The sequence below is a fragment of the Pagrus major genome, chromosome 9 (assembly GCF_040436345.1).
Source record: "Pagrus major chromosome 9, Pma_NU_1.0".
NCBI classification, from domain to species: domain Eukaryota; kingdom Metazoa; phylum Chordata; class Actinopteri; order Spariformes; family Sparidae; genus Pagrus; species Pagrus major.
The window spans coordinates 11358506-11419453 of NC_133223.1; the positions used below are offsets into that span (position 1 = coordinate 11358506).

The window sequence follows — 60948 nt, forward strand, 5'->3', positions numbered from 1 at the left end:
TTTGTGCCAGCTCAGTGTGAGATGCCCACAACAGATGTGGCGAAACTCTCCATTGTGATGAGTGCGCCTTGATTAATACACCCCGATGAATGCCTTTATTTTTAGCCTAGCAGGGCGGACAATGTGGAAACGCTTTTTATTACCCTTCTGGTTGGAGATGAATGGGCAACGGCAGAAAGAGATGTGGTGCCTCGGTGTTCATTCGTCATTGCCAGTTTGAGGTGTAAAGGATGGAGGAGTCACTTGATTAGTTCTATCATTATTCGTACAAAGTTCAGACGGCATAGACAAATTGCTGATAGAAGACATAGTATTTGGGAAGAACGATCCCCGTTGGGTTTTGTCAATTAGGAAGAAACTGGAGAACAAGCCGGGAGTGTCGGGCAAGACATCTGGGGGGGAATAGTGCTGATGTTTCCAGTGCTGGGGCATCGGGGTCAATGCTGAACAATATATACTTTTCTGCCGGGAACATGAGCTAATTGGCTAAACGAGTGCTCCTACATCTGATGTCAAGGTTAAGGCCAAGGAGAGAACGAGAGTTGCATTTCATCAGAGCAGGTCGTTAGGCTCGGTTTGAATCAGACCTGATTATAGCAAGGTGGACTCTGCAGCGCTCATCTTTTTCACGACAGGTGGAAGTATGAAGTCCATTTCACCTGGCGAGGCAGTTTCTGTGCCTGCCATATCATTATTCTATACATTGTGGGCTTGGAATAAAGGTGGCCTTTGTCCTGCTGACCTCCATAAAAGTTTGAATATAAATTATGAATCTGACAGCTGTTTCATTCTTTTATAAAATGAACCATAAATTATTAATCTGAGTCCACTGGAATGTCTTTCTCATGTGTTATTCAGATGAAATCTTTGTATTGTTTTTGGTTTGAACGCCACCGTTCTCACAATCTGTGCGGTGTGTGTCTCTGCAGGAACTCTTTACAGCGGAGTGCAAGTTCAAAGAGTCGGTGTTTGAGAACTACTATGTGATCTACTCGTCCATGTTGTACAGACAACAGGAGTCGGGGAGAGCTTGGTTCCTAGGGCTCAATAAAGAGGGCCAAGCCATGAAGGGGAACCGAGTGAAAAAAACAAAACCAGCTGCTCACTTCCTGCCCAAGCCATTAGAAGGTATGTATTGTAAAACTCCTTTCACGCTGGACAAAAACCCACTAACACACACTAAAATCTGACATTGTCTTTATTGGGAACTGGTACAATCAGCATTCACTCCCAGGTCAAATGACTCTGCTGTAGTCACAGGTGTTTATCAGCTCCAGCTCCAAATAGAACTGATAGAAACATGACACGCTCATTTTTGCTAATGTTTTGGAGCGATCCTGTGAAGCGCACATATGACATGTGACACGCCAGAAAAACAAAACAAAACAGAGATGCCAACTTGTCCTCTGGCAATGAAAAAGGAAACAATCGCCAAGCGTTTGAAAAGTTTGTATATATGTGTTAATTTTGCCATAAAAATGTTATCATAGACACTCAGAGCGAGTGCAATTGAATAGCAACTTTTTAAATGTGCATAGAGAGTTAGGGTTAGACAGCAGTTTCTTTTTGATGTGGTAGTCCTAATTAACCTCTAGGGGCTCATTTTTGTTTTTATTTTTCAAATAAATTAAAAAGCACATATTAAAACTTTTTTCATAATACAAGGATAGGCGCGGTGATATCCTGTTTTTCTTTTTGTCAACAATTTCCATGTAAAACACAAAAAAACAACAATGAACCGAATCACTATCAATCATTGTCCGTCCCCGAGAAATGCCATAGTATTCCTTTTTGAGTATTATTTACTGAAAACTGCAGTGCCCAGCCATTTTTTTAAAAAAATACTGACCCTTTTTACATTTGTGACCTTTTTTTCCAAGAATTTCTTCTGTCCTCGGTGGGGACCAGTTGCCACAGGTTGTGGAAGAAGGGATGAATTGAAATAGAAACCACGACATTCCAGATTTGTTGACATTAAGAAAAAAATACTCGGTATTGCCTGTTTTTGTCCTTGAAAGGGTCAGATCACCCAAATCACAAAATAACATACAGTATTTTCTCACTTAATAAGATTTTGAGATACCCACCTGTGAAAGTCGCCCACAGCCATCATATTGTTGTGGCAGCAGGACTCTCAGAGATGGATTTCTCATATTTTAGGCAAACAAAACTGGAGCTGAATCTGCTTGGGCAGGTAATGATTTTTTTTTTTTTTTCAATAAGTCAATGTTTTGGGTGAGCTGACTTTCACAAAAAACCCAGGTGAAAGTCAAATTTTAAAAAATCATAACACCAAACCCTGCTGTATAAAAACAGTGTCAAAGCTTTCTGTTTTGTTTTGTTTTCACTCATTTGGAGGGACTCAAGGGGCGTAATTAGCATTGCCTCCCCATTTTCTTTCCACTTTTTAGCCCCTGAAGCGGTTATTCAGTTGTCAACATTGCAAGAGACCTTGTTACTGTAAATTATGGCATTTTTTTGGAGCAGAAAACATAGCGTTTAGGTGGAAACATAAATAAATACAAATGGATCTGCATCATAAGCTGAAAACAATAAGACATGACTACCCTTGTTACATTAGGAGACAGGTGGTCCCATACAATCAGACATGATCCTATATCCTTAGTAATGTTACGGCTATGTGAAATATCTGTTTGACATATTTTTGTGTTTCTGTGCTGATCCGCTATTTTGCTGCTGTAAGCATCCAGTGTAGGAGGAAGGACGGCTCTGTGAGTGCAGTATGAAATGTTGATAGTCCAGCAGATGCCACCTTCACTCTCGTCAGCCACCAGCCTGATTGTGTCCTATCACTTAAACATGGAATCAAGTTGAAGTGTCCTGTCAAGGCAGTAATACAGCTGTAGTCTAGTGGGTGTAAAGTGGTGGATAATGAGACACTTCTTGCTGTTTTGTTGGAAAGTGTGTACTTAGACTCAGAATCAGCCCTGAAGGAGACAGAAGCAAGTGAGGATGGTCGCATGAAGACCAAAAAATATGCCATAACTTTTTTCTATTTGTAAATTGCAGGTTGTCTTTATTCATTATTTTTTTTGTCTGTATAAATCTTTGAAAGGAAGCAACAGCATGTATTTTGAGGGCATATATGCTCATTCAATAGTTCTACACAGGTAAACTCAATAGTGCAGGAGAGAGGCTCTTGCTAACATCTTTTCTCTTGTCCCTCTGCTTCCTTTCCTTAGTCGCCATGTACAGAGAGCCATCGTTGCATGATGTTGGAGAGACGGTGCCCAAGGCGGCGGTACCTCCCAGTAAAAGCACAAGTGAGCCAGCAGTAATGAACGGAGGCAAACCCGTCAGCAAGCCCGACAAGCCCGCCACATAGCCACACCTGACCAGTGCCCGGTGTGTGTGTGTGTGTGTGTGAGGAGGGGGGAGGGAATGTGACGGAGGCAGGGCTTTTTTCCCCTCGACTAGACTCCAGACCCTCTTTCTTCTGTGGATCAGATCCAGGCAAACCTCCCTCCCTCCCTTCCTTTCTTCTCTTGCTCCTCCTTCCTCTTCCTCTGCTCCCTCCCTTTCTCCAGCTGTCCCCACACGGGCAGACGGATTCTGAGGCGGCTGAGTTTCTCCAGCACAGGAGGGAAGAGGACCTCTGATCATGGAATGCCTTCAGATTCCTCTGAAACTGTGAGAATTCATGTGAATAACGCGTGTTTCACAGCCACGCCCGTGGTACTTTGCTTGCTGACGGTTCATTCAAGAAACCTCCCCCCCCCCTCTCTATAATGCCCTGTTGCAGCAGAGTCTGTGTACCTTCAGATCTATTTTCTATACCACAGTTCACCAGCTATGTTCTGGGATAGAGACTGTATAGATAGAGTAAATATTTGGACTGTCGTCCTCTATTTTTTACGAGTATGTTCCCCTCTCCTTCTCTTTCTAACTCTAGTCACACACTTTTCTCTTTGTCAAGTAACCTAGAAAAGATAAAAACATTTTGCAAGGGAGTTGTGTGATTTTCTAAGAAACACATTCACACACATGTGGCATAAAACACATATTTAAAAAAAAAAAAATCCAAATTTTTCTTCTTGCCTACAACATGCACACACTCACACTTACAGACATACAAAGTTTGTGAGGAAAAAAAATCAGAGACGTTGCTTTTTATGGCTGATAAAAACACACTGGAGGCTGGCAGATAGCTCCTGCAATCATAGTTGATGAAGTGCTAATTACCGCCACTGCAATCAATGTGAGGAGCTCCCTACACACATACAAATACATACACACACATTTATAAACAGATGTGTGTGTGGGTGGGAGAGCACTGTAAGGAATGGTGTATACATATCACTATCTAAGTCCCACCAGCGGTTCAGTCCGCCTTCTCTGGTAAATAAAAAAACCTGAAGTCTATTTTTCTTTAATCTTATTTCAGAGCGTGGGCTCTAGGAATATCTCTAGGCCTTGTAGGCCTCTGTCCCTCACTCACTGACTTCTTTGGACTACGAGGCAAGGCTTGTGGCTTTGACCCAGATGGTCTATAACTGCAGCACTGGCAGCCATCTTATGGCAGCGTCTACTTAAAGCCAGAAAACAACATGGCTGAAAAAACCAGTAGGCGACATTTATACTGGCTGCATCCCTATTTGGTTCAGCAAACTAAAGCATGGGCAAGGTTAATATTGTGTTCTCTCTTCTTGCAGCAGTTATACAAGAGATGGCTTGTATTGTAACATTTTCACTGTATAAAACTTAGGGAAAATGACTATTAAAAATCATAACTTTTTAAATGACTAGATATTATTATTATTATTATTATTATTATTATTATTATTATTATTATTATTATTACGAGAGGATTTGTCTCCTAGCTCAGCATGCAGAGTCCAGTACTGATCATCTTGGCCTATCATGTGCCTGTTTGGACCTTGATTCCCGGCATGCAAAAACAGGTTCCCAGTCCCCACTGGGCCAAAGGTGCCTCACCCACCCGATACAACCATGTAGAGGACGCGTAGCATTATCCATGGAAAAAAACCACACTCAGATGTACTCATTCTGAAATGACCAAAGTCTTTTTTCATCCCAAGAAGAACTGATTCTTTAGGAAAAAAAAAAGAAAACAAATCCTGATTCTCTGATTCTGATCCATCGAAGCTTTCACTGTGATAGCATTTGTCCTGTCGGAAAAGAATCAGCTCCGCTCAGACCCCCACGAAGGTCTTGACTGATGTCATTTTTTTGGAGAAGTACTTATACCTTGAATTAACCACGTGCATGTCTTTTCTATAAGGAACAAGGTATGGGTACCGTTCTTCACTCCGTGTAAGCTGAAGAGCACTGACGTTCGGTGTGGGAGTTAAATGGGCATGTTGTAGGCTACAGCACACTCACAGCTAATCCGAAGGTAACCCGCTGCACTCTCCGTTTTGCATTCTCATCACGACTGTTAGCGGTTTTATCAAAGCTCAACCCGATCGATCAATTTATAACGTTTGTCTCGCTTTAATGATTTTTCCTAATAGTTTTGTTAGATAAGATTTAGAGTATTAAGTGGATCGTTGCCACCCTGTGCTGCTAAAACTGCAACTATATTAAGAAATTGATATGGTAACTATGATTTGTAGTTTATTGGGATTACACATGGCCATTTCTTATTACAGCACATCAAAGCACATTAGTTAGAGTTCAATATTTGTCTGTACAAAGCTGTTGATGCTATAACAAAAATGGCGTTCTATACACCAACACACACACAGGAGCTGGAAACCACTGCAGTTGTATTTGAGGCGGACGTTCTGTCCTCATTACAGCCCATCATCCTTCACTATTACAAACTCTACATGCTGGGCTGGCTGCTGCTCCAGCCCTGCAGACCAGTTAACTGGCTCCTCCAAGGCTGACTTTATTTTTGTAAATGACCGGTGTGTAAATGTACATCTCTGTTTGGATCTCTGTAGCCACCTTTATTTCTTTGTCCTCATTTTTCTCTTGTATACGGGTCGCGTGTGATGTCATCTCCTGATCCCAATCACTTTATGCTTTGTTTCCCCCTCTCTTCAGAATATTCTAGCAAACAAGAGTTCCTTTGTCGCTTCTGTTTTTCCAACCTTATTTTGTACGTTGTCCCATCTGTTGCATGGGGAGAGGATGGCATTGATGAACTGCATGTAGTAGGCTATGTCTATCAAGAACTGTTGGTATGTACCGCTAATTTTACATACATATATGCAACGAGTTTGTCTACACTATACAGTTTGTGTTTGTTGTATACACATATACAACATATTGAATAAAAATATTTATATAAAGGTGTACTGTAATGTCAGTAACATACTTAATGCAATATAGTGTGCAGTATATTATTGCACCTGTCATTTTTGATGGGACAATGAAAACAGAGGGGTTGGCTAGTTTAAGCATGAAAAAGGCCAAAGTAGAATTTACATTAAATTTTCTTTGTGACTTCTTATCGGTCCTCTTTTTGAGTGGTGACTGAGCTCTTGTGTCAATGCAGCTCTCATCCCCTGATGCCACCTTTTGAAGTGACATGGACATCCAGCATGCCACAACTGAACTATGTATGCCCTCTCTTTGTTTCCTCCACTTAGAATTTAACCTTATCACTAGTATGAGTTGAGTGAGAAATGTCCATCACGTACCTCCAGTAGTACAGTGTGGGTTTCATGGCAGATTGTTTGGTTTGATTTCCCCCGGCGGAGAAGAATAGGCACTATTAAAACGATTTATTTTCAAAAAATATATATATATACCATTGCAAGTATGCCCATTGGAGTTATGTCATGTTATAACAAATTTGTAACCATGTATGATTAAGGTCTTCGCATTGTTTTCCATGCAAAATGTTGTGTCATGCGGCACATTTAATGTTTTATTATGAAAAAGAAATAAAAACCTCAAACAGTAACTGCCTCGAGCCCTCAAGTGAAACTTCAGTCCAATTTTGGAACAACACACAGCTTTGTACCGGTGAATAACAGACCTGCAGTAACGCACATATTCCAAAAACTGATACCTTAAGGGACAGTCCACCCCAAAATCCTCATACCTGTAGTGCTATTTTTCCATCTAGATAGTTCTGGTGTGAGTTGCAGAGTTGAAATGGATGGTACTCGGCCTCTGGTGCTAACAGTGCCAAAAAAAAAAAAACATTTGAAGAGCTCAACAGCAATGTCTCTTTCTAGAAATCATGACCCAGTTACTCAAGATAATCCAAAGACCTTGTGGTGAGCATGTAGGATCTATTTTCTTTCTACCGAACTACACCACGCAGACGGAAGCCTGCATGTACTCATGGTCGAGAGGCTTGTGCTTGTGACAACTCAAGGTGGAAACATTAATAGTGTCCTCCTCAGCTGAAGAAAACAGTTCCTACATGAAACTGCTCACAACAACGTCTATGGATTTTCTTGAGTAACCAGGTCAGGATTTCTGTAAAGAGACGTTGCTGTTGAGTTTTTCAAATGTATATTTTGTGTCATCTAGTTCCATTATATTCGAAAAGAAGGCTGACATCTCTGCGGCCGACATCTCCAAAACTTGAGCATTACAGGTTAGACAGAAAATATGTATTTATGTATTTATTTTTATTTTGGGGTGAACTGTCCCTTTAATCTGCCTCCTATTTTATGTGTAGCCATCTGGAATATGTAAGCGTTCTCATGTATATATAAAAAAATACACATAAAGATGTTCTTGAAACAAATGTTTACATGGTAATATGTTTATGTTTCTTTTACACCTACAACACCCAGTTTAATAAGGGTCATTTGTAACCAGTACAATAAAAGAATGAATGCTGGTAATGATATGCCGAATCACATCCATGTGTAGTTCCGTCTTCCCCTTCTTCCTGTGGTTTTCCAGGCTGTGGTTCTTTTACCAGCCTGGTGGAGACCATCAGTGGTGCTCTGGTCGCTCTGGGCAGCCAGGCCTCCTGTCTCTAACACCAGTGTCCTCTCCTCCTCCTCCTCTTCCTCCTCAGTACTCCGCTCCCACCCAGATTTCGCAAGCGTTCCCTGTCCAGCCGTCCCAGCACTCACAGTTGCCACAATTGCACAACCCGTTCCCTGTGAGAAGATGTGAGAAGAAAAGCTGTGAATTAAGAGCTGTGCCATCATGCCTGACCTTTAACAAGGTTCCTCTTTTCACACCCTGCTTCCCTGGGTGCAGCTCATGCAGGGGGATGGGGAATGGAGGCTGACTACTCTGCTCAGGACAGTTTCCGGCTGCTTTTGTCCAAGCAGAGGAGAAAACTCTGGTTTAATTAGGAGTGAAAAGTCTCTATACCTTTGATATTCACCACATTTGTTCAAAGCTCAGATATCCTCAGCTTGGAAGAACTGTTCAACCAATAGGGGAGCCAGATCAGCAGATCAGATGCACATCTACTCTTTCATTTAAGCATGAGGACTTTTTTCATTTAGGTATAAAACACTCAGAGTAGGATGTTATCCCACTGTGTTATAATCCAGTTGCCCCAAGCTTGTCACAAGCTCCCTGAGCTGTCAGACGGAGGATGCCGAGGTTAGGAGGACTCCTCCTGCTGGCCCCCTGTCACACAGCTGAAAAGACATATCTACTGCAAAATATCACAGCGGGAGAGGAGGGGGGAGTGCACAGAGGGAGAAGGGGTGATAAAGCAATGAAACTAAGATTAAAGGACAGAATGCAGCAGAGATGGGGTAAAGAGATGGGTAAGTAGATGAGAAGAACAGTGAGGTAAGAAAGAGTAAAAGTCACTTCAAGGGACTGAGCTCGAGGAGTCAACACGTGGTTTCTCACAGAAATGATTGAGGTGCTTGTTGATCTGAACGCATCCAGACTGCAGACTAAACAGACCTCCCCTGATTAAAGAATAAAGCCGGCCTCACGCCTCTTATTGGCAGTAAATCCCATGAAAATACCAACACCAACAATGCATTAGTCTGTCACTCAAAATTTTCCATCTTCTTTACTGAACTCAACCACAAGTTCATTTAGTTTGTTTTTTTTTCATTTTTTTTAAACCAGCTGGCTCCATCAGGAACAAATTGAACATGTGATGGGGACTATTTTCATCTCCGGATTAATACACATTTGATGGGCTAATGATATTAACAGCCAGTACTCCAGTACTGTGCTTAAGTGCCATTTTAAGGTACTTGTCCTTTGTTTGAGTATTTCAGTGTTATGCTATTTTATACAGTACTTCTGTTCCACTACATCTTAGAGGGAAATATTGCACTTTTTACTCCATTTCATGCATTTGCAGCTATATCTCTGATACCTCGCAGATCAAGCATGTGATCAGTGTATGAAATCTGATGCATTGTTATAGATTGAACCACATATAAAGTAGGTTATTGTAATTTCAGCTCCACCAGCTGCACTAAAAAGACTGTTTAGAGAGTAATCCATCATTAAAAGTAATCTTATACTATTATATATATAATAATGTACTGAGAGTGGACAGTTCTTCCGCTTTTGATAGTCCTTGGTACATTTTGCTGTTAATACTTCTTTAACTTTTTATATTTTGAATTCAAGAGAGTATGTTAACATGTTATTATTGCTGAGGAATCTGAATCTGAATACTTCTTTCATCAGTGGTTAAGGTACCAGAATGGTGTTTGGGAGATGATGTCCATATTCATGGTAATGAAGAAACATGTCACCCATTGCAGTGGTGCAGCACATTTATATGTTGTGGAGCTCCATGGCACAGAGGAATAAGATATATCAGATACACAGGCAGTACTTTTCATGGAACTAAATTTACATTAAGAAAAATTAAGATCAGTTTCATAGGATGACCAGGCTTTGTGTGCTGGGACCTGTTCTTCTGAGTGTAAACCTAAATGTTTTGAGAAGCAGTTTTGTTTACACGAGAATTCACTCAAACCAACAGAAAATGCTGTTTTGGTATTTAAGAGCTGCAATGATTGGTAAAGGAAATGAGCTGATAACTATAATCCATTAATCATTTCAGTTATTTTTCAAACATAAATGTCAAAAGTGCTAGTTCCAGCTTCTCAAATGTGAGGATTTGCTGCTTTTATTTGTCATTTATTATCATAAATAAAGAATGTTTGGATTTTGGACTGTTGATTGGATAACAGAAGCAATTCGGGAAATTGTGATGAGCATTTTTAAAAAATTTTTTATCAATAATGAAAATAACTTTTAATTCCAGCCCTACAATGATGCAGATACTAAAACCTTTCAGGTGATTTTAATCGTTCTGATGGAAAAATGATGTCCACAAATGTATGTAAACACCCATAATAAACATAATTAGATGTGTTGCACGGTGACAAAATGTTGCAAAGTATTTGCCATTACACCTGCACTGCAGACAGACAAGCGGACCTTTTTATCTCCTTTCTGAACTGGTGGCTGAAATTATCATATTCAGTGCATGAAATTAACCAGCAAGCATTCCTAATACGCTGAATTTTCCACATCACTCACCAGTTGTATGTGTAATGAGAATCTACAGCTTTGAAGGGTCCATGAAATCTCCACATACAGGGTCATTTACTAAAAATTTGATATCATCGACATGGCTCCATCACTACCTGGTGAAGCATTGACTGATTTTACCTGCATACTCAAGAATTGCCTTTTCATGTTAAACACCACTTCCATTATAGTAATTCTCATGTATATGGTAATTTTCACATATATTCACTTCAGTCTGTTATATGGTAATCAGGAACATTTAACAGACATTACCATACATTTTCTTTGCTTCCTCACAGTTTTCCGCAATTTTTAAGCAACGCTTGTCTGCATCTGGAGCCACTGATGCTCATTTGAATGACATTAAGGCTGACATTTGGAGTCATGGAGTCATGATGAGAAACACTTCTGAACAGCTGTCCAGATTTTGACAGGCCCTGGGGCAAAAAATAATTCTAAACATGTACTGAGATTTCCATTATCAGTGGGGAGAAGACGGCTCCTGTGGAGAGCGAGAAAATGTTTGCGTGTGTGTGTGCGTGCGTGTGTGCGTGTGTGTGTTTGTGTGTCATCTCAGTTCATTTTCCTGTTCTCTGACTCACAACCATAGCCGTTTACATCAGTGGTGAATGACACCATGTAGATTTGTTCCCTATAAATACGGTTTTCCCTGTCCTATTTACGTTTGTCCAGTTGCATCAAATCTCACTTTAGAAATATTGGTTTTATCTTCGACAACAACTTTGATCAATGGGTGAAATCAGTCATTCAGTTGTGCTTCCTTCAACTAAGCAATATCTCAAAATTAGATCATTTTTATCCACTAAAAATCTGGAAACTGTCAGACACGCCTTCATTACATCCCGGTTAGATTATTGGCGTTCGCTCCATTCCTGTCTCACTCAGAACAACCTTTCCAAACTTCAACTTGTTCAAAATGTTGCAGCAAGACCACTCACAGAAGTCTACATAACAAACTATTTTAACATATCTACATTGGTTACCTGCACTTTGTAGAATTGATTTGAAAATTGTAATGATTATCAGCACATTTGAGGTTGGCCCCTGATTATATCTCCGACTTAATAAACCCGTATGAGCCTGACGGCAGCCTGAGATCCTCCGGCAGAGGACTTTTGGTAATTTCTAGGCCAAGGCTAAAAACCAAGGGAGACAGAGCTTTTGGAGTCAGAGCCCCTCGACTTTGGATTGAACTGCCGGAGGAGATCAGGCAGGCTAGCTCTGTTTCTTTTTTTAAATCTCTCTTAAAAACTTTTTTTTCCTTTGCTTTCTCTTTTATTTTGTTTTTAATATGTTTTCCGGTAACTCTTACCTTGTTTGTTTTATTATTGTGTGATTTGAACTGCTGTTTATCATTTATCTATCATTTTTCCTGTTTTTATGTCATACTTTATGAAGTAATGAAGTGTGACTGGTGATCCAGTCAGGCTGGGACCTTTTCATCTGTTTTCAAGTCTCCATTATAGACTTAACGATGGAATAAACTGGTATTTCCTAAAGAGATAGATACTGATAGTGATCCTGTCTTTGTGATAGCAGCACCGGCAATAATACCACTTGGAAACACTAGTTGGGTAAAAGTTGTCTGTTTCTACTTTAAAAGGTATAATTTTTAAGAAATGGCCAGAATTCAAAGGCAGCTCCAAAACTATAGGGGGCAGCATAACCGCTAACTGCTGCTCACTTTACTGGACTTGCTATTCTTTGCAGTAGCTATCTTTGGCTATAGCAACTCGCTGACATTATCAGGTAGCTCAGCTAGTGGCCCTATGAGCTGACTTAAGTCTGCCTGAACCGCAACCTCGGATTACTGCTGCTGAGGTGTTGGTGTTCTCTCCCTGTTAGGGTCAGTCTGGGTCAGTCTGTATTTTGGATCTGATCTTACTATTCTCTGGTCTATTTGGATCAGGTCTGGCTGTGCTCGGGTCTCTATTTCTCGAAAATTAATATATGCATGTTGAGTTTGGGTAGGTTTTCCATGGGTCTATTTTGGACCCATAAAGACCTCTAGTGAGTGCATGTGCGTGTGTGTGTTTTCCTACTCTACCTGTGCAGATGAGGCCGTCATGCTTGTCACAGTCTCGGTCGTCACACTCACAGTACTCTCCAGACACCCACCAGTCCTGGGGAGAGCAGATACATTGGCCACAGTGACACGAACCTGCAACACACAAACACAAGAGTGTTAATTAACATCACATTTTCCTTATGTAACATTTTGACGGTGTATATTTTCTATTTATTTTGAACACCATCCCCTTGTGCTTTCTCCAACATGTTTGTATTATTTCCTGTAAATTCTTTATTTTACACAGAAGATAAATAGTGTTGGGCAGAGTGGATATGAGATGTTCCCTGGGGAAACAGCTACTAATACACTTTTTGCCACCAGGAAACCAATCCACCCACACTTAAAATTTCCGCTGTTCCCCACCAGTGTCTGTGCCCGTCTCTCTGAAGGGCAGCAGCAGGATAATAAGGTATTAAGGATTGGTGGAGGGAAACAAATCTACTGCTGTCTCCTTCAGTTTTTCCCAAAGCTCGCACCCAGAGGTCCAGCAACTATGTTTTCAATCTCTCCAATTTCTATCAACATACAGGTTACAGGAACTCAATATGAGAGGTGGAGGCACACATAGCAGGAGAGAAAGAGAGTCAGATAAGAGAGAGGTGGGACAACGGGAGGAGCTGAGGGAAGATTGTTCTGCTGTCTGAATGTAGCCGAGCATGGAGAATGAACACGCTCATCTTCATTTTCACACTCTGCTCAGCTCTGCAGGGCCGGACCCACTGCAGTCGCTCTATTTCTGTGGATACAACGCTACACAAAAGTAAGGGATCCTGTTGTGTGCTGTCATTTGCCACCTAATGATACATGCAAAGCTGCAACAATGTGCAGGACATTATAAACATATAGGATACAGTTGGGAGGCAGCTACATAGGGCTGCAACTAATGATTATTTTTTGATTAATTCACTTGTATAAAATTAATGATAAATGCCCCAAAGGGGAAGTCTTAACATTGTTTTCACTGTCAGTCCGACAGTCCCAAACCTATTCCACTATATGGGCAATCTAGGCACATGCCCAGGGGCCCCTGAGTACGAAAGGGCCCTCCATGACAGGAGAAAATAAAATACATGATTTTTTTTTAATGTCAGGCTCCACAGAGATGACACAAATCTTGATCATGATAATTATCCAGTCAGAATGAAATAAAAGGTGTTTTCAAGAAAATTATTGCATTATTGATTTTCTTTTTCTTTTTCATATTGGTGAGATGACTGGACAAGTGGTGATTGGTGAGCAAGCAGCACTGCACTGTATAGACTGGCCAATGGTCAATGTGGGTTGGGCATAGAGAGGGATTCATTTCTACCTGACCCAGTAACAGTTTGATCATATCGGTAAGAAGTTTGGGGGATATAATTGCCACCAGCAGAAACGACTTTTACCAAAAGCCTGGTGGGGCTGTCACCTGGGGTTACTAATCTAGTTTTGCCCAAGCCAAAACATATGCAATTAAAAATGATATGAAACAGAGAAAAGCCAAACATCAACACATTTGAGAAGCTGAAACCAGTGAATGTTTGGGCTTTCTGCATTTTCCTGGGATAAATTCAGTATCAGTAAACTAATCTGTTAACCTCCAAATGGTTTCATCCCTTCAGGAGGCATTCTGAATTTGTTTTGGATAATTAAAAATGTTGATATTTTCTGCAACAGAAGGTGTTTTATGAACTGGTTCTTGTATAACTCGTTCATGTCTTTTTGACTGGGTAAAATATTCCAACATAATGACACTAAGAGTAAATCTTATCCAAACGAATACTTTAACCCGTGAAGAAAAGGTTATCATCCTGTGACAGATTAACACAATTGTGGGCTCAGAGTGGAAATTGGATGTTAATCTTGTAAGATCAAGAAAACACTGCTTTCAGATTCATTTCTTGTTACTACAATATTTGATAGGAGATTGCCTGTCAGAGATAGTCAGATACGCCCTAATCTTGCTGTAGACATAGAGCTCTTGATTGAGCTGTTTCATAAGCTGAGTGAATATGTATTATTTTCTCATCAAGACATGCTTTTTGTTGAGCTTGACAGGTCATTCAACTCAAATTCCACTTATTTGCGTCTTTTGCAGCTTTTGATTAAAAGCAACACAATGTGACTTCCTCATTTCTCCAGGAGGTTACATTTTGTTGCTTTAAAATAAACATGGAAGAAAAATCAGTCAAAAACTACAGAACAAGTTAGCAAGAGGACCTTTGGTAGAGATTGTTTTTTCAAATGCTTTTGAATGGTCCGCTGTTTGTTGAGTATGTGTAAGGGAAGGAGAATGACAAAGAAAATGTAAATATATTAACACTGTTAATACCCAACTATACCTGACTATGCCTAAGACCTGTTTACTAAGCATCAGGAGAACTTCTTACCTACAGAGCAGAAGCATTATGAACAAAGAGGAACTTTTTAAACAAAGTGCATATTCCTTCAGTTAAAAACTAAAACTAAGAAGGGATAGTTTGTTGATCACTGAAATAACAGAGATTCAAAACTTATTGTCACATCTTGTATGCACATCCATCAGCTACAATACTGAAAGGACGAACAGGTGAAGTAAATAACATTGATGATCTTGTTACAATGCAATGTTCTGCTGGGAAACATTGGGTCCTGGTGCGTCCTGACACGCCGCAAAAAATGCTCGGACTGACCCGAGGAATCAACCTGGCCTCCGAATTCCACAGATGTCAATCTGATCAGCATCCATGGGAAGGGCTGGAACAAGTCCGATCGATGGAGGCTCCACCCAAAGGACTCAAGGGAATCACTGTCAATGCCCTGGTGCCCGACACCACAGAGCACCACCAGAGGTCCAGAGTTTCCAGACCATGATGGGTCGGAGCCAAGTCCAAGGCGGGGCCAACAGAACATTGTTGTCACGAGATGACCACTGTTACTCACCTCATCTGTTAGTCCTGTTAATGTTGCAGCTGACTAGTATATGTGCATTGTGTTTATCTTTCATTCATCATTTGGAGCAATATTCCAGAAAGAAACTGGGACAAAAATCGTAACCCAGAGTTGAAGTGATGAATTAAACTAATAGAGCTAATGAGAAAGAGAACGTTCTAGAAATTGTTCATTTTATCTTATCTTTATTGAGAAGACAACGTGTGATATGTTACAGAGAAAGGATTTAATTAAATAAAGGGACATAAAGCTCTAAAGAGAACTCTGAAACAAAATCATAAAAAAATGTCTGAACTTCTATAATTAGAGTGCCTGGGTGTTGTTTTCTATTCTGCTGTTCTCTTTCACCTAACTTTTTCCTGCAGCTGTCTCAAACGTCATTAAGAATTAATTTTGGATCTCAGTGGCTCCCGACGGATGTTAAAGCCCAACATGTTTTGAAAGACAACAGACTGATCCAGCAGTTCAGTGTCATAGTGTACTCATTTGGAAACATATTGTTTTAATTTCATAAAAAAGTTGGGGTGCTCGAAGGGCTAAACCTTTGATAAATGCATCCACACACACAGAATATAATCAGGTTTTTTTACATGATAATCATGCAATTTCTGTGTGTGTGTATAATTTATATGTACAAGTGAGTCTGAAAAAAACACAAACGTCATCAAAACAGCAACTATCGTATATATAATAGCTGAAATTACCTCAACCAATTAAGATAGTAATTGCAAGTTACCTATTAATGCATTCTATAATAATCAAATTATATGATATGTACACTCATAAGCAGCAATTTTCTGCATTTTGAATACTTTTATTTTGGACACTTTAAAATATATAATTTGTAAGAAAGTACCAGAATTAGAAGGTGGCTCCGACACTATAGGGGGCAGCATAACTGCTAACTGCTTCTCAGCTGTAGCCATCTTTGGCAACCATCTTCTGTTGGTAAGTAGGTCAGGTATCCACGGAGCAAAGTGGCCCCTATTAACTGCCCTCACTGCAACCTCAGTTGATTGGGGGAGTCAACACATTCAATGGGGTTCAGCCAACCCGCCTCCAAGTGAACACGTCTGGACACCGGACTGGGACTGAACACAGATGCCAGTTTGAAAACAGGGGATACAGTACAGAGGCGATTTACTGCGGCTCTGACAAGAACTATGAATCTGGGGATGAGAAGACACGGCAAGTGGGGACAAGAGAGGCGTGAAGAGGACTGACAGTGGTTGGGCATCAGCAGTGGATGAAAATGGCACGTAGAGCTGGAGTATTTCACATCTTAGTCGGTGAGCTGGGGATTCATTTTTACCAAACAAGAAGTGATTGTGAAAATCAAACCAAGACTGTTTTGGTGAGTTTTATTTTGTTTATGTCAAGTTTGAATGAAGTGTGTTTTATGTTGAGTTAACAAGACAATTAGGCCTGTCTTAGTTCTCGGAACTTGAATTCAGATGGTTTATGGTTGTATTTTTCTGTTTAGTAAGAAAAATGGGTGTGAAAATATCTCCTATTTTTGACATGTGAACTTGCTGCTTTTACATCTCTGAGGTGAAGTTATTGGCGCTATCAGAATATTGCCTCTTGTGGTAAGTGGTATTACAGAACAGTTGTTTCTTCACATTCTGTTTATAAAATGAGGAGCCGTGTCCACATAGAGTGTTTTTCCTAAGTGGCAGCATCTTTTTTCAGTTGTTTCTAATGAGGAGTGAGCATCTGCGGCAGCATGCGGCCGCCTGGAGAAAAAGTGCTGCACCCCAGCAACGCCACTTGGAAAATCTCTCAACTTTTCAGAAAGGCGCTGGTGGCACCTCTGTTTTCAGGCAAACAATCGTGTATTCAGTTGGTCGGGACTCGTCACTCATTGCCCTGGTATTCCAGAAAATTGAGGAGAAGCTTGTTTTGGCCATGTCGGTGTATCCTGAGCTCTACCATTTTTCTTTCCACAAAGAAACACAATGTGGACACGGGCCCTAGGTTCATTGAATGAATGTTCCAAACTAAAATTCTCTCCATATCTAATTTCTATATTTGTTGTAAATATTTAAAATTTCTTTTACATAAGTAATGTAAAAGAAATGAACATTAGTTGTAATGGTGTAATTTCACAGTGTGGATTTGCTAGTTTCACTTAGTACTAAGTAAAACATCTGAATATAAAAGTAACCTTTGTAAAAACTTTTACCAAGCAACACTGAAAAACAGCTTGTTCACCTTTTCCACTGCACATGACTCCATCGGAGGTCTCACAAAGCTCCTTGCTCTGGGCGTCGCTCATGTCACAAGACCTGGGGAACTGGCACAGCTTCCCGAACCAGCCCTCCTCGCAGATGCAGCGTCCACATGAACAGTAACCGTGACCTGGCGGTGGAGGGCAGAAGGGCCTTCATTTAAAAGGAGACAGAATATGGAGCATGGCCATGAGAAAATAGCACGAATAGAGGAAAAAAATAAATAAATAAGGCATTCAAAGTGAAAAGTCAAGAGAAATGCTACTGGAGAGCAAAAAGAACTCAGTAAACACAGAAAGTTGACGGTGCAGACAGTGACGGTAATAAGCAGTACAAGGAGACAGAGCCACAGGAAGACGAGAGAGACGCAGCAGGCTTATTGTATTTCCCCTGGGGACATGAAAGGAACTGTCATCACTGGTCTTGTCCTGTCCGTAATAAATCTCCAACACTTCAGAGAAAGATGAAAAACAAAGAAAGGCAATGGCAGACAAAAACACACAAACATGCACACACAAACCCACACAGAACCAGGGACATTTATAATTGGTTGAAAGAGGCACTTGGGTGCTGAGATGCCTTAATAGCCAACAGCATCACTGCGGTTTTAACAAGCACACGTACGCACACACACTTACGCCCTCCTTCATCTCCAGCAGAACCCTTGGATAACTCACAATGTGCTCACTTCAATACAAATCATATCCTGTAGACGCAGTTGCTCCATTGATTGATTCCTTGATGTTCACATCTGGTTACAGATGCCAGGTTGAAGAGGTGGTAATGAGCAGAGCGGTTTTTCCATCATTTTCATTATTGTAAATCCATACCGTGCAGCTGGACATTGTTTGATGCAGGCTGTATTGATTCGATCAATTAGCTGTTCAATTCACTTTAGACGTGCAGCTGAGATTGAATTCCTTCAGATCGACACTGATTCAAAGATTTTTTTAACAACAAATGATGAACCATACACGTCAATGTTTTTTAAAGGAATACATTCAACATTTTTGGAAACACACTATTAGCTGCTACGATTAGTCAATTAATTGAATAGTTGTCTACTATTAAATTAATCAATGAAGTCAGGAAAAAATTGCACATTTTCCTGATTTCAGTGTCTCAAAAGTGAATATCTTCTGGTTTCTTCAGTAAACTGAAAATCTTTGGGTTCTGGACAAAACAAGACATTGGAGGTCGTCAATTTGGGCTTGGGGCTCTAATATTCTCATATCTGTTTGCTCAAAAATGTATGCTAATACAACTTAGTTTATCAAGGGTGGAAGCAGGGAAAAACAAGTAGCCTGCCTCTGATCAGAGGTAAAAAATCTGAGCTACCAGCACCTCAAGTCGACTAATTAACATGAAGTCTTTTTAACTTTCTCTTGTAACATTTTGTGTTATGTACAAATGAAATAAACAAGATATATCATGTTAACTAATGACCTTTAGAGATGCTGGCAGATTTCTTTTCTGCATTTGGACAGAGCCAGGCTAGCTGTTACCTCCTGCTTCCAGTTTTTATGCTAATCTTAAACTAATATGCTTCTGATTGTAATGTAGCTTCATGTGTAGCATACCAAATCAGTGTGCAAGTATATTTTAAGTCTTGGCAAGAAAACAAAGGCGAGTAATTCCCAAAACGTTGAACTATTCTTTTAAACCCATGAGTTTGATAGTGATGTTTTAATTGAGTCCTGAGCAAATGGATGAAGTAGAAATCATATCTTTGGTATCTCGAGGGACGCAGCTTGCAATGGATTATTATTATCTACAGCTAGTAGTAGATAGATAATGCATCAATATCTCTCAATCTCCATCACCCCCTCAGCTCGCTTCCTAATGCTTTTTTTTTCTCGCTGTTTTTAATCAATCAGAGGTAGAGGTGGGGGTGGTGAAAGAGGGATGTGTGCGGTGGCGTTGGTGGAGGGGTTATAAATGAAAGTTTGCAGGCTTCTGTCTCAGGTAGAGGCGAGTGGCAGCTATGGCAGGCCACGCATGGCTGCCTCAATCAGCCAGGCTGTGAGAGCAGTTAATTGCTTTGGAGGAATGGCAACCTAGCCCTCATTCAATTAGCCTGCACCTGCCTTCCACAGAGCATGCATTGTGCTATAGTGTTTAGAGACAGACTGTGAAGGGGAGGTGGTGGTGAATCTGGTATTTTGCACTGCAAAGATCTGTGCTGTATGCAGGAAGAGTCTGTCAGAGGTGAGGAGTTCATTGCCACAGGGAGAGAATGGGACTGACTAAGTAATGAGGAAGAGAAGAAAATTCAGCTCGCCTAAGTGCAAGAGAAGTTGCTTCATTTATTTGTTCATATTTGAGTCCTAATATCCATACTTTTTGAAATCAATCAAAGGGAACTTGTTTTACAGTTTCCAGTAGAGATTAACTTGTTTCAGGAATTTGTACCAGTATCTTTAAATATAAAAGAACAATGAAAAAATGAACTTTATTCTGAAAAGCTCTTGAAACCCTCTGAAAGAAGCTGATATGTTCATGTTATATATTGGCAGATTTTTTTCACTCCTTTAAACAAACAAACAGACAAGCAGATTTTTATAGTGTGTGTTCCACTTCAGGACCTTTATCCTCATAATTCACATTCACAAGACCAAATACGTTGGTGCATTAATGTCCACTGACTGGTTTCTGGTAACTATGTCACTGGAACTACATCAGTTCCAGCCATAATGCCAAAGCCATAATGTCAGTAATGGAAGTCATGCAGAAACTCCACTGTTTGGTTTTGTTTGCAGTCTGATTTGTTGTAAGGATCTGACAAAGAAACAGAATTTATGTCATGTCTGTCTGGTGAGTTTTCTGTCAGATTGCTGATAAAATAAACTAATTTAAAAATGTGCTACTTTGGCTCTGACGCAGCAACCTCTCACACAATGTCCCGCCCACAATACTATCTGATTGGTAACACATCACAATTAATAGCCTATAAACACTGAATAATCAAAATCTGCAAAGTAACTAGTAACTAAATGCATAAAATAAATGTTGTGGAGAGGAAGTATAAAGAAGCAGAGAATCAAAAGTACTCGAGTAAAGTACCTGAAAACTGTACTTAAGAACAGTACTTGAGTGAATTGTACTGAGGTTTACTCCATCACTGGTTGTCTGAAATTTTGACACAATTTTGTATGAAACTCAAATTTTGAGTTTCATTTTTACAGCAAATGAATATTGGTCCGGTGTTTGTATCTGCCCTGAAAAAGGTCGACCCCTAACTTCCTGTCTGTTTTGTAGTTAACTATCCCCTCCCTCCTATCGACATCACCACATGAACATGAAGCGGTAATTGGCAGGCATAGAAGCAAACAGGAGGATCCTGCTCTCTGCGCATTCACGAGCAGACAGGACCACATGTCTTTATGGATTTCTCTGTCCTGATTGGATAAAGCCGGGGATAGCAGGGATACCAGAAAATGTCTTTTCTCTCTTACTGCATGAGCATGAGCAGGGGAAGGAGAGAGATGGGTTACTGACCAAACACTCCATAACAGCGAATAATGTTGGAACATTTAACACTCTCACTCATTTTGACTAAAAAAAAATAAAAATAAAAAAATAAATAAAAAAATAAAATCACTTGCAGCAGCTTTAAAATTTGAGCTCTGGGAGACTTTACTGTCTCATTTATGGAGGAGGAGCAGGGTCACCCTGGACCCTTTGAGGACAAGCTCCTGAATCTGGACACAGGTCCTTCAGGCTTACATAAGCCAGGTACCAACAACACTCATTTACTCATCAGTGCGAATGGTGAGTCTTTGTCAGCGTCGACTTTTCACAAGCACATTTTTACATGTAGCAGCAGGAGAATCACAAGTGTAATCCATAACATGAATAATGGCTGCATTCTATTTAGATGTGAACAGGTAAATGGAGGAAGGCTGTCTCGAATGTTATTAATGACATCTGTGTTTTTCCAGTCAGATGTCAGAGAAAGCAGAGCACAGCCCCATCAGGCAGCAAGCTAAACAGTAATGTCATGCTAGCGTCCTATGGGGGTTAACATAATAATTGGTTTCAGGCTTTTAAATATCACCCATGTCAACATCCAAGTCATAATTATGCCTGTGAAATTCAGATATTTGGAAAGCTCTGATTACTATATATCAGACTTGGCACTTAGTTATACAGAAGTGCCAAAAACCAAACAGATATTGAATCTTTTTTGAAGCAAAATGTGTTGTTCAATGTGACTAATTTGATAAATATCAGTGTAGGTTATACAATGGTCAGTATTTGTATCCCTCACATGACCATACCTGCAGTCTATAGAGTTGTCCAATAAAATTAATGCTGGCAATTCACCAGTATTGGAAGTTTTCACATCTCTATCCTATATGACATGATTGGACTTCAGCACACAAAAGGTAATCGGAGAGACCTGCGGAATAAGCACTTAATTGCAAAGGGGATATTTTGGGTGCTCTTCCCTTGTTCTTTGTGTTGGGTGAAAAACCCTGAAGGCCCTGTGTGGACTGAGCTAGCTGACTGAGCTGGTTGACACTGTAGGACTGAATTATATGCAAGAAGCCTGAGTCATTCCCCACTTCTCTCCTCCCTGTTGTCTGCAGTAATGGGCTATGCGTCCAGGGGCACTGACAGCCCTAAACCTGGATTGGGAAGTTTCTTACAGACCCCTCACCTAAAGCTATTTCTGTTTGATCCCCACTCCTCGCTCTGAGTAGCTGGTTAAGAGAGAGCCTCAGCTTTGAAAAACACCCAATAACTTCCACAGGCCTTTGTGTATACAGACCTAATTGTCAGCGTGTGAATGTGTGTGTGTGTGTGTGTGTGTGTGTGTGGTGCTCAGACAGGCTATCCCCGGACACCTCGTGAAAAATTGTCTCTGGATAGCCCACACAATGAGCCTCAGTAATCCATTCACATAAATACTGCATCCCCCTTTAAAGGAGAAATTTACACTCCGATGCTGCAATGCACCACTGATACAAAAAGACACAGCCGACCAAAACATAAAAAACATAAAAAAAAAAAAAAAAAGCCCCACTCAGAGTGAGGCCCTTCTGTATGGTAGCTGTGTGAGAGGATCAATAGACAGACTGCATGTCAGTTTAAGAATGAACACAAATGAAGCAGACACCCGTGAGAGAAAGATAGATGTTGCTCCTCAATGTTGTTGGAGAGGTTTGGGAAAATCTCCATTCTATTTATGCTTTAAGAATCTGTGTATGTGTCATATTGTCACTTTTCCAGCACTTTAAAGGGTAACTCCACCAATTTTAAACATTAAAATGTGTTTATAGGTCTTTACAGGGGAGTACTACTGCCTGTGTGAAAAAAGAAGTATAATGCTTTTTGTGGCTCCAGGGGAAGCTGCATGTAATCTGATAAATTGCCTTCAGTGATGTGACGCAGTTGTTAAATTGCATTGTGTGTAATGTATGCACCAAGCTTTAAAAAGGAAGAAGAACACATAGGGGGAAAAAAGGCCGTTTCTCTGGTTCTGCTGTATCAATGTTGATCGTCAACAGTCCATATTGAGGAATGCAATGCTAGACCAGTGACCAGCTTTTCAAAACCTGGTGCCTACATTAACAACAATGCTATTTAGCCACTGATAGACATCATTGGAGACAAATAATTAGATTACATATGTATGCAGAAACTACAGCACTGTGTCTTCATAAACAATTCTAAAAAAAAGGCAAGTTTTAAATCAAATAGAGTATGTTTCATACAAAGACCCTTACAAGGAGAATTATTTTTTATCTGATAATAACACATTTAGTCAGTTTTACCCTCAGACTGCTGGCTTTACCGTAAAAGGATATAACTTTTCTTTCTGAGCACCACAATCCTTGATAGCACCTTGATCTGACTTCCTTTATTCTCCCTCTCTTTCTGCCTGTGTGTCTCTGTCTGATAGTAGCAGCAGCAGCTGCAAAGGGAAATATCAATTTCAATTGAGCCTCTAATGTTTTAGAGCAATGTGTCCATGCATCCAGGGGTTGTGCCTAAATGGCTCAAATTAAGAGCACAAACTTCCCAAGACCTCAAATAGAAGCTTCAAAGGGCTTGGAGCAATTTCTCTCAAATTCAGCTCAAGGGTTTAGAGGGTTGTGCCTGTGGATATCAAAGAGCGCAGATAGGATCACACTGTATTGATCTTCAAATTCAGCGTCTGCTCCTGGCATCGTTTCAAAGTGGGTGAGTGTATGTGTGCACATGCTGCATGAAATGTGTGTACTGTGCAATCATTAGGGGGTGAGTGGTAAGTGTGTAATCGTATCCAGCACATCAGTAGATGTACATCTAATGTTTATGATCTTAAATAGAGAAGTGAACACGGGGAGTTGTAGTATAGATGTAGATGGTAACATACAAGAGAATATCACACAGTAGTTGATGTTACACTGTTGGGTGCAAAGAAAATGTTCCTCTGACAGGAACTTGAATAAAGACCCCGAAGCAGCTGTTGTAATATCTGAACATCTGAAGTTCATGTGCCAATAAAATTCTACAGTAAGAACCAAAAACATGGTGCCATAATTTTCTTGTTCATACAAGTGGTTCCATTGTCTTTACCCCAAATGAACAGTAGGCCTACTTTTACATCTGGAAATGAGGATGACTGAAATAAGGCCTCCCGCTCCTCCACTCTGTCCAGCTCGGACAGTGATGTTGAAGCCCAGACTTTCCATGTCTTTATTGCCGTGTTCTGTCAATTCCCTCTGTTGTTCATCCAACTTGAACATCCCTTAATGGACACAAAGATTCAAGCAATGTGTGTGTGTGATTGTGCGCTCTCACCTCCACAGACCTCTCCACTGATGTCCTCGCACTGACGGTCATCACACTCACAGTTTTTGCCATGAACCCGACTGTCCCCAGGTGGGTGGCAAGTACACTGTCCACACTGGCACTGACCTACAAAAAGAGAGACGTTTTCTCACATCCGAGCATGTTTCATAGCAGAGTGGTGTTTTAAAAAGCTGCTCAGCTGAATAACTTTTTTATTCAGCCTGTGATTCTGGGGACTCTTTCTCATACCCACGGTAGATGTGTGCAATGACTGACTTTAAACTTGACTTAATCTGCCTGACAACATGCCCTCCAGCCACACAGGGAAATCTTATATGTAAATCACCCAGTATAATAGACACTTGCATGTGCTACACACCCACACGAACACACACCTCGAGATGCTGCTATCCCACTTCAATCAGCGAGCTGCCGGTGAAGAAGGCCACAGGGGAACTTACTGAGTGAGTATGCTGGCTAATGGTGAAGCTCATTAGAAAAACATCATCTACTCTGAACTGTCACTGGAGGTGTGCAGCATACCTGCTCATTGATCATTTCACCAGGCAGCTCAGAGTTATTTCAATTATGATTGTCTTGTAGGCCTCACACCAGCCTGCCCTCATCAGAAAAAAATTAACATATAGGCCGACTGTGCAAGCATTACGATTTATGTTTACGTTTCTTGATAGGCAGTGACCTCAAGTGGTAATTACTACAGCAGCACTGGAGAACGTCAGATGAAGTAGTATACCGTAAAGAATGAGAAAGTCCTATTAGGGGTAAGCTGGGGGTGGAAGGTTGGGTACAACAAACACAGGACTTTCACCCAGGAGGCCGCTGTAAATGTCCTGTGTGAAACACATCATGTACATAACAGGGATGCTCAGGCATGCAGGGGAACCTGTGCGACCTGGGAGCAGCTTGTGGTTTGGGTTTTTTTTTTGTGTGTCTACATCTTTACTGTATGTTTTAGTATGTGTACAAGGCAAGCTGTTCACATTGCCCCTGGTGGGATTGATAAAGTTGTCTGAATCTCAATCTGAATCTAATACAACTGAAGTTATGTACGTATGTAACTTAAGTTACATTAGTAATATACTTATCTAAACCTAAACCACAATGTTTTTTCTAAACCTAAGTAGTTGTCATGCCTAAATCAAACTGCAAGCATACAATCAAGGTCCTCTAGGCCTGTCGCTGGTATGACACAACGGTGATGTTGTCTTGGGAACAGTAATCTATGTCGTTTTGGATGTCACCAGCAATTGACCTATTCAGTCATTTAGGAATGATATGTGTTGCAGACTCAGATATTTGGTCTTCTAAAAATGCTTGTCATGATAACTTTTTTTATCAATGCCTCACCTTGTGATCACACCTTATGATTTGTGATGTACAAACAAAGGTTTGAGCCAGTTCTTATCAGAAAAATAACAGCCATAAAGATTGAAAATGAAAGCAGCTTATCACGACTCTTACTATGTATTGTTGGTAGGCGGTGCTCTTTAGTGGCTGTAGTAATTATTACTGTTGCAAAGGAGGAAGTGAGGAGAAGAATAAAGATTAAAGGTCCGTATAGTGATGAGGCGGTCCGGTTAAACAGGCACAGGACGTTAAGTAAGGAGACTGCTGTTCGTCTCCAGTGTGAAACCAGAAGTTAATGGTGAGTTCTTCTAACGGTCATGTTGTTTTGTATGTTGAGAGACATTCACAACCAATCTTTTCAGTCATTTAGGTGCGAGGATGTTGAAAAATATTAGCAACAACGTTACTGAGGAGTGACATGTAATCAAGTTCAACCTAAGCATGCAGAGTGTGCTTTTTCAATTACTACCTTAAAGCAACCTTATGTAGAAATTGGCATTTTGTGCAATTTGGCGCCCCCTGCAGTTTCTGAGTGCAACACCACTATTTACGTCATAACAACGTTAGATGTTGAAAACTTGTACGTTGAAGTAAACATGTCTGTAACACTGTGATCCTACCCTCTCACTGAAGTTACATAGTGCAGGTGGGTGGAGCGGCTGTAACACAGCCACCATTCACCCCATTACAAGACACTGTATTAGCCAAAATGATTTTGAAACTGTTATTTTAAAGTAAATGTAAAATGTAATTTCAACGTTACATAATTTGGCTTTAAAAAGAGCTCAAGAATAACAGTGCATAACAGAGGGCGTCACTGGGACATATAATGCATTTGTTTTGTGTGCTCCATGCTTCACTGACAAATGAGAAAGACACACACTGTTAGAAATCTTTAAATGTTCCCACCCACTGATGCCGCGGACAAAAGACACCCAGAAGGGCAGGTAAGCTGTCCGCGATGAAAAACAATGGCACAAAGGGAATTTCCCAGCTCAGTGAAGACAGATGGTTAAAACACAGCATAGCGAGTGGTTCTCTTTCTCTTTCTCTGCTCCTGTTTTTATTGAGCCTGGTATGTCCTTTTTGCACAGTCATTATTCACTCTGAGTGTTTTCCTTGTTTGTGGCCCTGCAGGGTACATTTTGTGTTTAGTGCCACTAAACAACACCTAAAACATATTCATAATGTGTATGTGCCTGCCTTTATCTTTTGATGACTCATTGAATGGAATTAGGGGCAATAAATAGAGCCTAACATGAATCTACAAGACAGCCACTCGACTGACAGCGTCATCTAATGTGTTGTCCATGTCGTATCACTGTCAGCTTTTATAGCCACACACACACACACACACACACGCATACACACACACGCACACACACACACACACACACACACACACACACACACACACTCTCTCTCTCTCTCTCTCTCTCTCTCCCTCTTTAGCAACCTCTCTTCCTGCCTCACATTCAACATATCACCATCTGCTCTAGGGACTCAGTTACCCTAGCAACCGGTGATGTCATAACACCCCTGCCTTATCGATTATCTCTCTGGTCGTCACACTGTCTATACCACTGTGTACGTGTGATGTTTAATTCGTCATCCTGTCTAAGGTGAATGACACCTTAATGACAATGTCACATCAGTAGCCACCAGTCTGAGAAATTTTAAATCTATTTCCTCAACGCTGGGCACAAATCTGTGCATAAACACAGGGCAGGTGAGTGGCAAGCTCATTTTTAACATTTAAGTGAGCGAAGGTGCAAGCTCAGTCATGTTGCAGTACAGCACAAGAGAGGAGAGGGGCTACAGCAGGATGAATACATTGTTAAATTGATGAATACTTTATCAGCAAGTGATGAGGTGGGCTTGAGTAATGGTTAATCAGGTTTGCTTCTTTCATTCCTTTAAAAAGCAGTAACTTTTTGGGGTAAATTATACTTTTTGGAGTAGTTCAGCAGCATAATTTCACTCTTACTTGAGTAGGTTTCTTGAGAAAAATCTTTACTTTTACTTTACTTCAGGTGGTCTTCTTCCGGTCTATGTAAAGAAGTGAACACACCTGTATTTAATATACCATGATGAAATATCACAGACACAGCATTTTCTCCTTATTCACCCAAATAAGTCATTGAACCACTTCTGTAGTCTTATTGTCTTCATGTTATTGGACAGACCTGGATATGGGGGGCTCACACCTGATTGTGATGGGAACTGAGACATCTGTACTGGAGTGATTGATCTTTAAGGACACTGCAACATGTGGAAACTCTTTGTATTTAATTTTTGACATAAAAGACATTAAGTACAAAATCTGCTGATTTATTTGCCAGCTAAATGAATAAATTGCCACATTTATTTGTCATTGATACTCAATACTCAAGTAACTTTTTACTTAAATCCACATAAAGGGAAAGCCCTCATACATAAAGCAGCAGGAGATCAATCATTGTACACAGACACACTGACGTGTTTTGATGTGCATTGAAATGTGTGTTTACAATTCCAACCAAAGGGAAAGCTGCAAAAATTCAGCAAAAATTAAATGATTTATGTGATTTTGGAGATATCTGTGTGCGTGACTCTCTCAACTAGACTGAGTCATAAACGTCACATTTTCAGTGAAGTGGTCTGAACCAAATGGAAATGCATGCCCATTTTCATGTCAAAAGGAGAACCAAACTTGTGCTGCACTGGCTAATCTGCATAAAGACAACCACAGCTGTGACATTTTTCTCACCAAGAGCTGCCAAATTAATACAAAGGCAAACGCACAAAAAATGCTCTTAATTATTGCACCTACAGTTGCACTTCCACCATCTTTGTGGCTGAAAAAAAAACACAAAAACTATTGAGGTCGCAGTGTTAAATCTAAATGCATTCACTGATATTCACTTCATTACATAAAAAAAAAAATGTGACTATACTTAAACCTGGATTTTGAATATGATTTTCTGAGACTCATCACAAAACACCATGGATTGGTTGTTATAAAACCACTCTGGCAGCCTCTCAAAAGCTTGCATCTCTTTTGACTTGAATTCATTGTTACCTCTGTGACAGCTGCAATGAGTTCAGCATCACACCAAATACAATGAATCCAGTTTAATGGCAGACCCCTCTGTGCAGTCTCCCATCCTGTGGTGTGAATGAAAGCAGTGATTAGCACCCAAAGTGAAGCACCTATCAAACAGCTGTATTATCAGTATCAGGGTGTGCTAAGTGTATGGCAGTTATTTAAAACACATACAGTTATGTGCACAAGTACAAGTAGGCAGCAGTAATCAGTCCATTTAGATGCAGTGAGCAATACTCTCAGCGTCTCTTGATGCAGAGACAGAGGGTCTGATTTTCCAGGTTAAATGCCACCATTAACTCACAGATATAGTGCTGAAGATCTGGTTAAAGGCAGTGCAACATCATTATTGTCACATCATTTATCACAGAGGCTCAAGCAAACTGTTGATCTTAAAGCAGCACTCCACTGCTTTTATACATCAAGACCTTCAAGTACAACTCTGTCTGTCAAATCAGTGTTATGCCATGTATGTCTTCTGTGGCTTTTAGAGAAGCTTTCTAAAGTCTATGAACTCGTCCCTAGTGATGCCATTATGATTATGTTACATCTTTTTCATACACATTATTAATAATATGTAGATAGATAGATAGATAGATAGATAGATAGATAGATAGATAGATAGATAGATAGATAGATAGATATCCCCCACTCGCCCCTGCGGGCGGTCTTGTGTTGTTCCTCGCTCATCCAAGCTCGGGTCTGGGAGGCCTGGGAGCTTGAGGGTTCTGCATTGGATTGTCTCAGGGGCATCTTTACACAGCCTGCATCTGGGGTCCTGTCTGGTGTGGTAGACTACAGCCTCAATCGATCTTGTGCTGAGCGCCTGTTCCTATGCTGCCATGATCAGTGCCTCTGTGCTGTCTTTCAGTCCAGCTTTTTCCAGCCACTGGTAGGATTTCTCAATACCAGCCACTTCTTCAATCTGTCGATGGTACAGACTGTGCAGGGGTTTGTCCTTCATGATGTTTCCTCCTGCTCTTCCTTCTCGTCCTCCTCACGGAGTTTCTGCTGCCTGAGGTATTCACTTCCATGTAGCAGTTCATCACTTGGAGCCATCTTCCTGATGTACTCAAGGATGTTTGTTGTTTCATCCTGGATAGTGGCTTTGACACTCACTGGTCCTCAGCCTCCTTCCTTCCGCTTATTGCACAACCTCTGGATGCTGGACTCCATGTATTGGGAGGAGTCCTTCCTTGTCTTGATATCAGTAGCCACTATCTCCTCCTTTGGCCAGCTTATTATGCCAGTGGGGTGTCTGATGACCAGCAGGGCGTAGGTGTTGATTGCTCGGACCTTGTTCTTCATGTTCTTGTCATTCAGCTGACCTGTCAGGACTTGCCTTACTCTATGTAGGTATTTCACTGAGGCTGCTTTCCTAGCGACCTCTTCATGGTTTCCATTTGCTTGCTGGACCCCAAGGTACTTGTAGCTGTCTACATCTGCTATGTTGCCTTCTGGTAGTTCAACCCCTTCAGTTCTGATCATCTTCCCTCTCTTCAATACCATCCAACCACACTTATCTAGTCTGAATTACATTCTGATGTCGTTGCTGTAGATCCTGGTGATGTGAATCAGTGAGTCGATGTCTCGCTCACTCCTGGCATACAGCTTGATGTCATCCATGTAGAGGAAGAGGCTGATGATTGCTCCGCTCTGAAACCGGTATCCATAGCCATTCTTTGTGATGATCTGGCTGAGGGCACTCAGGCCTATGCAGAACAGCATTGGGGACAGAGCATCTCCTTGGTATATCCCACACTTGATGGTGACTTGTGCAATTGGCTTTGAGTTGGCCTCTAGATTTGTCCTCCTCAGTCCCATTGAGTTCTTGATGAAGGCTCTTAGTGTCCTGTTGATGTTATACAGTTCCAAGCATTCCAGTATTTATGTGTGTGGCATCGAGTCGCAGGCTTTCTTGTAGTCAGTCCAGACGATGCACAGATTGGTCTGTTTGGTCTTGTTCTTGTGTTTCTGCCAATTCCTTTCTGAGCCCCGCTCATGAATTGAGCCATGTGGCTACCTATCCTAGCCACTATGATGTCTGACAGGAGCTTCCATGTTGTGAAAAGGCAGGGTATAGGCCGGTAGTTGGCTGGGATTTCCCCCTTCTGGGGATCCTTCAGGAACAGGATTGTCCAGCCTTCAGTTAACCATTCTGGGTGGGTCCCATCCGTTAGCAGCTGGTTCATTTGTGCTGCTAACGTTTGCCCTATGGTTGCCAGGCTGATAGCATGCCTTTTCATTTACAATGTTGTTTAAATACCTAGTTAGTTGTGCCTATGGCTTGGCATTTAATTATCAATAAAAATGTCATATTATCTAATGTTAGCTAGCTGGTGGTCAGTCAAGAGCAATGAGTGTTTTTGATCTGTCCATTTCCAGTTTACAGAACTGTAGGACCACGACAAATTGCTGGCCTTCCCCTTTAATGTTATAGTAACCGTTAGACATTGGAGTACAGTAATGAAAAAGGTGTGTATGTGCCATTAAATATTAACAATCACACACATACTGTAGGTAATGTCTCCAACAGGCCACACTTCAGAGAGCAGAGAAAGGAATCCCATAATTCAGCAGAAATATGTTGAAAGCAGGTGTTTCCTTGAGGAAATACCAGGGCAGAAAGAATGTGCTATCCACAAGCGTCTTGCCTCCACCTCTCAGGAAGAAAAGCTCCGAAGCTGCTGTTTCAAATTTCAAGGCTTTTCCGCTCAAGCTGCCATCTTCACCAGCCGCATTCATCCATGCCTAAGTGATTTTCTACGTCTGTCTCCTTCAGTTTCTCTCTCTCTCTCTCTCTCTCTACTCTCCTACCCTGCTTCCTGTCCCCCGTTTCTCACAGACCTCCTCCCCTCTCTCTCCCATTTTCTCCCCCTTCACATCCCTTGCCATCTATCGAAACCTTGCGATGAACTCTCTCTGAACAATAATTTGTTTCCAACGGTTGTGATCTTCAAACCACTGAACCAACTGAGCATACTTTGGAAAAGACAGTGAAGTAAATAGAACCACACATGCAATCACATGCAGTCCTAAACACTCAGTTTACGCACAGTCAATTCAAAGCTTCAAACAATGTTGACTTTTGAATTCTAAATCAACATACGAATGCTGTGCAGCATTTTTTTTTTTTTTTTTGCTTGTCTCATTCTGTTTAAACACAGCAGTTATGCACAGATGAAGATGAAGATTATGCTACACCAATTTATTTATATTACACTATTTGTATAATTAGATTCCCTGGATGGCTGCGATTGTTTCCAACTCCAACCCAAAACATTTCCAATAACTCCTCAGTGTTGTAAAATCCAAAAGTAAAAACATATTGACAAAAGATAAATGATAAAGATAAACAAAATATTCTGCCTGAAAAAAACAAACAAATTCTATTCGTTGGCTCACACTGCTGAAGCATAATGCTGCAGTTAGCCTCAGGACACGATTATTATTTAAATTGACAAGTTATGTAAACAAAGTTGATTTAATAAAAAACTAACTCATTAAATCAGATGAATCACTTTTTTCAAACTGAGGCTTTTGTTTGAGCATTGTTTTTCTTTCTTCTTTCTCTAGATTGATTACATAATAAAAAATATGATATTATTCAAAAACCTCTTTAATGTAAAACAATTAATGTAATACAACTTTAATGTAAATAATGTAATTTTTTATTATTAACATTACTATTCACATTTGTTCATTACTGTGCCATGTTGTGTAAATGTACACTGTAGATTGTCACTGAATGGACAGGGATGGCAGAAAAATATGCAATATTTAAAAGGAGGAATTTATGGATCCCATTAATTGTTCTATTGTGCAGGAACGTTAAAGGGTAATTTAAAGTTCCATTTTGTTGCAGCAATTGGAGATAATTTAAAGGTAGTGCTGGAGGAATTAAAGCTAATTAACTCTCCCAGCACAAGTTAATCTTTGCTGTTTCATTATGTGAGGGGGGCCACTGTGTCTGCTCAGCCCTGTTGTTGTGGAATTGGTTTGAGGGCATCAGTTATGGAGCAGACACAATATGTAATGAACAGCTGATGTATTCAAAGACAACAAATTGGTTCTCTGTGTAGAGTGCACTTCCTATAGTCATTACAATATGTTAGGTTTTGTTTACCATACTGATGTCATTGTTCCATTGTTGACTTATGGTCATGTCGACTTGTTGATGTAGTCGTCTCCATGAAAGCGGCTGCTCCCTATCTGTCTCAGGTGCCTGATCTAATCAGCAGCTTTCCCATGTATGGTTGTGAGGGATGTCTATGGCCACTATAATAACACACAGTACGCTGCGGTCCACATATCCTCTCTTTACATTTGGAACACGGATGCGGCAGAAAGGCTGTGGATTTCAAATGAAACAGGAAATCAATGCTTCACATTAACCCCTGTTAAATCCACAGAGCCCTGTGACCAGGCAGGTTGTGCTCCCTGTGGTATCGCCCACCACCGCCTACATTATTAAGTTGAATCACTGTGAGACCAACAGTACAGCCGGCTTTACCTTTTCTTATTGTCTCATCCTGAAGTACAAGGACACTGCTGGGCATTTTCCAGAAAACTACACCAATGTTTGGAGCAAAATGAATGGAATAATGCTACACTGAACAATGGCTCATACAGCACTGTAAAGCAGATTGATTAAGGCTGCTGCAGCAGTGTAAAATATGGGTACAAGCAATGCCTCAGATGACTTGTGCATTATGTAGCTACTTGATAATTTATCTTTATAACAAATGACCATAGCGTACGTACTTTGGAACAATGCAGGTGTCAGTCAGTTTGAGAACAACGGTAACGTGACCATTGTGCATTGTTAACTCTGGACATAGTATCTGTCTGAAAAATCTACACCATAATACTAACTTTGCTGAATGTTGTCTAGCTTAGTTATGGAAGAAATAACTTGTGTCTGATCTCATTTTAGGAGACTTTACAACAGCTTTCTTTACTCAAATCCCTTGAATATGAACCCTTCCTACACGATGAAAATTAAATTTGCTAGGTCTTCATTTTCTTTAGTTCTGATTTTCAGGCTGACAAAACCTGCCATGTTTCTGGTTTCATTACATTACTCCTTAGCTGTCAAGCAAAATCAGTTAATGTCAATGTGACATTCCAGCTCCCCCTACTGCATTCATGTTACAACACCGCTGTTTTTCGAATCATCTGCCCCCTTAACAGGTTGCCAGTTTGTGCACTAGTGAACATTGCTAATGTTGCTAGCACAAGCTTGCAAATGTTAATGTTGCTAACACCAGCTAACTTTAATATTGCTAATGCTAGCTAACGTTAGGGCAGGACAGTATGCTTGGTGCATACTGTAGAACTCAGCCATTCTTGCATTGTTTTCCACAAATTACTACCAACTACCGAGACTGCTAATCACTGACAAAACACAGATACCCTGTGATACCAACAGTGTTATACTACTGACTGACAACCTTCTTGTAGTAGCTGGAACTAACTGTCAGAATTCTTACACAAACATAAACAAAACAATGATTTTGGACCCAACAAACATTTTAAAATGATTGATTCACAATCGTAATAATGTTTTTATTGAAAAGAGATACAGAGCTCTGTAGATGTTTTTTTTTTTTGTTTGTTTTGTTTTATGATTTGTCTATAAAAATGTTATCGATATGACCTTTAAGTAAATCCAAGGCAAAATATAAGCCTGGCAGTTGCACAACAATCATGATGTTGCTTATATCTATAACGTCATGTTTTATTTCATTTTCTTTCTAAGGCACTGCTTCGCGCCAGTACATTATCCACACACAGGTTGAACACTGATATCAATGAAGTCACATAGGACCTATTCTGTTTTGCTCTTGACTCCAGCTTTGCACAGTTGTCTAAAACTTAAACATTCATTCATCTGCTTCTTTTAGGGAGAGCAATGTCTAAACCTCCAACGCAACATGAATATATTTTCCATTCTTTCTGGATTACTTAACTCAAAATGTGATTTCAACTCACCCAATTAGTTTTATGATATTTCAAATTAATACAGTATATTGCAGACGTGGCCATGGGTGTTTACGTCCACTGCCAGTAAAGATTAATCAGCGCAGCTTTGCGAAAGGTGAGTAATTTGTTTCACCCTTTACTGGCTAGAAAGCTTTGGGCTGTGTACATCTTAATTGAGGGTTTGTGCATCACGTACAGATTTAAAAGGCTGTTAAAACTACTTTGAGCGATGGCTCTTAAAGACACATTTCTGCCAAAGTTTGAACAGTTTTAGGTTATTTCAAGTGAGAGATTTCTGTCTGTGCCATGCTGTCTGAGCTCACTGCTTTAAGTGAGCAGGAGAAGGTGATATCATATGTCTGTGCACCAACAAGGGCTGAGCAGTATTTTAATCTGAATCTGATGACAATAGTGGGGTTGTTTGCTTATGTTTTGTAAATCTGATGAAACCACACCCACACAGTCCTGATGAAGCAGACTAGGTGAGTTTTTGAGCATCAAATAAATCAAATGATAAATAATACCTAAGAATGTTAATTTCTCCTGAACTTTATTGTTGCTTCTTCACTAAATAATAATTAGTTCTATAGAAAAAGACACAACATTTAAAAACAAGTTTCCAAAGTAGAGCCCTTTTCATTGTAAATATATTTTCATTTGTAGTCTACGACACAAACAGCTTGTACAGCATGTCGGATTTCTCGCCCTAAAAAATACACTTCTGTTATTTACATTTTTTGTTTATCTATTCCCTCGATTTCACCTTACTGTCATCAATCAACAGCCTCAAGGGTGCATGACTGGGACAACAACTGAAGCACAACTTGGACCCTTGCATGAGTTTCCAGTGTTGCCTCAGTATCTGAATCTAATATTAGTATTAGGCCTTACATTTGGAGGCTCCAAGAAAACAAGCTTCCCCTGACCAGCATGGCCACTAATGAAGCATACAGTGCACTGTAATAAATCTCGACACATCGACCTACAGCTTGTTCTATTGAGAGAGCTGTTCTAGCCGTGGCTTACATTGTTGCAGGCAAACAGTGCCCCTTAATCTTACTCAGGCATATAAGTGTGCATATATAATACATATATATATGAGCACAAGCACACATATCAGAACAAAATCCTAACAGGCATTGACAAGCAGTAGTGCAACCTGCATGTACGTATATTGGGATGTCTTGAGATGTGGGGAGCTATTCTCTTGGGGCTTGGTAAAAGGGGTGGTGCATGACATCGAGACAGTGAAGCATTGTTTTACTACTTAAACTCAGGGAATTCAGTCTCTTCCTATCAGGCCAACTTAAAGCTATACTATGTAGGATTTTCTTAAAAAGACAATGGACAGTCTCATACAAAAGTAAGTAAGTAAGTAATGTGCAAAATGTTTGCTGGGAACAGATTTGCCGAATAAACTCTAACATTCAACTCACATGACTGATCAGCTGTTTCCGCTGTCTGCTGCGTGCATTATAATCTTTGCATTTCTTCGTCATCTCCGGACAGCATGCAACATGGCCAGTGTTAGCTGACATGCAAGAACAATTATGACATGCACTATCAAAAGTAATTCCTGAAGACCTCTCTCCATTTTGTCTGCTGGTTTGTTTACCTCTAGCCTCTGCTTACTTCCACATTCATGCGTGACGTAGCCACGTAGCCTACATCGCATCATCCTCTGACAAAGGGCAAACTGCTTATATGGTTCAGCTGAGCAGCAAGCATTGTCATGACTGCCTGGCTGACTATGGGTTTTGTAGTCTTTTAATGGATGCCATGATGGGTTGTAGTCTTTGTTCTATTGTTGGATGACACTACCTCTCATAATATTACAACATTCATGTTTAGGATATAGTTTAAAAGAATAAATGCAATGCACGGTTGCTTTTCAGTTTACGGCTTGTTTAAAGACACTATCAGATTTATCTCTCCAGCCCTCTTAAGGATGGATTAAGAGATGTGAAACACTGGAAATGGCCTATTTTACACCAAGAGGTGAGGAGGGAGTACAGGCCTGCTGCAGTAACCATGGCAACAGGAGCGGATGGGAAGACCAGGTACCTCGTCCGAAGCAGGGCAAATTGGACGTTCCGCGACACTTCTTCACACTGCTCTCCAGAGACAAGGAGCAGGACAGAGGATGCTCACACTTCTTCCCAGCCCATCCCTCCTTGCAGTCACACCTGCCACAATTACACTGGCCATGACCTGCCGAGAGGAAAAAGATAAGAGGTGGAGGAAGCACAGAGGTGAAACAAAGTGGAGGCTTTGTACATGGAAAATTCAACTAAGCCCACTGAGGGGGAAAAAACACCACTGAGTGATGTGGACACACCAAGCAGGATGGGGAGTTAGGTTATGGAGCAGAAAAGTAAAAAATGGAAGCTTCTGTGTGTGTGTGTGTGTGTGTGTGTGTGTGTGTGTGTGTGTGTGTGTGTGTGTGTGTGTGAGTGCGTGTGTGTGAAGACTGATGAAGAGGAATTTAGGGGTCCCTCAGAACATCGACTAAACAAGCTTTGACTGTCTGGCTTCTTCTAAGCTCCTGGTTGACCAACTTTGATTAAAACTGGTTTGGTCCGGGGGATAAACACAGAGAAACTGATGGAGAAAGATGAGATTTAAAATGTTAAAAGATGTGAACTGTGCTTGCATTCTCTGCTGCAGTGAACTACACATGAAGGTTGTTAACTGTGTATGCGCAAGATTGCTAACATATTTTCTGGTACTTAAATTAGTAGTTTAACGAATTGTAGGCACAGTGGTACCATCCATCATATGTTGTTCATTAATTCTTCGTGAAACAGTGAAAAGGTCATTCCCAGCCCTCCACAGTTTATTGTTAAGTTATATGGAAAGTTTCTTTTTTACAACTGCAGAGTTGCACCAGAGTATTAGAATCAGATGCGAAGCTGTTGTTGGTGTGTTAAGTGAAACTGGACTTACCCAAAAGTGAGGCTTAATGAATGGTATTATAAACAATATTAAATGGTAAACAAAATGATATACCAGTAGCTGTACATTGCATAAATCAGTTCTCTTTTAAGGCAACACTTGCTTTTTGAAAACTCCTGCTAACTTCCTTACTGAGAGTTAGATGAAAAAACATGACCGATATCAGTTTCACATCCACACAGTAGCTAAACGTACACCTGGAGCCACTAGCTATTTAGCTTAGCTTAACATAAAGACTGAAAACCCGAGGAAACAGCTAGCCTGGCTCTGTTTAAAGGTTTCAAGACCTACCAGCTCCTCTACAGCTAATCAACTAACACACATCTTCTTTGTTTAAACTGTACAAACTCTGAAGTAACAATTGCAGTTTGCTTAACTATTTCTTAGCCAACCATCAGAGACTACAAGTCTGGCACATTAAAGTTTCAATTTTGTGAGCAAATTTTGTTACCTTCCCTCCTGTTTCCTGTCTTTGTGCTAAGCTAAGCTAACTGGCTACTGGCTCCAGGTGCATCGTTAGAAGACAAACATGAGAGTGCTATTTATCTCCTCATCTAACTCTTGTCAAGAAAGCAAACAGGCATATATCCCAAAACCTTGAACCTTTTCTTTAACTGTTTTTTTCAAAGGGACTCTAAGTTTCTGTAAATGTTGCATAGTTGCATACGTGTACAGTATTTCTTTTAATCCAAAAACCTCATGCTGACCTGAGCAGAAGTCATCCGTGTATCGGTCGTAGGTTGCATGACAGTTCCTCTCATCGCACTCGCAGGTGTCTCCATGTATATCTCCCCAGTCGCCAGAGGGATCTACATCGTGACAGCTACACTCTCCACATACACAGGTCCCTGACAAACAGCCACGGCAAACACGACCACACAAACACACATACTGTAAATTCACATTGCATTGTAAGGTTGTTTTTTTTCAGCTGTACAGTCCAAATAAATCAACAATGAGAACTGGGGAAAAACACGTACACACAAAAAGAAACACTGCAAAATACAATTGATATTATTAACATTAACATCTTCTCCCACAGATGTGGGCGGTGGTGGCAGGATACACTTTTCTACTCAGCAGAGGCTACAGACAACAGGATAAATACAAGTTCTCCTCCTGTCTCATTCTTCTTCTTTGATCTACGTATCTGTCTGTTTGTCTCTCTCTCTTTCTCATTTGTTTTACATCTTAGCCCAGGCATCAGCTGAGCAGCAGCTAGTGGAAATCCCATTTTCTCTTATCAGCAGTGACAGAGCACAGGGAACCCCAGGGGAGCCAGGCCAGCTGGCAAGTCTGTGGGCTGTGGCTGGCGCGTGTCTGGCCCCTGGCCCTCGGTTCGGTCTCCCTCACCACCTCATAACCCTGGAGCCTCGGATTTATGGAGCCATGCACTTTTATGTCTGCCACAAATGTCACAGCCTGGCTTCACCGGAGCAGATTACAGCACCTGTACTAGTTACTGCTCAGAAACGTTCTATAAAGGCTTTATACAGTCTATAAAACCAGAGCTGCTTTACAGAATGCATTAATGATCTGTATACTTAGAGACTGGTTTTGACCTCCATCGTCACACAAAAGGGAAAATGTCCTCTCTGTGTGCCTCATGCAACCACACTATCTCAGACTCAAATTGTTTTGATCAAGAAACCACGTACAGATGCACGTGTTTAGCCTCCAGCATTTTGTGGTTGTTGTCATTTTGACAGCACGCCGGTTAGTGTATTATTAGCCCAACTGTGGAGACTAGTTGAACCTAACAGATGGAGGGGGTCGACGGGTCGTTGGAACGGAGTAAGAGAGTAATCCACTCCGTACTGTCAGTCAAATCATTCACTCATCAGAGAGTGAGCAGAGCAGGAGATAAAGGTTACCGTTGAGCGCAGCAGGAGAGAAAGAGGGAGGACATTTTACAGTCTCTTACAAAACACTTCACATCTCTACATCTATACAGGATGATGAAATCAAATCAAGCCTCTTTTATGTAATCATCATCGTTGATCCATCTCCTGTAATCACCAGGAATTATCTTCACAATGCTTTAAAGGAGGATTAATTCAGAGCAAAATGGTTGCATGTTATATAGTGATGGGAATTAAGAATCAATTTGTCTGGCTTGTGTACTACTTGAGGCATTCTGCCCACAAAAAATAATGATCAATTTAATCACAATCACAATTAACAATCTAATCTGCGATCTTTTTTCTCAATTTTGAAATGAAATTCTCCATTTCCCCTTTTTAATCCAAACCATGATCTGAAGCTATTCCCCTTACCTAACCTGCCCTATCCTTAAAGGTCCAGTGAGTAGGATTTAGGGGATGGAATATAATATTCATAATTATGTTCTCATTAGTGCATAATCACTTCAAACTTATAACTCTGGTTTTGTTACCTTAGAATGAGCCTTTTACTGTATATAGCCTATACAGAGAGAGTGGGCCCTCACCCTAACCATTTCTACAGAAGCCCTGAATGGACAAACCAAACATTGACTCTAGAGAGGGCTTTGGAGAGGAGGGTGAGACGAGGGGTGCTCAGTTGGTTTCAATCTGCAACCACACTCCTCAGTGCCAGTAAAGCCTACACACTGGACCTTAAAAACTCAATAATGCATTGGCTCAAGCTCCTCATCTGCTATGCCACTAGCTGTAACTCACGCTGCATTATTAACTAGTCAATGAGGTTATGCATAGTTTTTTGGCTTGAATAGACATAACTAAATGTAAAAAAGAATCAAATTTGACACATTACATGTGTTTTGTTTCATCAGTTCTTAAAAATCTTAGCCAGTTTCCAGTTGTATCTCATAGTTTCAGTGCACGATTTATTCTCAAATATGACAACTTTTCAAACCTTTAAGATTTCCTGTACATGCTGTAATGGTTTTCTTCACGTAGCTTTTGCTCAACAGAGAGAGTAATAAAACTACATCAAAGCTAATAATCTTTTCTCCCACATGTATCAAAAAGCAATCAATAAAGGAATCCATAGACAATTAAATTGATAACAGTTGCTTTTGAAAGAATTGGGAAACACTGATAAACTTATTGAACAAGCAGAAATAATGTGTCATGGTTGAATTTCAGATAAAACCAGTAGCAATAAATCATTTCAAACCAATATGGACTCATTTTTAATTGCACTCATATTTCCTATGTCCTTTTCTCTTGTTACTCTGGGGATTGTCTTTGCATGCCCTTTTAAGAGGAGTACAATGGAATACTACACCATGTACATTGTGAATGGTTGTTCATGCTGTGTCAGCTGTGCACTTAACCATAAATCATAGGGGCTCCGTCCATGTAGCCTACCATTTAGCCCTACCACTTAGCCAGCCCTCAGCCAGTCCACTGTAATTAATTTTAGAGAGCTTAAGTGAAATCCCTCAGGATCACTTGAGTTAGGTTAGTGAAGCTCTTTCTCTGACTGCCTGTCCACCAAGCTCTGATGATTTTCAGTGGCATTTGTATAATGATTTCTTGAGCCAGTATTTTTCCATTGTCTTCCTCTTTTTATCTTCTTACTTTAACAGGTCGATGTCGAAGACGACTCCTCATCTCTGGTAGATGGCAGAAGTCACACTGAACTGGTCACACATACTGGGAACTAATATATTTACATCTAGATTGAGTATCATTTCCATTCATTTCCATCCGTTTTTCACTTCTTCCAGGACAGCGTGTTTTCCTCCTCTAATGACTCCAGATAACAGACAGGAAATGAACCTGAATGTTTGTTTCCTGTTTCTCAGCAGCATAATTCAATTAGAATTGTCACCGTTGGGATGGATTCTAATGAGTTGTGTAGCTGTACGGTCAAGCTGTAAGGTGCTGCGTGAATTAGTGATGATAAATATCTGCATCTGGATAATGGCTGTTGGGGAAAAACATGTTTTCAATATTTTGCATGTATTTTATTATTTTAATTTCCATTCATGATAATATCACATTCAAAATTGATATTATAATTGAATCAACAATCATGAAATAACCATACAAGATGGGATCCCAGACTACTCTGGTTGTGTGTTGTATACTGGCTTTGAAGCGGGTAAACAGACCTCTGTTGCTGCAGATTTTGCCATCTGGAGACGTGCATCTCCTCTTGCTTTCCCATGGGCTGATGTCACACAGGAATTCACATCTGTCTCCATGCCAACCAGCAGCACAGTAACAGTTTCCACAGTAACACTGGCCATGGCCTGGAAGCAGATCCGAGAGTGATGAGTTCACCTCAGCGTTAAACAGATTTCACCTTGCTACTCATTTACATTTTCAGGTTTTAGGATTTCAAGAGGATTGTATAATTACTACAAATGCTGATAATGTTATGTTTGTGCCAAACAAAATCAGAAAAGATGCCCTTTTCAAAAACATAGTGTACTAATATTCAACATTTGACATTTGTCGTGACCGCTTTTAAGTGGTAATGTTAGAATTTGTTTTTCAAAATGAACTTGTGAATGGCTAATTAACCCTGACAAACAGGCACTGAAGAACAACAGGGGTGAGTATAACACTGGTAAATCCAGTTGCCTGAGAACAGCTCAAATTACATTTAACTTCCAATTAACCTTCATGGTCACATGGGGCTGATGTGTTTTGTCAGAAAACTTACTTTAAAAAGAGCATCAGGCTCATTTACAGATTGTGTGCTGTTTTACCAGTTAGAGGAGAACAAAAAAATGACCATCTGGATAAAAAATAAATAAATAAATATGTAATGTGTAATACTATTTAAGAAAATGGACTAAAGGGCCATTTCAACCTTTGAAATGGACAAAAAAATTATCTTTTTTATCATTATCTTTTTGAGAAACTGAAGATTACCTCTGTAATACACGGGAGGCACTAACTGGGAAAACAGCCAACTCCTAGATGTGCTGGTGGGCTTGGTAGCTAACAAGATGACGTATAAGTTTTGGATTTCCTTGAAAGATTTGTTTTTTACTTTTAAAAGCAATATTATGTCGAAATTGGCATTTTGTGCGATTTGGCGCCCCCCACAGTTTCTGAGTGCAACATCACTGTGGAAAATACAAATCCCAGGTCTGTAACAATTTGACATAATGTAGGTGCGATGTCATGATAATGTTATGTGTTGAAAACTTGCATGTTGAAGTAAACATTGATGAACTGAAGTTACATAAGTTACAGAAACAAGTGAAAGGGGGGCCAGAGTGGCTGTGACGGAGACAGCATTCACCCTATTACAAGACACTGTTCCATCAAAATGATTTAGAAGCTGTTATTTTAAGGTAGAAAAAACCCAAAACATGATGTGTCTTCAACAGAGGAAGGCTGGTACTCTGCTCTTTCTGTGCTAAGCTAGGCAACATAGCAATTCCTGAGCTACGATTGGATATTGGGCAGTTGCTCTTCAGGGGAGAGGTTAAGCACATGGTCAAATGACATCAGTGATCTCTAACTCTCAATATAACAGAAAAATAAACTGTGGCAGTATTCCTTCAATATAATAGTAGTCATTCCAAAAGAGAAAGTCTCTGGTTTGTATGACAGCTGCAAAAAAGAAATAAGCCAACTGAGACAGAGTGACACCATATGTTAAACTAAGGTGTCTGTTCTGCTTTGGGTGAAGAGTGAAGGGGTGAGACGGGGTCTGCGGGGCATACCTCCACACACCTCTCCGGTGTCCTCGTCCAGACACTCGCTGTCGTCACACTCACAGAAACGTCCAGTCACCAGTCCCCTGTCGTCCTCGTTGTCGCACATGCAGCTACCACAGTGGCAGGTGCCTATTAAAGATACCAGCTTTAGGGACAGTTCATCACAAAATCAAAAAATACTTTTTTTTTCTTACCTGTAGTGCCATTTATTCATCTAGATTGTTCTGGTTTAAGTTGCCAAGTTTGGGAAATAATCGGGAGAAGAGAAGTCTGCCTTCTCTAGAATATAATGTTATTAGACGGCACTCAAAGCGCCAGAAAATACATTTGAAAAAACTCGCCAGCAATGTCTCTTTCCACAAATCAAGACAATCCACAGACCCTGTTGTGAGCAGTATGATGTCGGAACTATTTTCTTTCATTGCTGCTGAGGTTTTCAAACATATCTTTTGTGCTCTAAGCACCAACATTATCCAGGGAAGGCAGACTTCTCTACAGCCAATATCTGTAAAACTCCAGCAACTGTGTTTTTGATAGTGGGGCGAACTGTCCCTTTGAGTTTATTTGTTGAAAAGGGTCAAGTTTGTTTGTGTGTATATGTTTGCAGTATGTGGTCAGTTGTGGGCGGAAGGACGTATGTCTGTATGTTTTGATGCAGTGAACTTTGAGACCAAGAGCCCAGCTGGTTAGCAGATGTGCGTTGGTGGCGCCGTCCTCGTGTCGCAACAGATCTAGACTGGTGTCTGAAGGTGGTTGAGTTATATTTGTGTGTGTGTGAACACACTGACAAGCAGACACCCAAATTTGTGTTTATCCTTCATTTAGCTGGGGGCCAGTGGTGGTGTTGAGCCTCAGTAGGTGAGGGGATGTCAGCCCAGACATCAGCTCACAGTGTGTGTCTTCATTGTGCCAATGATCAATCAAGTGTCCACAGACATAAACACACAAACCTTGACTGTGTGCATCAAATAAACTTATGAGATTTAAGATGAAATTGAATTATCAATACTTACTTACAGTATTGTTAACTCAAGAGGTCACTCTTCCCAGTGATGCTGATTCATGCATGGAATAATTTAATGTACCTGCGTTAGTGAAAAGAGATTGTTTACACTGATAGATCACAAGTATCTAAACTGTAAGAACTGAACTGAAAGGGGTTTGAAGTTGTAACTAATGGCTTTATTATGGTTAATACAAGTGTAAATCCACCGTGACTTCGCCAATTAGTTTGTGGACTACCTTTCTAAAGACTCGAGTTTTGCATTACAGCCACCATCAATCCTACTTTTGGACGAGAGGGTAGAATTGCAGAGGATACGCGTTGCTAGGTCTCCAACCTGATTGGATGTGACTGAGATCCTGAGCACACGCTGTGGTAGCGACGTGTCAATCACAAGGTAGCCACGCCCTATTTTAATACCCTGTTTTATCTTCTATTTTACTCTAATTGGGACCATCATTTACTGAATGAAATCATGCTGTAGTGAAGAAGACTTGATAGAGACCATAAACTTTTTAGTAAACTGTTTACTGAGGAAATAAATCAAGTGAGAAGTAAGGCCATTTTCTCATAAGCTTACATACAATCAGATTAATTTTGGAAACCAGTGGAGTCACTGCCTGCTGGCCATTAGAAAGAAAGCAGGTTCCCCTTGACTTCATCCATATATTTGGTTGGTATAAGCCATTGAAAAGGACAAACTCATTGAAACATGCAAGCTGCAGACTCAATGGTTTATTATAGCATGTGTGAGGAATTGACGTAATGATAAGAAATCAGATCTGTGCAGTAGATTTCACAACCTGGCAACATATAACTCTTCTTTAAAATGGCTTATTACTGGTTTTTAAAGCATTTTGGAAGAGCCATTAGTTACAACTTTATTTTATGTTTAAAGTGAATATCTCAACTATTGGAAAGTGGTACCAAAGCAAAATATTAAAAGTGCAATTTCATGTCATTGTTTTGTGGTTACTGTGTCAGCATGTGAATATAAAGTACTGCTTGTTTAAATTTTAAGTGCACTCTTTCAACGGTATATAACAATAAAACTGATTGTGTTTATACATGTGCGTGTGTGTGTGTGTGTGTGTGTGATCACAGTACCTCTGTTGGAGCACACCACCCCCTGTGGGTTTTTGCACAGCTCTTTGCTCTTCTTGTTGGGGAGGTTACACTCCTCCTGGAACTGGCAGGCATCTCCGGACCAGCCTTCGTCACACTCACACGTCCCACAGTCACAGAAGCCGCGGTCTGAAGGGAAACACACCACACGCTGTTTATCGATGCTGAAAAGCATACCCATTGCCAGTGCTGCAAATCACTCTATAAACACAAGTACACAGTGTAATCTTAAAATCGACATGATGGCATTGCTCTACCAGGAGAGTACATGAATTAGCGTTTTGGGATTCATTCGACTCCCTTGACTCCTAATTATCATAACGAACCCATTGTGCTCCCAGTTGTCTTTGTTTTAGTAGATGTTAAATATCATACATTTCTCTGGAGATGCATAAAGGTTTGTCTAAGCAACCAGGCAAGGAGTACAATTTGTCTTTTATATCTTTCAAGTCTTATTTGCAGTACAACCCTTTTTGTTACAAAATTTCAGGATGATATATTAATTTCCCCATCAATCACTCAGTAGGAGCATTACAGTGTTCAGAGGACCCACGCAGGCAACCTGGCGTCACTATTTCTCATCATTCTGATGGCCGTAGTGAGCATTATGAAAAACAGGAGGGATCATATGATGCAAATGGAGGCTGTTGACAAGTTATTATAAATGTTGCTCCCATTGCATTGAGCAGCACGGGGCCTTGTATGCCACACTCAATCATTCTCCTGTCTCGTTCATCATGTAAATGTGGTGTCCTTTTCAAGGACTATCCATCAGTCATTAAAAACAGGCAAGTCCCCTGTCTCTGCTCATTATCGATACGTCTCAGGGGACGCTTAGGGACAGGTTCAAGGAAAGGAAGAATATGGAAAGTGCACTTCGAAGGAAGCGGCAGCACAGGATTTTAGGACAGATTTTAGAGAAATTTCAAGGTTCAATGTAATGTTCACTGAAGTTTGTGAAATTGTCACACATTTTAATGTGTACCTGAGTAAAAAATGTTAAATTGCTTTTCTGACTCTCAGCACGACTATCTTTTGTGTCTGCACCATGTTTCTATGAGTGAATGAAACATTCCATTTACAAATCTAGTCTGGGGTTTGGTTTATGCCTCAACAACACTACACAAACAAGGGAGACAACGAAAAGAAGAAGGGTGAGAGAACGGATTAGATTTGATTCACTTTGGTTAAGGGTGGGGGAAAGATGATTCTGGTTTTGTGTTAACAAAAATCAGATAATGCAATATTGATGAAATTTGATCACTAGGATTCGTGTACATGAACACTAATTCTCCATTTCAAACTTTTCACAAAAAAAATAATGGACAACTCGTGCCCATGTACACACATCCTATAGATTCATTTTTGGAACTATTTCACAAACTGGCATGACACTGGGTTGCTGACATACAAACTGTAAAAATGGAGGGGCAGAGATTAGAGTGTGCTTTCTGCTGGCTGTCAAAGCATTGAAATCTTTCCCCCAACTCTGTAAAAATATAAAGTTATTTAAAAATAGAACATTGTTCAAAATTCCATATTATTGCAATATAGTCACATATAAATCAGCCATGATCTTTTAAAGCAAAGGGCATTCTCTTATGTGCTGTCTGCTCTAACACGCAGACCTCTCTGGGTGCTTAGACTGTCAAAATGTTTGCATATTTAAGTGCAAAAACAGTCACACACATCACAACCAAAGCTGCTTTTAAAGTAATTTGTGATTCAGTTCTATTGTAGACCACAGCCACTGTACATTTGCTACTACAGTATTTTATTGCTCTGTGGTTATTATTTGATTTTATGCACTCAACACAGACTCGTGGAGATAATCAGAATAAGATTATATGTGTGGACATTTCTTCTTGGATTCATCATTTTGTTTGCGGGTGGGAACTACCGCACAATTGCTGAAAAACAGAATTAGATTAAGGTCTCTCCAATTTAATTCAGCAGAATATTACCAAGTCACTACCACCCACTAGCCCCCATTAATCTCCACTTGGTAATCACTCTGACATATAAAACGGCCCCTCTTTGTCTGCTGGGCAAAAGTTTATGTGTGGGAAGGTGGCTGTCTGTCAACAGTTTATCTTTCCTGGTGCTTCCTGAGCAGCAATTCTCTGTGACATGGGTGTCAGGGTCCATCCCACACTCCAGCAACGGACACATGCGCTCAGCCAATCAGGGTCCAACCAGCGCCCGGATACATCCAATGGTGTCGGAAAGAGAGGTTGCATCCATGCCAGCATCAATGACAGTAATAACAGGTGATGGTGCGTTACCATGATTAATTGTCCATGACGAGGGGATGGTGAGTCATGCAGCAAGCTAATTTCAGGTTTAGAATTTAACTTGTTCCTGCTTAATGATAAACAAAGTGTGATATTGAGAGAGATTAAGAACGGAAATAGGTTTGTATGGAACATAATAATTCATCAGTTTTGAGTGATTACTGGTTAAATATGTGTACCAGAACTAATTTCCTCTCCGTGAGCAGAAAACATATATCTCACTTACGTTTGAGGCAATCTCGGGCCTATTCTGAGATTTCAGCAACACTTGAATGTAAGACATGCATTACATATTGCAAATCTAAAAAACTCAGACTGTCTCTGTGCTCATTTATTATTTGTAATTGATTTTTCATCTCCAAATGACATTTCCCCACTGACTTTGTTTAGATCCTGTTCTCCATAACATGGCACTCATTTCAGTGAGTAATTATTCCTCCTTGCTTTCCTCCCCCTGTGGCTTGCGGAGCGTGAAACGGCAACTAGTCAGCTCATGTTCAGCGGAAAAGGTCTGGGAGACACCTGTCTCAGGTAATAACTCATTCTCTGTGCCTCAAAACGAGGAACTCCCGCTCTTCATCCCTCCGTTATTTTCTGTACATTTCTCTGGGCATTCATTTGTCAACTTTGCGATCCCTCTAAAGATTTTTTTAAACCTTCTACAGGACTGATCACAGCAATGCAGAACCACTTGCTTCTGCAAAATAAAGTCTTTGGTGGCTGTTAGTGGTGCCAATCAAAATAGCCTTTTACTAGTGGACTTGGACACACTTGAGTGGCTTTTTCTCCTTGCGGCCCACGCTGGAATCATTAGGTGACTCACCACACAGGCACACTGCCCAGCAGAGCTCAGAATATCTAAGTGAGAGCACATCAAAATATGTACCAGAAAAAAAAAAATCACAGAGATGAACAATTTAATGGGCTGTAATGGCTCAAGAACTGCATTCCACTGTGGGTCCCTATTTTCTGTTTTTTCTCCCTCTCTTTGGGAAATGAACAGAAATTATGTACTAAACCTATTAGTCAGTTTGGACAGGCTGCCATTCGTGAGTTGTTTTCCCATGTTTATATCATCTGTCTATATCCATATTGGAAGCAACATCATAAGCTTATGTAATAGTGACAGAAAGTGGATCTAGAGGGGTTTGCTTTGGAACGGCACTTGACAAACTGACTTCTTACAGTATGTGCTGCCGACATCAAACCCCCTCGTGTGGGATCTCCTCTGGCTCTGGCAGGGGGGCACAGAGGCTGGGGACTGTGCCAGGAACCCATAGCCTTGGAAAGAGAGGCAGAGAGGCTAAAATGTGTTCTTAGAGAACCCCAAAACAACCATCAATCAGGGGGAAAATGGGTTTAGACTCTGACTGTGCCACCATTTTAACTGCTCCTTTGAGGTCAGGTGAGAGGAGACCAGTATGATAAAGTCTGCCAGAATCATTATGTTACAGACTGTTTTGGGTCGCAGACACACTTGGCTTTCTGCCTCAATCCACATCAGTGGCTAGAGGGATGGTACAAGAGAGAACTATTGACTCGAGCGCGATCAAACATTTTACGTGCCATTACACTAAGTGTTGTTAAAAAAAATTAAATAAATCATTACATTTCAATGAAGATTGAACTCAAAGATGATTGCTCGCTGAGGGGTTGAGTCTTGATATAATGGTCTATTGCTACCCAATATTGTAACAGTAATTACTGACAAGTGTTGTAATTACAAGTGGGTTTTTTTCATGGTGACAATGCTAGCCTGCAGAGCCCCGGACCACCCTCAGTGTTTCTGACAATCGAAAAAAGACCATAAATCGCAGAGAAGCACAGCCTGTCTGAACGCACACACCAGAGAAAAACACTTTGCTCGGTTCAGCACAGACAGGAAGAGAGTGAGAGAGAGAGAGAGACAGCAAGAGCGAGGCGGGAGAGAGGTTTCACGTGGCTCATCAATGAGTGGAAAAAGAGGGAAAGGCTGTGAAAGAGAGAATGGAAACATTGCCACGTTGGCCCTCATCAGTGACCACAGAGAGTGACATAATTACAAAATGACCACAAGAGCTTGGTTTTAATATTCCTTCAAACACTCACAAACAGGGTTAAATGCCTAGAGGTTCTGTTTATCATGTACTGTCGGTTATTTCTTTTGAGAGAAAAACACAGTCAGAAACAAACAGAGGAGCGCGATGACAGGAAGGTTTTGCACAGTTGGTGAACAGATGTTAGTCCAGGTCATCATACCATTGCTCTGCTACAAGATGGGATGTACCAGAGGGAGGAAAAACATGTGAGTGACAGCATCAGTGCCTGTGTGTTTAAAATCAACACCAACTCTGCTAAACTAAAAGTTAAATATTACCTCTTGCTACACGAACATCCCTCACAAATAAGTTCCATTACATTTGGATGCAAAAGATGTATTTTCAGCATCATCATGGAAGATTCCATTGTACAAATAGTGTGCAATAGCACTGGCAGCTTTTCTTGCAATGGATCAAGTAACATTCTAGCCGTAGTGGGCTTTTTAAAGGGGCTCTATGTAATAATTTGAATGTATTGTATTACACTTATTTATTGGCCATATGTGAGTGGATTTTAACAAAATATGATACAGTATATGAGACCTTTCCCGTCTCTACCAGTCGCCTGTAAAAGCCTGTTGACGATTTGTTGAAGTACTTAAATGCTGCTGTGGATTTCATTGTGAAGTATTTTTACGCGACTTTAGGCACATTCTTGAGTGCCTCGTCTCAGCGGCTCTCTCCACTCTGCTAACACAGAGCAACAGAAGCTAACGTTAATTTAGTTTTTAAAAGGGGTCTGTTAACATCAACTGACTAATGACTGGCTTCCACTACAACACAGAAGTTCGACAGAGCCCCTTTAAGAAATATAACAGCCCTTGCTGCCCAAACAATTCAATGCACCACTTTGTAGTACCATCATGCACACAGTAGACTGATGAAGTGGGAGGCTAATTTAACAGTGTACATTTCTATTTTAAATTTTGATATCATTGATTTCCCTCAACACAGAAGCATTCTAAATAATTCCTACAATAGGTTTACAACCAGTGGTAATGGTAATTTTAATAATCTAAACTGAGATACTTTATAAGTAGAGGATCACACCAAAAAAAGGGAAAACATCTTGAACTGGGGAGCATGCCTGTGCCTATTCTGAGGACAAGAAAGTATTACAAATGTAGAAAGAACGTACAACTCTTTTTCATTAAAAAAAAAAAATGAACAGGAGACCTACTGTACTCATCCTCCTCTAATCATTCCTGCAGAGAACAGGGACATTTTAGAATATGAACTACTGGCACATGCTTCTATAATACCTGTATCCCAGCATGCATTGGGCAAGAACACCCTGGGGGGTTTACTATATTCATCTTTATGAATACACATATAGTATAGAAATGTAGAGTTTCCAGTTCAGTTGGCTTACATGTCTATTGACTGCACCCAAAGGAAACCCACTCAACAAAAGGAAAGACGATACACACTCCCCATGAAAAAGAAGTGGACCTTATTTCAAAGTGAGGGCACTCTTCACAGTTAAAAATGGAATTGAATGTAATAAAGGCTTTTTTTTTTTTTTTTACTCATGGGTTTTACTCAACCAGACAAGAAATGTTAACAACATAGATTTTTAAAATGTGTTAATCAGATCTAAATTTAAAAATGTATCATCCTCATCTTCTTCATCCAGTTTGAATTGTTGCTCTAATTGAGAGGATCTGAAGGAGCCCGTGTTTGCCTGGTGAATGCCATCCAAGCTAAGAGACCATTCCAATGCCAGGAAAGCTAATGTTTTTGGAAAGGAAAAACACACAGTTTATCCCTAAGGAGAAAAAATCTATTGGATCTTATCAGCAGGGCAGTTGTGAGAGGCAGAGATAAGGGAGCTGCGGGGAGAGAAATTGGCTGCCAGTGTCAGACAGCAGACCATGCATGCTGCATGGGCCATTGAGCAACTGGGGGGAGGGTGTGTGTGTGTGTGTGTGTGTGTGTTTGTGTGTGTATATTCTTATCAATATGCTTTGAATATTATCCTGGGCCCTTTATGCACACAGGCATATGAATGTGAGAGTATGTGGTTGGTTGTGCATATTTGTGCACATGAATGTTACACTATGAGAGCCTGATCCTGTGTGTGTGTGTGTGTGTGTGTGTGTGTGTGTGTGTGTGTGTGTGTGTGTGTCCGGTGTGTCTTGGTGTGAAAACCCATCCCTCTTCTGATACATCTCGGTTCCATTTGCAGTCTGTGTACCAGTGAGTGAAACCCCATTATCAGGCTGAAGCAGGGCCTTCTTGCTCCAGACTGCTGAACCATAATGAGCTCCTCACAGCAGCCAACTTGTCTCCCCAAATAAATCACCCTACCCCTCACGTGCACGCACACACACATGCACGCATATCTCCATTAGACCTGCTCTGGATGCACACATATCTCCATTAAACCCTGACACTCATAGCCCAGCGACTACAGAGGACACCGAACAAACAGATGAGGGTCCTTTTTTCTTTACATCAACACAGAGGGAGCAGCCTCTCACACAACTTCCAGGGTATATCATCTGATAATGGTAAGTCTTGGGGACAGGTTGCAGCCAGTCCTCTTTCACTTTAAAACTAATGCAGTCCAAAAAAATAGCTCTGCAATAACTTCTATCTTTGTGAGACTTCTAATCCTCAGTTTTTGTTGAAATGGTCATTTTGGAGTCCGTAGAGTGTTGTGCAGTAGAACTGAATTATACTGAGAAGTGTTTCCTCTGAGGGTTGGCTAAATATTTGAAAAACCTCTGAGTAAAATTTACTAATTTTCAACAGCCATAAACTACTGTCTCCTGAAAGACCTCATAGTTAAATATACTACAATGAGTTTTTAAATGGTTGTAAAAAAGTCTCAATATAATAATACTGCCTAATACTAATATAATGCCTCTATGTGACCACATTAGTAATCTTTAGCGAGAAGATTGGCCATTTCTATACAGTTATTCTTAATGCCTTTCACTGGGGGTCTGATCCTCTGCAAAATCCGATGAAATTATTCAGTGCAAGCAGAGCAGATAAGCCTATGTTTACATTTTCTCTGGCAAAGTTTTGCAGGAAGTAGAATGTTAACCACTTACAAGTAAGCAGAAGGAGATTTTTCTTCAGAGAATTTCATTTGTGACATTGCATTTTATGCTCATGGCTGATGGGGCAAATTCAGCAAAGTGAAGGTGAAAAAAATTGACAGATGAACAAAAAACAAATTGCCCACTTGGTCCTAGACAGGTATGTAGAATTTGGTATGTTGATAACTTTGGCTTCTTCAATAAAATTACCATTAAGGAGAAATCCAGTCCTTTAGTTGTAGGTTTGGGCCAATATTAGATATTATCCAATATCACGATGTTTGATGTCAAATGGCAACAATTTTCAGCATCAAATGTCGAAAAGCTGTCATGGCATGTTCAGACTTTTATTTTGAAAAGAAAATGCAGGTGGAGCTGTTTAGGTTTCTTTTGCTATGACCTACTCTTGGGGGAAATATCGGACTCTTTAGCTGCAAAATGCACCACTAGTTGCTAATTTTGTCTGGTCATATGTTTGGTGCTGGGCAGGTAGCATGCAGTGGTAATTTGGAGCTTCATTGCTGAAAACAGCTGCATCTGAAAACAATGCTGATGAGAGTGAACCACAGTAAAGTTGTGGTGTCCCATAAAACAATAATAATAAGTTAAAAGACATAAAGCTTCATAGATCTGCAGGGGAACGTCAAGGTCTCATGATAACTCTTCCCACCACGAGCTATCCCTTTCACACTACATGTAGCCATTTTGATTGATTGTTAATATAAAAATATTGATTATAGCAGCTCCAAGAAAAGAGCCCTATAAACTGCTGCCTCTAAAAATGACCGTAAAGTTAAGTCAACCTAAACTAGCTGCAGCTGAAAACTGAACAATGTAACATTCATCAAGGTGAGATTTACTGCAGGACTGTTGTATTTTACTGCAGTAGGATTACCTGATAAATTGGCACAAAGCGAAAATCCATATCACTGTTACTTTTCGATGATATAAACGTATGATGATATCCATCCAGCTTAATAAGCTTAGTAAATTAGAACAGCTGACAAACCAAGCTCCTTATTCTAGAGACATAGCTTTTTTGTTGTTAAATAAGAGTCTGGGTTCATCTTGGAAAATTAATGTGCAAAGTGGAGAGTGTCTCAAGAGACAACTTGTTCTTGAGTGTGGATGTTCTTTCTGAGAACTTGTAAAAATTTGCAGGCAACAGGCTAAGTTCAAAGCTGTGCCTCCCAACAACAGCTAATGCCTCGGTAAAGTGCAGGAACCAACCAGCTGTCTGTTACCAATGAAAGCCTTTGAAGTGCTGCCAAGGTGATGCAGGGCTCTCAAAGACACAATACTGCACCCCTCTGATTTGGCAAGGAAGAAGGAAACACATGTGAAACCAAAATACTCTAAAATCACTGAGACTGTGAAGTACATGTTTCTCTGTTTGAGATCATATCAAACGAACAAGACAATAAAAACCTGAATAAATCTTGTAGGTTTTTGGCTTACACCCTTAAGCTCCCTATTCTTCCATGCATCTGGCTTAAACACACACTCAGTGTCAGCTGGAGAGTCCATTTGCAAGTTCACAGTGAGGAGATCTGCTGCACCACTTACTGACCCATTGCTTACAACCATAGCAAGTAGTAAAATAAGTGGATCCATGTGCCTGTGCAGTACTCTTCTAATGAAACTCACAAAAAATCTTGCTGTGTTATTTGTTAATACACGTGTCATTGTACGCACCATTGCAAGTTTTCCCATTATATGTCGCACAGACCCAGTCGTGGCACTCGCAGCGTGGACCATAGAACTTTCCAGGATCTGTGGCCGTGCAGAAGCAGATGCCGCAGTCGCACTTGCCCCTCCCACTGCAGATCTTGCCATCAGGCGTCCTGCAGCGGCGCAGGGACGACTCTGTGGACAGCTTACACACACCACCCACCTGGCTGGGGAAAAGAATGAAGGTCAGTTTTTATGTAGCTATGGAGGTGAAGAGTCAAGTTGGCTGCCACCTGTGTCTGTTTGAAATACAAAATACCACATCTGAGCCAAAATACCTTTGCTCAGACATGTCCACCTTCATACATCAGCAGAGACCTACCTATTCAAGATGTTCCTTGTGTACAGTGTTTCTGCACATACACTTAGTTCAACAGTGTTTAGCTGCAAGAAAAGACAGACCATACAAATTTGAGCCTGACGTGAACTTCCATTCAATTTGTGGATACACTACACCATATTGAAGGAAGAAAAGTCTGAGATGAATAATAGTGGGAAGAATGTGACTTCTCAGAGCACAGCCAGCCATTTTAGTTCTACATCAAGGAAAAACAAACGCCTTGGTAAGACAAAATAACAGAACGTGAAGGATTAGGCTAATAAATCAAACAAATCAAACAGCACAGGAACAGCTTCACCTTTCATCGAGCACACTCCAGCAGCTGTTGCAGAGCTTTGTTGTGACTGCATGGGATCTCTCCGTGAGATTTGTTTCGTTTGGCTGTGCCTGACATTCTTTTTCTATTCCTGCCCTGCCAAACGATCCAGTGTGGAAACAGTAGACACATTTCAAACAATCAACAGATCAAGTGTTCCTGACGCTCCCACTAAATGAAATACAGAGTGTGTGTTCCATGTGTCTTTAGGGGGTTATACAAGTTTCATTTCACACAGGCCTCACCCACTGACAGCCCTCTTTAGGCCTGACCACACTCCTCTGCTGAGTAGTGCGCTGAATGTATCTGCGTATCAGGATGAGCCTTAATCAATTCCTTTGACAACATTACACTGAGATGACTACGCGTGGTCAAGCATGGCCTCGTCCAATCAATCACTAGACCCAATGTAACAGACAATAAATAGCTTACTCAATAGTGAGCAGTAAGCTGAGACTTCAGACAGTTGCTAATCATCATCATTTTTCCTCATCACTGCCAGATGTAGAGCCATACAAAGATCATTTTCTCACCTGTACAATGTGGTGCACTGTACTGAGGAAGTGTTAGCAGAAGGTATTAAACGTGACACTCTACATCAGGATTGCTACATCTGTTGTGGGCTTGTACTGCTGCTGACACATTTGTTTGTTCTGCAGGGTACTTCCCTTGATGCCTCAGCAGCATTGGACTTTGCCATGAAGGGGTTATGTAGAAGATGGCAAGGAAGACATTGATGGTGTGGATGTTCCCCTTTCAGGCTTCACTTTCAGAGTGTGTGGGGGGGGGGTCTCCCTTTTGCCACATTACAAACCTGCATCTCCAGCTTTTCTTCAGCGCCATAAAACAAGTTTACAGTTTTGGTGGAAATTTCAACTGAATTTAAATGGGTATGCCCTGATTTGTTATTTGTTTCAAACAAACTGGAAGATCAAAGTTGCCACCAAACAAGCAATGGCTGCACCATAACACTGTAAACCAAATTTTACATCTGGCCTCAGGATGCTTCCTATAGGGGATGAGGCAACAGTGGCTAACTGTGTCCCTGTCAGTCCCTCAGTGGGTCCTTCCTGTAGGGATCTGGGTTTTTCAATGGAGCCATTTGGATCCATTGAGGAGATTTCCCTCAAACAGTTGCTGCTGCTGTAAAACAGCAGGTGTTCTTTTACGTCCAGGACAGTGCAGCTTGACGCATTTTTCCATCTGTCTCTTCAGAAAAAAGAAAAAAATGGCATGGTTTTTGTCTGTCCTGTATGTGCTCTGGCATACTGTAACACATATCCTCTGTGGGAATGAAAATAACTGAGGCTCTTGATGTTACTGCCACACTGTAGAAGGCCGGAAAGGAACTGGGATCTAACAAAAGGGGACTGAAAATGCTGTGTCTACCCTAATTTAGGTCGAGGTATGATCATCTTTGGCATCTTTTGTGGAGTGAGAGTGGGAATGAAATCAAATATGATAATATAAGAGGCTTTTTTTCATTTAACCTATCCATGCACTGTAAGCGTATTCCATTATAATAAACAAACACGGAGGCGGCTATCTTCACCGGGTGTAAAATCAGAATATTCATCAAATGTGAAAAAAATATAAAATATGAAACAAATGTTTCAGGAAGGCACTAAGTTAAATCACCAAAATAAACACGAGGAAGAAGTAGCCTGTTAGCCAGCTACATATTTAGTTACAGAAATAATCCTATTGCCAGAAGATGGAATAAAATTGCAGATACAATGTGTTTATGCTCAATGAGCAACCTACTGTTAGGACAGTGACACACTAAGGACCAAAAAAGTTGAGAAAGCCCAAGTAGTGCCACCTCACTGCTTCTGTTAAAAACTGCTGATGCCATTACGCAAACTCAAAAATGATTTGAACATAACACAAGGACTAAAACTCATGCTCACTGACCACCACCATGTCTACTTGTTCTGTGACTGCATTAGAGGAAAAACACTGGTCAGTAATCATACTTCCCACACCCCTGGTTCTGACGAAATGGCCTTTGACATGCTCAAAATGCAAATTGTGGAAATGTCTGATTAAAGTTGTACTGTAATAGATTATCATGTTTTGAACTGGTAGTAAGCTTTTAGAAATGACATAATAAAAACATCTCTTAAGGGCTCAATCCCTCTTCCAAATTGTACCCATACCTCTTGTTTTCGAGTGCCTCCTTGCCCCTCAAAACAGAGTTACAAGGGTTAGTGGTTAAAATCTCCCCCTATGAAATGGGACAACCTTTCGAGACCCTCATGTCATCAGTTGTTGTAAGTAGCATGTGAACAAATGCAAACAGACACTTCCAATTTGGCATCTTCAGCTGTGGTGATTTCTCTTGTGTTGCTGTGGCAGTCCTGGTATACTGTATTCACAGTGCCTCTTACCATTTATCTGAGTGCTCCTACCCTGCCGGTCTGAATTCATATTAATGGAGCGGTAGGCCTACAAATGGCTGCATCTCTACTGATGGAATTTTGTTCAATTTTTGGCATAATATGCCATCAATGTGAGGGAATGCAACACTGAAAAAACTGGCAGGCACAAATCAGCAATAAGAGTGTAACATTAGCTACATAGCTAGTGAGCTAGCAAGACATCAGCAAACTAGTAGTGATTGTTCCAAGAGACAATGCATTATGCCATTAAACAACAGAGAGTTCTCATTATTCTCGGATTGAAGTGTGTCTCTGAAAAATTCAGTTTGGAAGGCCATGTAGCCTTAACACTTCATCCTACCCCTGCTTCCCAACCAGAATCGGGACACCCCGAGGTGTAATAGCCCGTCACACAGCCTAACCTGTGTTCTTAGTTCACACCTTGTTCTAGTTTCACACCTACTCTTTCTGACAATGACAGGTTGTTATGACCTTGTGGACAAACAAGGTAGGTATTGTTTGGATATACATCATTAAAACAGAAGAAAACACTAATCACCTGGATTCTTAGGAGGTGGAGCTGTTGATTTCTGTGGTAAAGCATGCATGGGTTTGCCACTGCTGTCCAATAAAGGCTGTAAGTGCTATGTACACAATATAATCACTACACAGGCATGGTGCACCTGCTTGAAGTAAACACCCCCTCTGCAGCTGAGTCATATGGCAACATTTACAGTACTGCTAACTGAGGCTCTACTGTTTAAGGCCAAGGTAAACAGAAATTAGTCTTTCACACTCATATTTCTGCCAATTCCTTCCTTCATCCTTTCCGTTTTCACACTTGACTCCTATTAAATGTAATATTTTTGAAAAATTGAGTTTTGCATTTTGTAAAAATCCAAAAGAGAACAAGTTACAAGTTTTTAACATGCATGTTTTTGAATTCTCTCCTTATTTTTTAAAATTTGATTTGTGGCTCAGATTATTGCTCAGTAAAAGCTTTGGAAATTCATAACCCTCGCTCCAGCCAAAATGTCACTAAAGCTTCTTCTGCACCATACCCACAACAACTACAGCTGTCATAACACTGTTATGGTAATTCATGTCAGCTGACATTTCCAAAAGAGAAATCTGCAAATGTTTTTTAGTTTTAAATAGGTGCTATGCAACGGTAATAATGGAAAGAGCAGACCTGCCCATTGCTTGGCATGCAGGATTATAGGCAAGTAGAGCACCATAAAGAAAAGGCACAAAATAACTGCAAGTGCAAACTACATGTATAGGCACTCCTAAAAACTTTTCCACATTGTAATCTGCAAATGTTGTCTTTGTCAGCAAAACTCTGCACCTCCCTCTTCCTTCTTGCTCTCCAGACTAGCCCAAAATAAACATGAAAAAACAAAGCTGTGCGGAAAACTCACCTCACCGATTGTAACAAAGTGTCCTCCACGGCAGAGAGCAGAATCAGAAACAACGGCACTAACATGGACTGTACCAAAACCTCAGTGTGCATGTTTAAATCCCACAGAAACCTGAAGTAAAGTAGCTTGAAGGAATTTCCCAATCTTTCTCTCCTTAAACAGACAGGACAGGGTGAGAGAGTGAGAGGGGAAAAGAAAAGAAGAGAAGGAGCAGCAGGCTGGCCTGAACTGGCTCGATCCCTTCAGAGGCCAACAGTCCTCTACATACAAGTGCCTTTGATTAGTCTTGACTCTCAGACACAGTCCTGGGCAGGAGCTGGAGCAGGGAAAACTGCCAAAAAGAAAAGTTAAGTCACCAGTTTGAGATGTAATTAGAAGCAGACTGTATTTTTTATGTTTTGTTTTATTGTTCCCCCTTTCTTTTGCACATGATCTCTCTGTGGTGCTGTATGTTTTTTTTTTGTTTTGTTTTAATCTGTCTATCTTTTTGATGTTGTTAATTATAAATGAGCGCCAAAATCAATCCCTGCCTCTAATAGGTCTTTTCTCTGAAGATGTTTTTAAAATGTTACGACAGGAAAAGCTCAGGTGTGATTAATAAATTAATCATGGCTGAATTCCGTTAAGCTGATTCAGATTCAGTGTCTTCACACTGGTCGTGGCTGGCTCGCTGTCATACTGTCATGACTTACTGGGACATTAATGTTATTAGTGACACCTGTGCCTTACCTATTGTGGAGAATCAAGTGTGCTTTAAACAGTACTGCGGTAATTACAACACACATTCAATGACAGTCTAGGTACTACCATCCAGTTTGGACCAAGGAGTCACATAGCCTATCTTTGTTTTCTTTTGACCTGACTGCATCCTGTTGTGTTCTGCCATTTCCAAGGACACAGTGTTGACAACAGTGACTCACTGGGGCTCACTGGGCTTCGTTAGTGGTATTAGTTCCACCTGCTACATGTCTAAATGCTGAGAGAAAGAACTTTTTACTGATTGAAATCACGTGGTTCATTCTTATTACTTCGCTAATCCCTGCACGTCCTCCACCACCCCACATCCTCCTCATGATCTAATGTTCATGGGGGACTGAATGAATTGTCCCACCTGTAATTTAAAGTCCTATTAGTAAGAAAAGTAAAAAAAAACAAAAAACTGACGCTTTGGGATTATAGGACGGCAGTTTTTTTTTTTACTTATTTCAAATGGTTACACTAGTTTTGTCATTTTGGGAAGGCTGAATTCATTGAATCATTCAATATAACGATGAGTTCACCAGAACTTTTTTCATGTCTTCACTGAGGATTCTGCAGTAACTACATCATTGAAATTATTAGGGCAATTTCTCCCCAATTACCCTTAACTATGATACTACAAAATAACTACTACATACTACAGTTATTTGTTTAAATGACCCATATAAGTAACCAATGATGTAAATATAATGCTTCCCCATTGCAGAAAGGAAACTATAAAAGAATGAGGGCACATGACCATCAGCAAAAAATCTAATGCACCCATTTGGAAAATACGTCATTAGACTATTTTCTGAAGTGTATTATTTCTTTTATGAAGGTATTTCTTCATCAGGTCATACGACATAGATATGCTTGATTCTAGTCTTCTTGTCCGTGCATCTCCCATAGACTACGACAGAACTAGCACCGAACCCTGGCAACAATGCGACATTAGATGATGTCATGTCCCTTCCATCTTTTACAGGTTCCTTGGAT

At 40.5% G+C, this 60948-nt stretch overlaps 2 protein-coding genes across 5 annotated transcripts in view; one reads left to right on the top strand and one right to left on the bottom strand.

Moving 5' to 3' along the window:
- The window catches only part of fgf14 (fibroblast growth factor 14), a 125552-nt gene extending 122206 nt beyond the window's left edge, over positions 1-3346 (top strand). For all 3 annotated transcript variants that reach the window (XM_073473768.1, XM_073473770.1, XM_073473769.1), the window contains exons 4-5: positions 930-1128; positions 3204-3346. In XM_073473768.1, coding sequence (XP_073329869.1) covers positions 930-1128; positions 3204-3346 — 342 coding nt within the window. The remainder of the gene's footprint in view (positions 1-929; positions 1129-3203) is intronic.
- A 4625-nt stretch (positions 3347-7971) lies between these two features.
- itgbl1 (integrin, beta-like 1) lies at positions 7972-59303 on the bottom strand. 2 transcript variants are annotated; one of them, XM_073474291.1, is made up of 11 exons: positions 59217-59303; positions 54718-54916; positions 45583-45729; positions 43479-43601; positions 41907-42047; positions 38551-38691; positions 36953-37099; positions 24460-24576; positions 17651-17797; positions 12503-12616; positions 7972-8060 (listed from the first exon to the last, which is right to left on the bottom strand). In XM_073474291.1, exons 1-11 carry the CDS (start codon positions 59301-59303, stop codon positions 7972-7974), a joined length of 1452 nt encoding a protein of 483 aa, XP_073330392.1. The 2 variants fall into 2 exon arrangements, with proteins under 2 accessions (XP_073330392.1, XP_073330391.1); XM_073474290.1 differs by having other exon boundaries at positions 54718-54920; positions 59212-59303.
- Positions 59304-60948: the final 1645 nt, after the last annotated feature.

Bases quoted from the DNA above. Each gene is read 5' to 3' on its own strand.
- itgbl1 (XM_073474290.1), bottom strand. From the start codon at position 59,303: ATGCACACTGAGGTTTTGGTACAGTCCATGTTAGTGCCGTTGTTTCTG. The intron at 42,048-43,478 runs GTATGCCCCGCA...ATCTGCTTCCAG, and splicing joins CACCGGAGAGGTGTGTGGAG to GCCATGGCCAGTGTTACTGT. The intron at 17,798-24,459 runs GTGAGAGCGCAC...CTCCACCGCCAG, and splicing joins CAGTGGAGAGGTCTGTGGAG to GTCACGGTTACTGTTCATGT.